At 45.4% G+C, this 71,876-nt stretch overlaps 2 protein-coding genes across 3 annotated transcripts in view; both read right to left on the bottom strand.

Annotated features, from left to right (window-relative positions):
* Positions 1–30,135: 30,135 nt before the first annotated feature.
* LOC109306769 (high-affinity choline transporter 1-like) lies at positions 30,136–49,319 on the bottom strand. The gene is made up of 8 exons (XM_019530334.1): positions 48,664–49,319; positions 47,295–47,408; positions 45,290–45,445; positions 44,628–44,776; positions 41,051–41,194; positions 37,538–37,691; positions 33,642–33,859; positions 30,136–31,361 (listed from the first exon to the last, which is right to left on the bottom strand). The coding sequence occupies exons 1-8, from the start codon at positions 48,839–48,841 to the stop codon at positions 30,840–30,842; spliced, it is 1,635 nt and encodes a 544-aa protein (XP_019385879.1). The 5' UTR covers positions 48,842–49,319; the 3' UTR covers positions 30,136–30,839.
* Positions 49,320–63,548: 14,229 nt separating this feature from the next.
* The window catches only part of LOC109306767 (transmembrane 4 L6 family member 1-like), a 29,121-nt gene continuing 20,793 nt past the window's right edge, over positions 63,549–71,876 (bottom strand). For both annotated transcript variants that reach the window (XM_019530333.1, XM_019530332.1), the window contains exons 4-6: positions 69,316–69,461; positions 65,252–65,438; positions 63,549–64,581 (exon numbers count right to left, since the gene is read on the bottom strand). In XM_019530333.1, the coding sequence (XP_019385878.1) occupies positions 64,561–64,581; positions 65,252–65,438; positions 69,316–69,461 (354 nt within the window). In that variant the 3' untranslated portion in view covers positions 63,549–64,560. The remainder of the gene's footprint in view (positions 64,582–65,251; positions 65,439–69,315; positions 69,462–71,876) is intronic.

Genomic DNA, 71,876 nt, shown 5'->3' with positions numbered 1-71,876 from the left:
GTGAGTAAGCTACTCGAAATCTGATTAGATATCTAGCTGGCAGTAACTCAGATACGTGATCAAAAGGCTACCTCAGCCAGACTGTTTTGCTCTATGGGATTTCTATGATACTGCTCTATCTTGTACCCTATTTTCATCCTACCCCCTGTAATCAATAAAGTTCTCCTTTGTGACCAGTGTAGGAGACTTATTGAGGGGTGGGTCTAAATTATGCCTAAGAGGCCCCTTAGGTCTGCGGACTAAGAGAGGCTTTCCTTTTTGGCCCCTGACTTGGGGAAGTGATCCAAGTGCTTGTACTGGGTCAAGTACCCATTGGACTGTTAGGCCTGTGTTTCCCTGAGGACACAGAGCTTAAGAGGGTCCCCCCTTGGGGTGGTGACAGCTTACGTTACCTCCAGTCTCTGTGGTGGGGCTCGAAAGGGGGTCTGCCAGGGCTTAGGCTCCCCTAGAGAGACACGTGGAGTCCAGAAGGTGGACGGGCATAGTGAGGTGGGAGGCTCAATGCAGGAGCTCCCCCTACTGGCCCGCCACAGTTCAGGTCACCCATAACTACTAGATCTCTTGACTTGACAGCCTCCATGAGCTGTCCTAAAAATTACTGGTCCAGCTCTTCCCCCTGGTTGGGCAGTCTGTACTAGACACCCACTGTTAAGTCCCTTTCCCCATGATCCCCTTGTATTCTTACACAGAGCACCTCAGTCAGCCCTTCTTCTGACCCCACTTTGCTCATCGAGGATGTGTATTGCTCCTTGACATAAAGCTCCTTGACCCCCTCCTTTTCTCCCTGCTCTGTCCCACCTGTACAGCCTGTAGCCCTTAATATCTACTGCCCATTCGTGGGTAGAATCCCACCAGGTTTCTGTGAGCCCTACTGTGTCTGGATTTATCTTAGCTAGCAGGAGGGTGAGCTCCTCCTGCTTATTCTCCATACTTCTAGCATTAGTGCAGAGGCCTTTAAGACTTCTTGTGGGTATTCATGCCGCCCTCTTGTTCCTAAGCCTATCATGGCCCCTGTCACTTACCTGGGTACTTCCTGTGCTCGATACCTGAGTTGATGGTGAAGTGTCATCCTGTGCCTCTGTGGCCCTATCCCCTAGCAAGACTAGTTTAAAGCCCACCATGCGAGGTCAGCCAACCTGGAAGAACAGACACGTTTACCTTTTGGGGAAAGATGAAGCTCATCTTACCCGAGCATGCCCCACATGTGAAAATGCAGGTCATTGTCAAAGAACCCGAAGGCTGCCTAGTAACACCAGCTCTGAAGCTGCCGGTTAACCTTATCAATGCAGGCCTCGTGGCACTGTCCACATCTACTCACTGGCAGAATAGAGGAGAATACCACCTGCACCCCTGTCTCCTTGAGCTTGGCCTCCAGAGCCTTGTAGTCCTTCATGGTGCGGTCTGGACTGCTCTTGGCTGTATCATTCATTCCAACATGTATCAGAACCATGGGGTACAGGTCAGAGGGTTGGATGAGGTCCAGGATCATCTTCGTGATGTCCCAAACCTGGGCCCTAGGCAGGCAGCAGACTTCATGTGCCATGGGATTGGGGTGACAGATGCGTCCCTCTGTTCCCCTTAGGATGGACAATGACGAGGACTCTGCATCTCCTTTTCTTGGTGTTCCATCCTTGCTCAGTCTGTGCATTGCGTGGAGTGACTCCCTTCCCCAAGGCTGCCAGGGCCTCATATCTGCTCCCCAGTTGTACCTGGGGAGCTGACACTGTGCTAGCCTGGGCAGGCCTTGTTCTGATGGGTACCTTTTGCCATGCCTTTGCAGTGCATCCTACTTAGGGGGCCTCTCCACTTGATTTCTAACCCTGCAGAGAATGGAAATAACCATCAATTTCATCCTTTGCAGCCCTGATCCCCCATAGCCTGCTCACCTCAACCTGGAGCTCCCTCACCTGCTCCTCCAGGGCCCATAGGCAGTTATAAGAGGGACAGGTGAGGGAGCCTCCAGACCCCTCTCCCACCCCTGACTGCAGGACCCCTGCCAGGCAGCTCCCACAGACAAGGGGGCTGGGTGCCACTGACTCCACCATGGGCTCCATCTGGGTGGAGGCCTCAGAGAAGCCCAGGGCAGGTGACACCACCAGGGCTGGGTCCCTAGCAGCAGCTCACTGCATCCTTACCACGTCCATGGAGCTCCGAGCCTTTCTCTCTTCCTTGCTGGAGACTCCCTCCTGACTTACTCCTGCGCACCTGCCTAGTGCGAATGCTGGTACAATTGCTAGCGCACCCTTACAGAGCACGCCTATTTGTGCACTCTGTTCTCACACGGCTCGGGAGCACGGCTCCCTGCCATCTCAGTTAAGAGGTATCTGGGGGGCTCCCCCACCGGATCCTCTACAGCTATGCCAGCTTCTCTGCCCCACTTACCTTCAGAGGATTCGCCGCTGCTGCCTCTGCCTCTGCTGCCACTGCTGCTGGTGAGTACAGGGGGCACACGTGTGCTGGAGGCACATGTGCGCCCACTCCAGACTCAAGCCCCAATTGTTCAAAACTGTTTTAAACAGTTTCATAAAGGTGAGGTCAAAGACTTGCTCATTACACTAAAACAACCCGCTAAAGTCTTCTAGTAGGAAGATTTTGGCTACGTGTTTTTTTATATTCTAATGGAGAATTATTTCAGGTTTGTTCTATAGTCTTTAAGCTAATGACAAGCAGGATTCAGTAGCATCTGAGCTTTAAGGTCTCCAGGCTTGAAGTGTACATATAGGATCCATACCATGGATATTGGAGTATCCATTGAAGCTCTAGTCTGTTAAATCTGGCATATAGGATAGTTGCCAGTGATAGTGCCATACAAAACTTGAATAATTGAGTTCTGTTTAGTTGATAGAATTTGAAACTGATTTGGCTTAAGACATGAAATTTCCAAAAAAAAAGAAGGAAGAAAGGAAGGACTTGAACTTTTTTAACTACTTTATTCAGGGGTTTGAGGTACAAAAAGTTGGCCCCTCCATGGCCCAGGTCCAATATACAAAGGAAAGACAAACAAATTACCATCAAACCAAAAGCACCATGTCATTACGTTCATAACATCACACCGTGACAGATACCTTCATTGAATTACGTGTTGCGCCTAACATGCCGTTATGCGGTCAGGACACCAGCTACACGGTCATACAGACCAAAGCCCTCTATAAACAAATGTTTCCTACCCTGCTCTATCCAATCATACACGTGACAACACCTTCAATTTCCCACACAAAGAAAAAAGCAAAAAGCAGCCTGGTGAGGGCCCAGAGTGTGGCACGAGCTGGGAGTCACAGTCTTACACTGAGCCTGCCGGGTCACCCATACCGGTAATAACATCAGAGCACATACTGAAGATGGCTTTCCTCCATGTGGCACAGTGCTCCCTCAAGGACCAGGAAGGAAGGAAGGAAAAGTGTATTTATGGAGTACCTATACTAAAGCTTGCAGCAGCTTCAAAAAAAAAAAAGCATCCATCAATTTTGGATGAGCTAAGTGTACCAGTACTATACATAAATTACTATAGTCATGTTCCATTTCAAGCTTTTTGTTTTCAGATTTGCTCCTCATTTCTCTATGCTCAGGGAGATCAAGGTCTGACAGTACAGAGAGGGGGAAGGGGCAGAGAGGGGAAAAGGTTTGGGGGCAGGAGTACAAAGAAAGTTATCTGGCCCCGCCCAGATTTATTTTCTCTGCTGTAGCAGTGGGAGGGATACAATTTCAAGGCAAACCTCCAATAATTACATTGAAAAGCTGTAAAATTACAGCAAATTTATACATTTTCTATATATAGAATCTAATTTCGACAGGCTGAGAGCCATGGGGCTCTTTAGCTTGGAAAAGCGCAGGCTCAGGGGTGATCTGATGGCCACCTATAAGTTTATCGGGGTGACCACCAGGATCTGGGGGAAAGTTTATTCACCAGAGCGCCCCAAGGGATGACGAGGTCAAATGGTCATAAACTACTACAAGACCGTTTCAGGCTGGACATAAAGAAGACTTTCTTTACTGTCCGAGCCCCCAAGGTCTGGAACAGCCTGCCATCGGAGGTGGTTTAAGCACCTACACTGAACACCTTCAAGAGCAAATTGAATGCTTATCCTATGACCCCAGCTGACTTCCTGCCCTTTGGGCAGGGGGCTGGACTTGATGATCTTCCAAGGTCCCTTCCAGCCCTAATGTCTATGAAATCTATCATTATTGGGGGTCATCTTATAACCAGGGTTGTCTTCTATTTAAGTAAATATAGTAGTTCACCAGGGCCATAATCAGCTCTGAGCTAGAAACATTTCACACAACCTCTGGTGGATGTGTTCCTGACTGCCATTATGCCTCGGGCTAAAAGGATGCAGACCAGAGAGCAGGGGAAGGGGTGGGAGGCACTGTCTCCAACTGACTGCCACTTTGCGCAGCTTTCAGCAGATTCCCTCCTACTTTCACAGTATTCCTAGTTGTGATTAAACTGAATCATCTGTCATCACTTCTGTGCAACTGTAACTTCTCAACCCATCTGCTCATACAGGATGGACACTATTAGAAAAAAAATCCCCTTATCACCAAGAATAGCAACAATTCCCATGACCTTCATGTGCTATCACTTTTCCTCCAGGCACTAGGGCAATTAGGAAATAGTACTCTCATTGCCTGATGAACAAAAAATGAAGAGTTGATAACTATCACCTTGTTAGAGGCTTTGCAAACCAATGGTGTCTTATGAGAGTGCCTCTCTGTGGGTTGACACAGAAATAGTGTAAGGCTGAAGAATGACCTAACTTGTGTTGTTATCTGTGGTAGATACTTTTTTCACTAAGAAAGCTAATAGTATTTTGTAGTGGAGCTAGCTAAAGCCTAGTACTGGATCCTTTAGTATTGGCATTAACCTTGGAACCTTTCCATAATCATACCCAACTCTTAGATATCATTTTTCATTTGTAGACCTTGAAGTTTTTTGCAACAGACCATAAGAACCATTATTCCTCTATGAGAGATGGAGAAACTGATGCAGAAAGAGATGAGGTGTTTTGTACAAGGTCACCACAGCAGGTCACTCTCAGAGCCAAGAATTCTAAGTGCCTGGGCAGGACTAGACAATGTTGCCTCCTAGTGTCTGCCGGGACTGCACAGTACTGGCAGGTACTGTGCAGTCAGGGGCACGTGTAGACACACCCAATAGGTGCATCTATATGAGACACTTTACTGCACGGTAGTGTAGTTTACTGAGCAGTAAGCATGCACGTGTACAGGTGCACATGCTTACTGTGCAGGAAACTTCACTACAAATGAGTAAATTTGCTACCTGCAAATGCACGTAGCAAATTTACTCACAAGTAGTTACTGCACAGTAGCACACATGTAGACACCAACCAGGAGCAAATTTGCTCCTGGTCAGCCCTGCCACTAAGGGCTCAGTCTGAGCTCAGCCCCAGGGCCCCGGGGCTGGGAGTCTCTCTTGCCCCAGAGCTGGGATGCCTCTATGGCATCCCCAGTCACAGGCCCTTTAAAAGCCTACAGGCATTTTGAGCTCCGTGGCACGAAAGCAGGGAGCCTGCGGAGACTTGTTCTCTGCTTCCCCTGCACAGGCTGCGGGCTACCTGTGCCAGCCTGCCTGCATCCTGGTGCCACTGCCTGGCACCACAGTGCTGTTCAGCTGCCAGACACAGGAGACTGGTAGGAGGGGCATATGCCCCCCCTGAGATTGCCCCCCGATTCGGCACCGCTCAGGTTGAGGCAGTTAATCTGCTGTGTGGGCCAACGGTGTGCTGGTGGGGTGGGGCACGAAAGTATAGTAGTGCCCCCCCACGCCTCTGGCCTGGCACCTGTGCTGATGTGTCACGAGGAGAGGGCCCCTCAGAGTGCCAGGAGCTCATCCAGCCAAGCTCCCCACCCCCAGCAGCAGCTTAGCAGCTTGGGCCAGTGTCTGCCCTGATAGCTATGCAACCTCAGCCCCAGAATGAGTCATGGCAAACTATGTCACCACTGGCAGCCAGTGGCACCAGCTCCTCCCTGGCAGGGGTCCCTACCTGGGCACCTGCATGCTGTATCCCACCAGCCAATGAGTCTGCTAGGAGCTGCACACCATCGCCACCAGCTGTGACTGAGCAGAGCTGCTGGGCATGCCAGACCTGCCCACATAGTAAGCCTAACACTTCCCCACCCCACCAGAGCACACAGGGAAGCAGGAGACAGTGCAAAATATTATTGAGGAGGCTTTGTCCCCATAGCTAGGCATGCATGGGCCTCTCACATGCTAAGGAATGTGTCAGTGCTGATGGCAATGTCTTCCTCAGCTGTAGGGGACAAGGACATGTCATGCAGCCACAGGTAGCCCTCCGGGAAGCAGCAGAGGTTGTGGGGAAGCCCAGGCTTGCCTCCCACACTGTTGAAGCTTGGGCTCCCATGCCAGGTGTACAGGTGTCCCTGGGGCACCATGGCCATCAAAAGCAGCAGGATATAGTAGGTCAGGCACCCCTCAGTCCATGAAAATAGCTCCTCGCAGTGCCTGGGACACGTCGCAGGGGCACATTGAGGGTGAAGTGCTGGTGGGGGGCCTGGCTCTGGGGTGCCTCCATGGAGAGGCGCACTGCAGGGAGGATGGGGGTATGAACAGCTCAGCATCCCAGTTGTCTGGGAGCCCCACACCCCACTAGCCCGGGCACTGTAGGCTTGGTGGCAGCACAGGAGATAGGCTGGCTTGCAGGAGGAGAAGGAGGGGAGTGAGTTCTGGGGCACTGAAGTCTGGAGCTGTGGCAGCAGGTGCTGCCAGAAGCCTGGCCTGTCCTGGACTGGGAAGGGGGTCAGGGAGGCAGGTTGCCTGCTGGCCTCAGGAGAGTGAGCGGGGGTGTGGGGCTTTGGCATTGGCTGCCTGGGCCTGCCTGGCCAACTTACTATGGTCCCATGGCACAGATGCATGCTCAACCCCTAATCTGAGGCCGGACAGCACATGGGCCCCTGGTACAGAGCATATTATCTCAGAAATGTTGCAAACTCTTACAAACAGCTTCTTTCTCATGGCTCTGCAGGCCCTGAATCTTTATGCAGGGGAGATGCCACAGCTGGGATGCGGCCTTAGAGTTGCCACCGCACATGTCTGGGGCCCTGTGGATATGGCAGCTTTGCAGGAGGAGGACCCAGGACTGGATTCTCCTTCTGGACTGGCTGGTGACAGCTGTGGAGGACCATCTGGAAGATGCATTGCTATGGTAGGCAGAGGATGTTGCTCACCAGGACACAGGGCAGGCAGAGGACAAGGCCCATGAGGACATGTGGTGGGCAGAGGACATGACTCATGAAGATATGTGGGGCTGGGCAGACCAGGAATTCAAGACACAGTGTTGGGGAGGGAGGCAGGATGGGCTCTGTTATTGGGGAGGAAGGCAGGGGATGTTTTTTGTGAGGGCAATAAAGTTTTTTCTGATAATTATCCACAGTGAGCATGGTACGGGGGATGGGTGGTAGGGTGGGATGTCTGTGAGCAGATGTCCAGGTGGGCCACAGCAGGGAGTGCAGGAGGAGGTGGCTAGTCAGTGTCTCTCACACCCAGTGCCCTGACCCCTGCTTACCTCCTCCCCTTGTCCTTTACCACATGGACAGGCAAGGGACATCTCACACCTCTATATCTCAGGAAGAAGTATTATCTCTTACTAACACACTAACCCTACTATCTTATGGTCTCATTGAACATCCTTGGGTTCCACCATGGCGCTGATATGCTGACTAGACTGGCAAACAGGGCCATAAATTCAGAGGAAGCTGCTACTTCATAGATCCTCTAATGTAGGTGGGTTTCCAGGAGAGGAAAAGCCAGAAGGCCAGTCCCCTTAAACTGACTCCAGAATCCAGGGGGGCAGTGTTAGCTCTCTGAAAAGGAGTAGCCAGCCTTTTCTCTGCCCTGATTCACACTGCCTTTCCTGGCCACTGTTCAGAATGCTCTGCAGTGTCCAGACTCATCTCTTTCCTTACTGCTAGCTTTTACTAATACCCTAAAAACCATCAGACAAAGGTGCCTGCTGGTGTAGCCTCTAGTTTACTTTTCCTAATGACAGGGTCTTTCTAACCTTTGCAGTGATCAACATTCACTTATTAGCATGAATCAGCAGAAGTCCTCCTGTGACTGCATGCACTTGACAATTAGATGGCCCAGTAGGAAAGCTGAGCAACCCTATTCACGGTTCTAGATCCTGCTACCTTGCTTTAAGGGGCCTCTGTAACAGGTTAGATTAGGCAAGTAACATATTGTTTTCCGTCTTTCTCCAGAAAGTGACATGACTACCTTACTTTTATCTTCCCTTAGTCCAGAAGCTTCAGGGGCAGCTGCACTAGAAAGTCAGAGGATGTCTGCTTCCCTCTCCCTTGCTCTGCTTACCCAGCTTCTCTCTCTTTCTCTCCTTGGTATTTATAAGCCACCTCTCCCTGGCATATCTAAACACTGGCTTGAGATGAGGCCAGGGCCTAAGGGGGAGCTAACGGTCCCAGTGGGGGGACCACAGCTAATGGGGTGAAGGGGACAGCTGAGTGTAGCTGCCTCAGATGCCATCTACAGTGCTTGGGCTGCAGTGTAGGGGTCAAACAGAGCTGCGGATATTCCTCTTAACATTGGGGTTCAAAAATGGGCAGCCTCCTCCCTGAGTAACATCCTAATCATTTATCATCAAGGCATGGCAGACAAGAGAGGTGGGCAGTTAGCCTAGAGACAGGTGGGTGGGCCAACATCAAACCTGCTCCTGGAGAGGCCCCTCTGTTACAGGGCTCCATCTACATGAGACACTGACTGCACAGTCATTACTGCACCATCATTTAGTAAGTGTATAAGCAAGTACAACCTTTTGTGACACTTCACAGTAGGCTGAGACTACTGCACAGTAGCATCATATCACGCTTTCTGCCATGCAATGCTACTGCACAGTAGTCACAGGCTACTGTGCAGTTAGTGTCTTAGTGAAGTTAATTAGTTTACTGTGGCTTAATAGGGCCACATGTGTAGATGCTGAGACTTTACTGGCTGTGTCTACACGAGACAATGACTGCGCAGTAGCCCAATACTGTTGCACAGGGCTCTGCATTAAATTCAAGAGCATTAATTGCACATGTAGACATGCTCAGAATGACTGTGACCTGTAGCATGAATAGAAATGTGGCTTGTATTACACAATCAGAGTTCACTTTTTGCATTCAGGCAGAGCTAATGGAGCTATAAATTTATGTTCAGGATTCTCTTTACTGAAACCCTCATTAAAGGTTGATCTTCTGACCCTTTGGCCTGTTGGGTTCTATTTACATCTTACAAGGTCAGAATTTATTTTGGAGTTCCTTTCTTTCCAGCACTATTTCAGGATGTATATAAGTTTAGTGTCCTTTGTTGAACAGAGTGTTCTTAGTGGATTTAGCAGGGACCTCTGACTTCATAAGACACAGCATTTTACATAGACTGTAGAACTCCAATAGTTTCTTTTTAGCCAGAATTACTTTGGCCTGAGGTGATTTCCTTTAAAGTCAGAGCATGAAACTGGTCATCAATAATTTTTTTCATTTGCACTGAGGCCCACTAATGAGGAACTACTCTGCTTTGCAGTTGCTGCTGACCCCAAATGGCTTGTTATTACCGCATAACTCTGTATGGATTGCTTGGCTTTGGAAGGCATCCAATTTCCTTGAAATAATGACAGACAACATTGAATTATTACTCACTGAAACTATTCACCACTTGTCCCTTTTCCCTGCTTGGAATATTTTCATTTAATAACCGTAGTCCTTGCTTGTTTTTGTGGGATGTAACTGTGATTTCTTAACCTCCAAGCATTCTTTGGTTGCTCACATTAAAGCTACCTATTAGAATAAGCCTTACGCTATCTCTTAGGAGAACAGGGGGGGCATCTACACAAGATGCTAAATGTGCAGTAGACTAATTCTACTGCACATTTGGGCATTATGGCAAAAGCTGTGCCAATGTGCAGTAGAATTAGGCTACTGCACATTCGTGTCACCAAAAAGGTATGCCCTGGTACTACTGTACAGTAGCACCAGTTACTATGCATTCAGTTTGTATCTGTTATTACAGGTACTAAACTTAATGCGCAGTAACAATGGTGCATTAATGAATGTTTAGACCTGCCCAAGGATTCTTATTTATGCCTTCATTATGTGTCTCTCTTAAATTGCATACGTGTACAGTTTAAGGTATGATCTCTGGAAGCCATATTGTTGTTCCCCTTTATGAATATTCCTTTGCATATTCAGTAAACAAAACAAAACAAGTGGTAAAGAAAAATATTTTGTTGTTTTTATTTTCCATTTGTACTGGAGTAGATCAAATGAGCCCTCTTCATGGACCAGAAGCCCGCTCTAAAAGTTACAATGTCACTTGCTTTCCTAATTCACTTGAGTGTTTTGGAAAATTCTCACTGCAGCCAGAGATTGCAAATATAGCTGAACAGCTTATGATTAAGTCTGCAGGAAAGGTGCCATCTCAGGCACAAAGTACATCAATGTGCATCTAGGACAATGATGGCACCACAAACTTGCAGTCATAATCATGGGCCTTCTGGTATATTAATCTGTAAGAAATGAGCTAGTAGCTTCACAGGCAGCTTGTTGAGAGGGAAATCTCTGATACTTTTAACTGTAAAAAGAATTATCTGAACCTGTCCTGGAAGTAGCTTTCATAGACTAGAATGCAGTGAGTAGAGTCTTTCAGCAGTATTAGGAGTTTCAGCCAAACAGCAGCAGGGAAGACAGATGGATAGCTAAAAGAGTTGATCTCTCTGCTGCTGTTATTGGGACTTTTTTATTCAATAATTCAGTGTAGTTTAAAATAAATTTGTTAATTGCTTCCCCATCAGGCTGCCTCAGTGTTCGGGATGCCCAGTGCAATAGCAGAATATGGCTTGAACAGCTTTATTTCATTAACTCATCAGTGAGATGCAGGTATGAATAATTGAATTTATCATTGTTAATATGTCATTGTTAATGGTACTGATGCTTCACTTAATTCTTGAGGGGTGATGAGTAACAGTACACACTAGTCCTTCACCTCTGGATATCATTAGTTGAGGTTTTAATGAGGCCAGGTACCACACACCTCCCAAATGCATCTCATTACCTGAACTGGCTGCAGCAGTGCTTCAAAGAGAGATCTCTATTCTAAAGGATTCTGCATTGTCCTAAGGGAGTTAGGGTTCTATTGGCAGCTAGATACCCCAAACAACTTAAATTTCTAGAGCTCCCATGGATAAAAGACACAGAAGATGAAGCTCTGGCCTGCTCTGGTGATTGATGATTGTTTAAGTTTTGACATGCAATGGAGATAATAATTAATCATCCTTACTGATGAATAAAATAACATAGGAACTGTGCAAGATATGCCATGTGTGAAAGGTAACCATGATTTGCTAATGGATATGGCTAGGTCATGAAGCTTAGGATCAGAATACACCTGCATACTTCTTTTCTTTTTTTGCTGCTGAATGTCATTCAACAAAAATGAATAGCTGCAAAAGAGCTTTGTACTAAAGCTTTATTCATCCTGGGCACAGCTACATGAGATGTTTACTGTGCAGCAGACTAATTAGTTGCTAAGTAAACATTATGCATCTACATGTGCACTATTAGGCTGGAGTAAATTAATTTACTCCATTGCAGGATAGTACTTGTAAATACTTGTAGGTGCTGATGGGGCTGGGAGGGGCACAAGGGTGCTTCAGTGCTGGAGCTGCCTACTGAGTAGCCCCTCACTGAAGCACACTTATGCCCCAGCCAGCCTCTTCACAGCATGTTAAGCCAGAGGGAGCATCCCTGGGCTGGCAGGCTGACCCTCCCCCCTCCCCCCCCCCAAGACTCCCTACCAGCTGGGGAGGCTCTGACCTGGCTCAATGTGCTGCAATCCTGGGCATACATGTAAACATGTGCCTGGGAACAATAAACACTAGTGTGATAAGCACTAGAGGTTATTGCAGTGCATTAATATGCACATGTAGGGTGGAGACAGAAGTGCAGCCCCCAGCTATAACTCAGAATGATTTTTGCAAAGGGTTCTTAGTTACAAGGTTAACCCGGACCAAACAGAAGTTCACTGTTGGCTCCAGGGGGGCAGAGGAATCTGGCTGAGGGTTGGGAGCCTTCAGCCAGGTTCCCATAGCAATGGCCACAGCTCTCTGCCAGTGCTGGAAGGAGGGAAAGGCAACAGAGAGATCTCATTCTTGGGCTTCTCCAGCTGGTGCTGAATGGTGGGATGGATGAACTGTAGCCCCCTCTCACCTTGGGGAGGGTGGGGCTCCAATACATCCGCCCCACCCTCCAGGGGGGCTGAAACCCACCCCCAGACAAAGCACCCTTCTCTCCCTTTCCTCCCTCCCATTCTGAAAACATCAATAGTCTGGGAGCTCCCCAGACAAAAGCTACAAAAGACACTACATTTTGAAATTGGCAGAGGGGGCGCTTTAACTAAAATTCATCAAACAACCTTTAGGTAAAGCGCCCCTGCTGCCATTTTGAAGTGAGACACTGAATACCCATGATGCAGAGGTTGCTGGAGCATGCTAATTAGCATGTTCCAGTAGACTCGACTAATCAAGTCTACCCTGATGCATGCTAATTAGCACACATCGGAACAGAGCTCCATCACATGTATAGGTGCCCAAATTGCCTAATTTTGAATGCTGACCATGGCACTTCAGTGCATCTAGTATTAGATGTTATTAAAATGACAGATTCATCAGAGCATCTTCCCACTAAACATTCATTCTTTGAACAATCTGGAAATGTAGGTAGTTCTCTCCATCTAGGAAGATTTTGACATATAGTAGTAATGAATTCCCAAATTCAGATTCAACCAGGATCTTTAACACTTCTAGACAGAACAGACACTACTGACAGAAACTTTTAACTTCTACCAGATTTGCTTTACAAAGACCTAGTCAAAATGTCAGTGTACAAACAGAAAAACATACATATCCAGAATGCCAGGCAGAAAATGGTTAGTGGCTGCAAATAGATACGAAGTACCAAAACTCAGCACAGGTAGAAAGCCTAGAAAAAATGGGCGCATGTGCACAAAATGCTACTATGCAGTCGTTACTGTGTATTTATTTAATACTTGTATTAGCAAGTACTAAATTAATGTGCAGTAACTGGAGTTACTGTTCAGTAGTGCCAGTGAACATCTTTTAGGTGATGCTACTGACCGTTAGTTTAATAATACTGCGCCGTGGCATATTAGCACTGACCGTGCTGGGATGTGCTACTGCATTGTATTTTTCGTCTACTGAGCAGTCAGTATCTCATGTGGACATGCTCAGTGTGACATAGATAAGCCAATGTACATCAGATATGAACTTGCTGTACATCTTTCTGTCATATACTGTATGTATATAGTGGAAGAGAGAAAATTTAATGTGCATCATGAAAAAGTTCTATAGAAAAATCGAACCAGCCAGTTTGAGCTTTCTCTATGCAACAGTTCTGGCAAGCCTACCTCTGGATTCTACTGTAATGGGCACACATTCAGTTATGCTTTAGTTGCATACTGTTCAATCCCTGATCTGAAGATAAATTTTTAATTTTCTTACAGGCTTTTTTGCAGTGCTCATCACTTTCTATGATACCTTCTACTATGTCTGAGTGCTTCACAATGCTAATTTACATCCTCAGTCTACATCTTCACTTCATTTACTATCATAATTTAAATCCTCAGTTAACATCTTCACTGACTGCCTATCTTGTATGCACACCAGCCCAGCCTCTGGCTTCTTTACATTTCACTCTATCCAGGAAGAGCACACACCAACTGCAGAGACTTTCTTAGCCTGACAAAGGGTTTTTAAACCCGAAAGCTTGCTATAATGTTTTTTCCAACTATTGAAGTTGGTCTAATAAAAGATATCATATTCACCCAAAGAACCTTGTCTCTCAACACTAATGATTTTTTTTTTCACAAAATCTCTGCAAGATTAAGGCTTATTATTGTCCCCACCTTACAGTTGGGAAACCAAAGCACAGGGAACAAGGTCAAAATTATCTCCTCATTTTTGGGTGCCCATTGTGAGATACCCAAGCCTGTTCAATTTATTTATTAGTGACTTGGATGAGGGGGTGAAGAGCAGCCTGTTTAAATTTATGGATGACACCAAGATTTGGGGCAAGGTGGGCACGCTAGAAGGGAGGGACAGGATACAGCTGGACCCGGACAGGTTACAGGGGTGGGCAAATGAGAATAGGATGGGATTCAATACTGACAAGTGCAGGGTGCTGCATTTGGGCAGTAAGAATCAACAGCATACCTATAGGCTGGGGAACTCTCTTCTCAAAAACACAGTGGCAGAAAGAGATCTTGGAGTCATTATCAATTCCACGATGAACATGGGCTGTCAATGCGAGGACACAGTCAGTAGGGCTAACCGCACCTTGTCGTGTATGCACAGATGCATTGCAAGCAGGGCCAAGGAGGTGGTAATCCCCCTCTATGCGACATTGGTCAGGCTGCAGCTGGAGTACTGCATCCAGTTCTGGGTGCCGCACTTCAGGAGGGATGTGCACAGCCTGGAGAGGGTCCAGAGGAGGGCCACCCATATGATCCAGGGACAGCAGGGCAGACCCTACAAGGAGAGGCTATGGGACCTTAACCTGTCCAGCGTTCGCAAGAGAAGGCTGAGAGGGGACCTGGTGGCTGTCTCTAAACTTACTAGGGTTAACCAGCAGGGAATGGGAGAGATCTTGTTCCCCTGAGTGCCTCCCAGAGTAACAAGGAATAACGGCCATAAGTTTTTAGAGAGTAGGTTCAGACTAGACATTAGAAGGCACTGCTTCACAGTCAGGGCGGCTAGGATCTGGAACCGACTTCCAAGGGAAGTGGTGCTGGCTCCTACCCTGGGGGTCTTTAAGAAGAGGTTTGACAGTTACCTAGCTGGGGTCATTTGAGCCCAGTTTTCTCTCCTGCTGCATTAGAAGATCTGCAAGGTCCCTCCCTATATCTATGAATCTATGACTTTTTTTTTCTTTTTTTCCTTTTTTTCCTTCAGTCCTTGGCATATATAGCACAGCTCTGTGTACTGAAAGCACAGTTCTGGAACTGTGTGCTAAGGCAGGAGTAGAGTTCAGTTCTTCTGGGTGAAATTAATTCTTTCTCTTTTTGCTATGTCCTGCTTTCATTCCTCATCTGCCTTCCCTACTCCCAGCTCTTCCACCTGCTGGCTGTTGCTGTAACTTGGGAAAATTTTTGACAAGGTTGAAGATAGGCTGAAATGCCATACTAGGAGTAGCTCTTTAATAGAATTTCCCCTAAGCTTCTTTTGTTACTCCTCATCAGACAGTCTTCCCACTGGGACAGTAACCTTTTCTCAATTTTTCTTATAATATTGTTACCCTTATGCACTTTACATTTTTGGAAGGGAAGGTCCATGCACACAAAACCCAACTCCTCTGTCTCCTTACATTCAAATGTGATCAAGGAGTGGGGGCTGGAAAGCCTGTCTCCTGCTCAGCTCCATGATTGCAGAGCTGGGCAGGAAACAGACTGGGGAGCCTGTTCCACACCCAGCTTCCTGACTGTGGAGCTGCGCAGGGAACAGGCTTTCCAGCCTATTCCAAGCCCCTGCTTCATGATCACCATTATGGAGCTGTGGCAGAGAACAATCTCCCCAGCCCCTGCTCTGTGATCACAGCCAGGAAGCTGGGGCTGGGAACTCCCTGCTGCTGGGTTATGGTCCCCGCCTGAGCTCCAGTGCCCCAGCAGAAGGCAGCTCCCGGTGGCAGTTGGCCATCTACATGTACCATACAGCACAGGAAGTAATCACAAGTAAATTTCCTGCTTGTATTTACAGGTAGCAAATTTACTCATGATTAGAGCCAATTACTGTGCAGGAAGTGTGTGCATGTATAGACGGTGATGCTTACTGTGCAGTAATTAGCTCTAATCTTGCATAAAGCATCTCATGTAGATGAGCCCTTGGACTAAAAAAGGTAAATAAAGAGGGCTTGCTTTTTATTACAAAGTCTTTGCCTTGGGGTTGGTGCCCTCTGCAGGCAAATTATAAATTGGATGAGCCAAAATGGATTACTAGAGGAAGACAGGAGCAAGGGGAACTTTTAAAAGTACAGTCAATAGAAATAACAGAAACATTTTTGGTCAAAGATAAAAGCTGGGAAGACATTCAGCAGGAGCAAGGTGAGCTCCTAGGTAAGAGGGCAGAGCTATGAGACCCATTCATTTGTTGCTGCCACAAGGTGCCAGTGTCCTTTGCCATATCCATTGAGCGCTTTTTTTTTTGCTGCTGCTGTTGCAGAATCCCAAGGCCCTCAAGGAAATACTACAACAGTAGCAGAGTTAACCAAGCACTTATTCAACATTAGGTGTCTGGAAACTGAAATCTTTGGGGTTAAAAATGCTGCCAGAAGCTGGGCCAAAAAAAAAAGTCAGTGAATTTTTCTTTGGAATACCAGGGCTGCTGAAGGACTTCAGTCACAATAGCAAGATACCTTTCATAAGGAAACATTCTGCATTGACTACTAAATGATTTCAGATAGTACATTTTATAGTGTACCCCTAACCCTGATCACATGAAAGATATGACCCTCCAAACAGATAATTGGTAGATACAGAATAAAAAAGGTTATATCAGGGCAAGAGGCTAAAATACTTGAAGTAAAATCTGGACCTCAGAACAATTGGCCAAACCATGCATGAGGTATGCAGCCAGGATTTTAATTATGGCAGTGGCAGTCATGGTAGTCTGCACCCAATTGACCTGGGTCCTTATTCTCTCAAATAAAACAAAAGGTAGACAGGCTGGAGGAAACTCATCTCCAGAGGGCAGGGCTGCACATGTCCCAGATCAGATCCAGGATCAGTTCAGCAAGCCGCTGTGGCTTTCACAACCACTCAGATAGGTGTCCCACCAAAACCAAATTCTATGTCCAGAATTGTGGAGTCTAGCAGACCTTGATAGGGATACCCCATGTCTGCTATGCTCTGGTGGTCTATCCTAACAATTCTTAATGAGGACAGTTGGAGGTAGCCTGCTATAACTACCATCATAGCTGAGTTTGAAAGGGAAATGTTTAGCCATTGGAGAAACAATTACTACAATGGGGGTGCATCTACACATGTGATTAGCATGGAGCAATAAACTTTGGTGCATATTGTGTTGAAGTTTATTGCTCCCAGGTGCTGTGTTTGAACTTGAACCTGGGACCGCAGCACATGGAGCTGGGTCATAGCATCTCTGGCTGACAGGGGACACAGGGCATCAGCCTGCCAGCTTGCAGCTGGTCCAGCATATTGTGGAGGGGCTAGCTGGGGCATGAGAATGCTTCAGTGTGGGGCTAGCTGGCAGGCAGCCCCACACTGAAGCACTCTTGTGCCCCAGCTAGCTCCACTGGTACCTGCACATGTGTTGCTGCACACTAAAGAACTCTGCCATAGGATAGCACTTGCATTTACAAGTACTAACTTGCACCAGAGTTAATTAGTTTCCTGTGGCCTAAGAGGCCTGCATGAGTAAAAGTTGAGACTTTACTGTGGAGCTAATTAGGTGCATGTAGATGCACCCTGGGATACTTAAAAGAGGGAACTTTGCATTGGAAAATCCAAGGAGCGACCAGCAAACCACAGGATGTCATTACTATGGAATTGCAACTAGGGCAAATTGGAAAGATGATCTCAGTGTTCCTATCAATTCTTGTTTAATCTGTATTTGGAATGACCCTGTGGATTGAAAACAGAGAAGTTATGTGAGGGTCTTTGGGAAAGAATCCAGGTAGACTGCATGGGTGAGTTCTCTTACACCTAGATATGCTACAAATATCTGCTAGTGGTCATAGCAGATGACCCGCTGGGTAGAAGCCCTCTCCACAAAAAAACTATACAGCTCTGACAACAGCTCAGCAGCTAATATACAATGCCTTTGGTAGATGGTGAATTCCAAAAGTTATGTATTCAAACACAGGTGATAACTTTGTTAGAGATGTCATAAAGCAGGATTGTGAATTGCTAGGAGTTAGGAACTCAGCCTGGCTTGGCTGTGTGTGGAGCAGCACCCAGCAGGTAGATGTGTGGATGGTAAGAGGCATGGGGGGCCAGAGCAAGGCCCAACTAGCGGGGTGGGGAATGGGGCCCTAGGGTGGGTTGTGGGATGCTCACTGCCCAGGTAGCTCATCCAGGGGCCCAGGGGGACTCCCACCACTGCCCACACCTCCAGGGCAGGTACAGGGAATACTTGCCCCCTGATCTGTGCTGTGTGTAGGGTGGAGGCAGGCTGCCACTGAGGGCCATGCTCCGCACCCCACTGCTGGTGCCCCACCAGCCATGTGACTCCACGTGCCTCCCACTGCCAGGCAGGTGACGCAGCCAGCGCACAGGAGGCACATGTGCTCCCGGGGCACTGGCAGCGGGATGCAGACCCCAGCCCACAGTGGCAAAGAGCAAAAGAATTGTTCTAATTACAAAGTGTATTTTCCATGTAGAAGTGCATCTCCCCCCCAACATGCACAACTTTTCCCACTGCAAGCTCACCCCCTTCAAACCCTTCCTCTGTGTCCACTCCTATTCCTACAATGCTAGGATTGTCCTAGTTCACAATCTTAGCCAAGATCCATTGTATTCTTACACCTGAAAATGAAATATGTAATAAAGTGGTGATTGACTATACATTTGACTGTCATTAAACATTTAATCAGTTTACCATGCCAAGAAAATGTCAAACTATTGAAATTAGTTTAATGGAGAAATAGATAGACAAGTTATATTGTGGAAAGACCCTGTGGGCCTATTCACAAATAATAACACCCAATTAGAGTGCAAGAGCTTAGTCACTGTGCTGGGAGGTTCTGGCATCGACAGGTTCCTTGGGAATACTGGAGATATTGAAAAGTTAAATCTTAAAATTAATGGTGGAATTAATGGAGTAGAAAAAGCTGTTAAGATTTAAGGCAAAGTTAGTAGCTTGTTGCTTAATCAGCATTTATTTTCAATTAATAACATGCATTTAATTGCACATAATTTGAACTTATTAATGCCACTGTTATATTCATTAATTAATGGTTTGGAACATAATGATGTACCATTGGCAGTTGCACATATGATATATTTCATAGACATTAGGGCTGGAAGGGACCTCGGAAGATCAAGTCCAGCCCCCCGCCCCAGGGACAGGAAGTCAGACAGGGTCAAAGGATCCCAGCAAGATAAGCATTAAAATGCTTCCTAAAGGAGTCCAGAGTATGTGCTTGCACCACCTCTGGAGGAAGCCTATTCCAGGCTTTGGGGGCTTGGACAGTAAAGAAGATTTTCCTTATGTCCAGCCTAAAGCAGTCTTGGAGGAGTTTGTGACCATTGGACCTTGTCATCCCTTGGGGCACTCTGGTGAACAGGCGTTCCCCCAGATCCTGATGCACACCCCTTATATACTTGTAGGCTGCCACTAGGGCTGTGTAGAGCTTTGAATCGCAATTTGGATTCAGAGACAATTCGGATGATTCAGAGGCCGAATCTATGAATCCAAATCGAATTGCTAGAAGTTTTAGGCTTTCTGAATTGATATAGAGCTTCTGAATCGATTCAGAAAAGATTCAGCGATTTGGAGATTTGGCCATAAGGTATAATGGGGAATCAATGAAATATCTATAACTTTGTTGTTTTTCAGATGAAGCTTGCAGGGGTCGTTGCCTCTGCTGAGGGCATGAAGCCTGTCAAGTTTCAAGGTGATAGGTGCAGGGGTTTCTGGGAAACTGCACCACAAACTGCTGACACGCAAAACTCATGACATAGGTGACACCGTGTGTGTGTGTTAAGGCACAGCTGGGTGAAAACTGCAGGCCTGCTAGGGCCTACTGCAGCCACAAAACCTGCAAGCTGTCAAGGAGATAGGTGCAGGGGTTCTGGGGCCCTGCACTTCTGGCCACAGGCAGGCAAAACTCATGACGGGGTGCTTGTGTGACTGTGTGTGTGTTCAAGTGCGCCCTTCCTCGTGCTGGGGCCTCTGCACAGCGCAGCAGTGTGCCCCCATGAGGCCTCCTCCACCACTGTAAACGACGGCAGGTCAAAATAACTTAGCTGTCTCAACACCAATAGCACCAGCAGCACCAGCAGCATCTAAGGTAGCCACACACAACCATCACAGAGCCTTTCTTGTTAAAAAGGAATGACAGCAAGAAGTAAAGATGTTGTGTTGGATGGGTATATGTTACTTGTGGTGTGGGATGGCTTATCTTGTGTTTTTATGTGTATATGTTTATTATGAAAAAAAACAAAATAGAAAAATATATCTTAGGAAGCTTTCGGGTTGAAAAACCCTTTGTCAGGCTGAGGAAGTACCTGCAGTCGGTGTGTCTCCTGGTCCTGGATGGAAGGAATAGTAAAGAAGCCAGAGGCTGGCCTGGCGTGCAAGGCAGGGAAGAAAGCCAGTCAGCGCACCTGAACACACACACAGTCCCCCAAGCACCCATGTCATGAGTTTTGCCTGCCAGCGGCCAGAGGTGCAGGGCCCCAGAACCCAAACTCCCCCTGCACCAATCTCCTTAAAAATTGGAAAGCTTTGTGGCCTCGGCAAGAGCTGCCTCCCCTGCAGTTTTCACCCCACTGTGGCTTAACACACACACACACGACATGAGTTTTGCTTTCAGGAATTTGTGGTGAAGTTTCCCAGAACATCCTGCACCTATCACCTTGAAACTTGGCAGGCTTTCTGTCCTTAGCAGAGGATACCACCCCTGCAAGTTTCATCCACATCAGCCAAAAACCAATGTTATAGATATTTCATTGATTCCCATTATACCCTATGGTCGAATTTCCAAATCTCTCCTAATCGGTTCCAAATCTTTTCTGAATCAATTTGGCCGAATTGAATCAGCTGAATCTGAATTGGCCAAATCCAAATCTGAATCAAATAGTTGCCTAGTCACACAGGCCTAGTTGCCACCAGGTCACCCCCAATACAGGAAGAGAGTTGTTTTTCTTGAATGGAACGTGTTGCAAATAAAACCATAGCAGTGGCCATGTCTGCTACCCAGCAGAGCCATCATAACACAGCTAAGAGAACAGGGAATAACACAGACTTGGCATTTCTATAATTTGAGTTATGGTCCAGGTTGGGATCTGTGCTTTCTGTCTGATGGCTGATACAAGCAGTCTGACTGAACTTGGGACTCCTTCTGGTTACATGAGTGACTTATTGGTTAAACTGTTTCTGCCTATAACTGAATTAAGGCTGGAGACACAAGGGCTGGTAAAGTGCAGTAAGGGTGTAAACCGACATTGCCTTTGTGCCTCCATAAAAATTTGGCTCAAAGGCCAATCAGTGGCCCCTTGTTGCACCCTGGGATTACACTGGAGTGAGATTGAGACTCTGGGTGTGCATCTCTACAAATGGGGAAACTGTAGGCATTTTTACACGTGCTCTGGGAGGTGTGTGTGTGGGGGGGTGCTTTAATTAGTGAGTTGTTTTAATTAGAAGTGCCTAAGCTTCACCTGTATCAGTCTCCTATGTGCTGAAAAATGGCAGTGGAGTGCTTTGAACTAAAGTTCATTGAACGAGCTTTACTTCAAAGTGCCCCACTTCCATCCAGGAAGAGCACACACCCACTGCAGAAACTTCCTGAGCCTGGTAAAGGGTAAACCCAAAAGCTTGCTTAACAGTTTTTTTCCCCAACTGCTTAAGTTGCTCTAATAAAAGATATCAGATTCACGCAAAGAACCTTGTCTACCTATGTGCTTAGATCAATATGGTTACAACCTACACCCTGGAGAAGTTTGACACTCCAGTGTAGTTCCAGGGCTGGGGTCACCAATCAGCTGATTGTTGGTCCCAGCTCTGGGACCACACTCGAGTACATTTGAGACTCCCAGCATTTGTCTCTGCAAACAAGAAAATCTTGGGGTTCCCTAGGCACTCCTCTGCTAGCAGCAAAACCTCAGGCTTTCCTGTTTGCAGAGGGGTGCCCTGAGTGGGACAACAGCTGACATCTGTTTTGCCCAGTGAGGTGGATCACACACTATTTTGCCCAGTGAAGTGCCCCAGCAGTGGTCCCAGCTGTGCTGGGATGCATTTGGCTGCCATCTGTTTATACGTAAGAAACCATGGGTACCACAGTTTACCTAATTCAGCAGCAAATTAGGGAAACAGAAGAAGTTGAGGAAGAAGTGGAGGCTCCTTGGAGGGTAATTCTGGATGATATAACCCAGCACAATATAATCAGAACCCCGAGTCTTTCGCTTATGGTACCACCAGCAATAAGAGTTGATGGGGATGTGCTATTATATGTGATGCCATTGCAAAGCTTGCAGTGTACAAAAACAAATTGGGAAGTGACAGATTCTAGCTATTATAAAAAAGAGGTAGTGAATGATAAATTTCAGGGTTTTTTTAAACCTTTTATATATAAAAAGAAAAGCAGTGGAACGTTGGTTGGGCCAGTGGTTCTGGCCTTGCTAGCTTGACTGGAAATTGTTAACTGCTAAATTCCCACCAAAAACTTCGGAAACCTGGAAGGATCAGAAGTTGTCTCACAGGACAAAGTGAGCAGAATGAAGGCAGAGGACTTGGTGCTTGGCACAGAGCAAGATGGGTGTTGCAATGTGCTTATTTTGAAATGCAACTCCTGTGTTTGGGACAAAATAAGATGACACTGGGATGTGTGTAATGCTCATTATTTAATTGCTTCCTTTCTCTCCTTCTGGTGGTTCTTCCCCTGTTTCTGTGTGATGCCTTAATTCAAGACTTCTCAATTTTTTTCATTACCTAGAGCCCATTAAGAGATTGTCTTGTAAACCCCATGATCTGTTCTTTGCTCAATTTCATAAGATCCTTTTCCAACAGCAGCACCTGCTTCCTGGGAAAATAATGTTAGTAAAGTATTTAATATTTTAGCTGTTTTCTCATGTTGTCCATCAGCTGAAAATAAGGAGGTTCCACAAGCTTTACCACAAGCTCTCTGTGGACAACCAGCAAGCACTCCATGGATTACCTCCAAGAAGGAGCCTCTCTCTTGGGCTCTGGAGCTTGCTGATGGTTGGCCATTGTCTTGTTCTTCTTTTTGGGGGGGTAGCTAGCACACCTGTGAACATGGTGCAGATGATTATCAGCAGGTAATTCCACTGCAGATATTACAAAAGCAGGGGGTTGCCCAAGTCAAGGCACTTGGGTCTGCTGTGTAGTAGATGGTTGGTATTGCAGACATGGACTTGTGTGCTGTATTGATCCAGGGCCAGCTATTCAAGTACCTCGCATTGATATTTGAGACCAGATACTCTAGACAGCTTGGCAGCTCCCATTCCAACACCTGCAGCCACATTTTCAGAAACACTTAGATGGTTTCCAACTTCATGAAAAAGGCTACAGACAATTAGTTTAATTATATCTTTCCCTTGCCTCACAAGAGAAAATGGAATAAAGAATTGGAGCCTGCCAGTGCCATCTCTGTAATGAAACAGGCCTTGTCAATGGGGCTAGGAAGATTTCAACAGCAGGCTCCCTGCTATGCTAAATGAACTGACAAGGCAAAGGGGAAAATAAAGTACTGATGTATTATTTTGGCTTACAGCAAAAATCCTTTATAGGTGGTTATTTCCTGTGTTTTCCCCTTTCCATCTTTGCTCTTTTAGCTCTTAGCAAACTGGCTGCTTCTTGGTAACAACTCTGAATGCTCATGTTATGAGACAAGGAAGTGTGTCATTGGCACATATGGTACAGTGAACACTTTGATGGGGCAAGCTTTACCAAGAGGGAAATAAAACAGGTTAATATCTAGACTGTTATAGCTCCCAACAGGAACAACAACAAGCTTTGCAATCAAGGCTCAAAAGAGCAGTACAGTCACTAAATTTGATACTGATAATAGGATTTGTGCTGTTCCAGTGCAGCTGTGTCAAACCGGCAAAAGAGACATGCAGTCAGGTGAGTTTATTTTTTGCTATACACTGGGCTTTCACATTATTTCCATTGAGGCTAACGTGATGGGTACAACTGGGTGAATTTTTTTCAACAGATAATGAATTCAGGTAAAAATGGAGTCTAAGTGAAGTGTCAGAAGGACCAGATCTATTTAGAAAAATCAGGATGAAGCCAGCAAAATGCCTCTCCCGAAAAAGATGGAAAGAGGGAAATAGGAAATTGTTTCATTATAACACTTTCAATTGTTTGTATCCGAAGTGTTTTGGAAGAGCTACTTGGAAATTTACAAAACAATTTTTTATGTTCAAAAAGGTGTTTTAGATAAAATAATGACCTGCAATGAATAATGACCTATAATAAAATAATGAATTTATTTTTAAATTTAAAAATAAAAGATTGTTTTTTAAAGGGCCAACTAATCCAAAAATTATAACAAAGGATTTCACTTTAAATTGAACAAATCATTTCAGATTTACCCTCAAAATTATTTTCTTTTTTAATTGGAATTTTATTGCATTTATGTTTTGGTTCCACCTGAATTGACTTCCCCTTCCTCCTCCCCAATTTCAGTTTGGCCACTGAAATGGAGATCCCATTATTTGTTCAACTCTGACAATGGAGCCCTGGACCATTTCCGTTTTGGGACCCAGGTATTTTTTGGCTTTGATTCTCCACTGTTTTTTTCCTTTATTCAGTCCTCTATACCTGTTCAAACAGGTGTGAGTGTGACTGAAAAAGCAAATGCAATCCTAGAATGTGCCAGACAATGTATTTCTAATAGAGGCAGAGAATTAAACAAGGTCTTGGCAAGACCTCAGTTAGAATTCTGGTCACCCATGTTCAAGAAATAACTCGCACTTCAAGAGGCTCGGAGAAAGGTTACTCAGCTGATAAAGGGAATAGAGAGATTATTTTATGAGAGGGACTGAATTGACTTGGCTTTGTGTGGCCTAGCCAAAAAAGGCTGAGGGGGATACAATTGCTCTCTATATAATTTGTTCTAGACAGTAAAAATTAATTAATAATATTGAAACAAGAACAAATTGGTAACTGGCCAGAAAGAAATCTAAGAGGGCAACTAGAAGTTTTCTAACCACCATACAGACATAAAAAGTATGTTTGTGCCCTGGGAGCAGAGGAAGAGTGGGTGCATGAGTTTGAGTGGGGAGCACAGGAGCCTTATCTCTGCCAGGAACTCCCAAACGGTCCCTGGCTGTGCCACTGCTGCTGCTGCTGCTGCCGGCATCATCACCACCATGTCCTCTGCCTGTCCCCACTCTTTCTTTTAAAGTGCAGTACCCAGGTGTCCTTACAGAGTTGCTGCTGCTGCAAGAGCAGTGTCATGGGGCCGCTTGTGTTGCCAGGGAGTAGACTCCATGGAGGTGGGGGACAATTTAGTCCCCTTCCTTAGTTGGCACTCTGGGCTGGTACCCTTCTTGTTCACCCCCAGTTAGGCTACTGAACCATCACAAAAGTGAACTTCTCAGATAGACTGGCAGTAGAAATAGTAGGTGTGAAACAACTGTTTTAAAAGGGAGCTTGATCAGGCTGCGCAGGGATTGTCTGGTGTGGTTGGTTGCTTGCAATAAAGGGACTGGATTTGATGACCCAGGACAGTTCATTCATTGTGTGTGTTAATAATGGCTATGCTGAGAGTTGGTTAGCTGTGCTAGTTAGGCAAAAAGTGGGCCAAGGTGGCACCTTAGAGACTGACTGATTCAGAAAGGCATGAGCTTCCATAGGTGACAGACTACTTCATTAGATACTATGAATAGACTTAGAGAAGGATAAGGTTTAGCTGGCATCTAGACTGGATCTTCATGCCATTTCCTATGAGACCTTTTGAGGCTGTTAACAGAGGTTGCATTTGTCCTTGGAACAAAAGGCTTTCCCCAGGGTTGTACCGATGCGCACATCCACTGTCCTGTTTCAAGTCCCTCTGAAGAGTGCTGGCTATATGCATTAACACCTTTTCCTGGGACGACCTGTTTGCTGTCTGTAAGGTTAGTGTAGTTCATTCCAGAGACAAGTTGGTCAGGCGGTGTGCTCTCGCTGACCACCTACTGGCAAAGAACGAGTAAGACAGCTTGGAAGGGTGATGTGTGTAAAGGACTGTGGTTTTTTGTCCCCCTGCTCCCTAACCGCCCCCCCACACACACTTTAATTCAGGTCAAACCCCAGGACAATCAGTTCTGGGTCAAATGAGATGTCTGTTCGTACCCTGAGAGGACATCTTTTACTTGGCATTAGGCTGCATCATGACTGCCAGCCTCAAAAATCTCCAAAAAATTGCAGTGGTTCTGTTTTGAATTTGATGGCAGAGTTTCTGATTCACACCAAAGGGATTAATATTTAATACAAATATTGTAGCGTGTAGAGATGAAACAACTTGGAAGCCCATTGTACAAACATAAAGTCTGTGTCTCAAAATGTGAGACAAGATCCAAAAAATACTTAAATGTCTTATGTGCAACATAGGCAGACGTTAGGTGCCTAAGTCCAAGTGAATGACCTAAAAAGCCTCCCCCTACTCCTGTAATTCATTAGGCATCCAAAAATCTCTAGGCACCTTCATTTTTGCATGTAAACTTGGCACCAAAGTTTTGATACTGTCTATGCCCGGAGGCTCTCCCATCTCAGCAAAGCCAAGTGCTCAGTACCTGTCTCACACTGAAGGCTGTTTGGGATTCACAGGCTACATGTCTTCATGATGACTAAATCTCAAGAAGAGTCTGATCTGGTAGGTATGCTTAGCACAAGCTGACAACTCACTAACAGGATTTAGGTCAGCATAAAAGAGAGTAGCTACAGCCACTTTCCTTTAAAAATGACAGACAATGCTGCTACCCACTTTTCTATAATATCCTATGGTTGGAGGACTCACCTACAGATCTGGCTTCTAGACATTTCTCAGCCTGGGTGATTCACACCCATAGCTTCTACCTCCTAAAACAGGAGGTAGACCTGTACCCAACCACCAGGCTACAGGTTAGGCTGGGATGGGGTGCTTCCTTCCCTCCCCTGGGCCATGCAGGATGCAAGAGTTAAGGATAGAAGAAGCAGGCACAAAGAAGCTTGATTTTGTAGCCCAGAGATGTGAACACTTCCCGGGGAAGACAGAGCTCTGGGTTCCGGTCCCTACTCCTGGGACCGCTTATATAGTTAGTATTAAAGAGGCACTGGGTAAAATGCATAAAGAGCATAGGGGACAGTGACAGGAAACCTGATCTTTTCCCCCTAGGGAATTGCCCCATCTCATAGTTTCATAGTTTCTAGGGTCAGAAGGGACCTGAGCAGATCATCTAGTCCGACCCCCTGCCATGGCAGGAAAGAATACTGGGGTCAAACGACCCCAGCAAGGTGTTCATCTAACCTCCTCTTAAACACCCCCAGGGTAGGAGCCAGCACCACTTCTCTTGGAAGCTGGTTCCAGACCCTAGCCGCCCTGACCGTGAAGTAGCGCCTCCTGATATCTAGCCTAAACCTACCCTCTGCCAGCTTGTGACTGTTATTCCTGGTCACTCCTGGTAGTGCTCAGGGGAACAGTGACTCCCCCAATGCCTGCTGATCCCCCCTGCCTACTTTGTAACAGGCTACTAGATCCCCCCTCAGCCTTCTCTTTTGGAGGCTGAACAGGTTCAGGTCCCTTAGCCTCTCCTCATAAGGCCTGCCCTTCTGCCCCCTGATCATGTGAGTGGCCTCCTCTGGACCCTCTCCATGTTGTCCACATCCCTCTTGAAGTGCAGCGCCCAGAACTGGACACAGTGCTCCAGCTGCGGCCTGACCAGTGTCGCATAGAGGGGGAGGATCACCTCCTTGGACCTGCTCGTGATGCATCTGTGGATGCATGACAAGGTGCGGTTGGCCTTCCTGACTGCATCCCCACACTGCCAGCCCATGTTCATCATTTCTTATGTCCTGAGTGATTTGACATTGGACTATTAAGTTAAAGGTGGATGACAGCACCACCAGCCAAGATAAAACTATGCCAGTTGTATATAGCTAAAGGAATGATTTTGACATCTCAGGCCAGGAAGAACTTTGGGGCTGTGAATCCTAGTCCAGAAGGGCATCTAATTGCAGGGGAGAGGCTGGATCTAGACCCTGTCTTGCTTGGAGGGCTGGTTTCTGGGAATCCATTCCTAGGTACCACACTTTCCCCATCCATTTCATAGGGAACTGAGGTGCCTGTGGTGCCTAACTGTGGCAGATCAGGGAGGGGTGGCACAAAAGCAAAAAGTTCAGGGAGCAGAAAGCAGAGCAGCAGGTCAGATGGGGAGCACAGGGCAGGGAGCAGAAAACAGAGAAGCAGATTAGGCAGGGAGCAGAGGGCAGAGAGCAGGAGATCAGGCGGGGGAAGGGGATCAGAGTGGCACTCAAGGGGCACATCTACACATGCAATTACAGTGCCTGAATAAACTGCAGAGCTTATTGCTCTGGAGGTTATTGCTCCTGGGAGTGCCATTTGAATGTCTTCCTGGGAGCAATTAACTCTGGAGCAATAAGCTGCATAGTTTATTCAGGTGCAGCATGTGGAGCTAAGCCAGCCTGCCAGCCTGGGGCTGCTCTCCCCAGTTCAGTGTGCTGCGGAGGGGCTGGCTGGGGCACAAGGGAGCTTCAGTGTCCCTGCACTGAAGCACCCTTGTGTGCCACCCAGCACAGTGTCTACACGTGTGCTGCTGTGGAGGTTTTTAGTCCACAACAGGATAGTACTTGTATTTACAAGTATTAACTGCTGGAGAGTAAATTAGTTTACTCCAGCCTAATAGGAGTGCTCATGCAGATGAAGAGACATTTACTGAGCAGCTACTTAGTCAACTGATCAGTAAATATCTCATGTAGATGTTTCCAAAGAAAGTACAGGGCTAATCTGAGGCACACCTGCCAAAAAGGGTTGCCTCCCATTACTCTGGAACATATCCTGCTGTTCCCTAATTTGAGTTTTGCCTTAGCCAAGTATTAGTAGAACAGTGCTGATGGATAGTTACTGTTACTGATTATTTGAATTTTCACTTGGTGGCAGTAGAGTCCCTAGTAATGATATGAAGCATCCTGTATTTAGTTCATCCTAATAACAGGAACAGTTGTAACTTTCTTCTTCTTCTTCCGTTCCTGTTTTTACGTGCATTCAAGCATGTATGGGGCATGAGAGTGCTTCAGTGCGGACGGTGCGCGGGTTTAATGTGGTGCCTGGGAGCAATAAACTCTGGCATGATATGCACAGGAGTTTATTGCTAATAGCATGTGTAGATGAAAGTACTACCCTACTACAAAGGTAATTATTTTCCTGTGGCCTAATAGGGCTGTACTTTTAGCTGTCAGACATTTGCTGCAGAGCTAATTAGTTTACTCGGCAGTATACATCTTGTGTAGACATGCCACTGGACAAGACACATGCAGTGTACACGAGACACTAACTGTGCAGTAGCTGAATAACACTGCGCAGTAGTGTGTCACAGCACCAACAGTGCTAATACACTACTGCGTAGTATTATTAGGCTACTGCAGTCTCACTAGCATTCACTGGTGTTACAGCAGCATAAGTCCAGTTACTCCATATTTATTTAGTACTTGATTATATAAGTACTAAATAAATGCAGAGTAACCATTGCGCAGTAGTGTCCCGTGTAGACGCGCCCGCTGAGAACCAGATTGAGCCTGGTCACCTAAATGACTCCACTTAAGCATTTCAGTGCCTAAAACTTAGACATTTTCCCTGCAGAGGACCAATCCAGTTATCTGGGCAGAGGTGCCTAATTTCCTTCTAGAATCAACATGGAGAGTTAGTAGTTGTTGGAAGACATTATCCAGGCTCTGTAACAGGAAGGAGAGCATGCCTGAGTTTGGAGAAAAGAAAAGAGCCTGGTAGGTTGTTAGTAACAAATCTCAAAGTCTCTGACTCTCTTGTTATGAAAATAAAGTACATACCTACAATATTCAGTTTTTTTCCAACTCTTTCTGAATAGCTTACGTGAGGGATGCTTCCAGGTCCTGAGAGCTGTGCCTGCCCTGGTCATGCCCTGCACAACTTAGGGTAACCATGCAACTTTATTTCAATATATGGCACATGCAAGTCATGTCTACATGAGAGGCTTACTGTGGAGCTGCCTAATTATAAATGTCTCAGCCTCTACACATGTGGCCCTATTAGGCCACAGTAAACATGTAGTCATGCCTGCAGAGTGGGAGATAGTGGTTAGTGCTTGCTGTCTAGCAGCAGTCTTAGGATTATCGTGGAGGTGATATAAACATAACCTTCAGGCAAAATAGGATCTGGGACAATATATTTGTTGGAGGGAATGACAGGTTTAGGAGGAAAAGCTATGGAGTGGAGTGGATGTACAGGGAAGTATCTTTTCAAATGACAACGGTGGATATTACTGCTTCAATTTCTGCCCTGCTTGTGTAAATAAGAGCTTGAACAGAGAGATGAAGCTCAAGGCATGAACCTTGAGCAAATCTTTCTGCAGCAGCTGGGCATCATAAGCAGGCTCTGCATTGAAAAGCAGGCATTTAAGATTGTGACAAATTTAATTCTGAAAAATGCAGTGGTAGAAATGTATAGTAAAACTCCCATTTATGGCAATGACAGCAGTTTCTTCTCAATGTACAATCTGTTAAAGCATTCATTAATACCAGTGTTGTGAGATACGGAGGTGTAACATGAATTTTATCTCTGTCAGGAAATGGCCTTTAACCACTCACCACAGTTGCATTTTGCAAAGACTGTTGTACCAAAACCAAGCAGGAGCAGGTTTTATTTTATAATATTTCATACTAATCACCACACAGTCATTTGCATCAGTATTGCAAACTCTGACTTCCTTCATCCTTGTGGTGTTAATGGAGTGCTGACTTTCTTTATGACTCGACTGTGGGCTTTGAACAATTCACCACTAGACAGGGAAGAATAAAGAAGAAACATCATTGACCTGGTAACAAAACTGCAGTTTGCTTAATTGCCTTTCAACTGATGCTCTGCATTTAGTCATGATTCTCTGGCAATGCAGTCCCTTGCAAGTCCTTCCGCTTTTCCAGCTGGCGCAGAGGGATGTGTACACTGTTTTCTTTCATAATGTTGCAAACATCCCATCTGCGAGAGAGGAGGTTTCTTTTAAACAAAAATGCTGACAGGTAGGAAACAGAGACTATGATCCCCAAAGTGAGCAGCATGGTGAATGTTTTAAAAGGGAACAGCTGAACGTAGACCCCATCCACAAGGCAGCAGCCTGGGTAGTGGATAACAGGAGGGATTTTCAGGGACGGCTCCCCTGCCAACAGCCTCAGGAGGAACCCTAAGAGGATCCCAGCTGCTGAGCCGTATGTATTGGTGTGAGGTATGAAGAGCACACAGCACAGCTGAGGAAAGAGGAGGGCATACACTAGCTCACCAGACAGGAACCACAGGTCATAAATAGAATGGGAGTAAAAAGCCAGGCCAGCAGCTGCTGTCCCAAACACCAGCATAGAGGCTCTCATTGTCCATAAAACATCTTTGTCTGTAGCCTGTAAAACAAAAGAGCGCTGCTTTAGGAATCACCGTCTACTTATTCCTAGATTCATTTGAGTCAAATTTCAAGGTTCCAGAGGTAACAGGACTTCATGGAAAGATGGCAGGATTATTGTGCCACTAGTCCCAATGTTTATCGCACTTCCCACCATATCGGCATGGCCTTTCGGTGCCATAGCCCAGCCCTCCCCAGCCCAGCTCTGCCACTTGACCTGGAAGAGGAATGTTCATATCATGCAGCAATAGTAGGTTACAATTTCCGTAAATGGATTAACCAATACATTGGATTTATGGACTCATTCTAGGTTTGTTAAATTTCCTTAGCAGACTATCTTGGTGTGTTTAACACAGAAGTAATAAACGCTACCTACGGTTTAAAAGGAGCAGGGCAAATATATCTTTCTATTACCTACTATAATAACTGACAAACAACTACAGTGCCTTTCAAGTTGCTCTACAACCTGCTGAAATCTTGATGGAGTTTCACCTCTTGTTATAAAATAAATCCACATGTTGGTGTCATGATGGTATACAGTTACCCACCCTGGCAATCTTCAAAAAGGGTCTTGATGCCCACCTTGCTGGAGTCATCTGACCCCAGGGGTCTTTCCTGCCCAAATGCAGGGGGCTGGACCCGATGATCTTGTAAGGACTCTTCCAGCCCCTAGCATCCATGAATCAGTTTCAAAGCAGCTTGTGTTGAACATATTTAAATGTATTACCCACTTTAACAACCACATTTTGCTCTAGAAGACTCGATGTTCTCCTAATACTTCTAGCAATAGCCTCCCTCTTCCCACCTCCACATCTATACACAGGAACTGAAGCTGATCTAACCACATAAACAGGAGTTCCTCATGCAGAGCCCCCCATGCAGTGGGGGGCAGCGGGGATCACCCCCCCACCCAGCAGCACCCGGTGAGCACCGGGGCTTTTTTTAAAACCCTGGGATCTGGGGCAGGTGGGGGCAGCCATGGCGGGGCTAGGGGAGTGGGCAGGGATCAGGGGACTGGCAGGGGTTCCCCATGGTCCTCTCCCCGCTCCTCCAGGTTCCCCTCCCCTGCCCCTAGTACTTACCAGCTCAGAGTGGCTGCAGCCACTGGGAAGAAAAAATGGAGAAAAGCCGACATGGGGCAGTGGGGATCACCCCACACCAGAGGTGGTGAATCTGGTGGGGGCGGATGTTTTGGGGTGGGTTTTTTTTTCTTAAAGGGCCAGAGCTGGCCTGGGTGGGGCACCCATGGAGGGGCTGGGGGGCTTACGCAGAACCCCTCATGCAGTGGGGGGCAGGGGGAATTGTCCCCTGCCTGGCAGCACTCACTGAGCAGCTGGGCTTATTTTTAACAAGTGCCAGCAGCTGGGGCAGGCGGGGGAGCCATTGCCAGGCTGGGAGAGCAGGCAGGGGATAGGCCTGGCTGTTTCAGAGATTTGGCAGCAGCCACATCAGTTTCAGCTGAATCTGATCAGGGCTGTGATTCAAATCACCAGATCGAATCACTGTCCCCCAAAACAGCTGTATCCGAAGTGAATACTAGCTGCTTTGCACAGGCCAACTGAATAGAGCAAAATAATCCTTCCTGATATTTACATCCCTATCATGTATCCACTTTTGCTAACTGCACTTTGCTAATTCACCCATGTGTTTTTTATTTGAAGCTTTCACTTTGTCAGTAGACAATGACAGGTTAGACTTGGAGGAATTGGAAGTCTGCTCTTCAGTACACTATGCATTATTCCTACTAGCATCCTGATCTGAATTTTACAGAATCAGTTTACCATGGGCCAGACCAAGATTTAGGATCCAAACACCTTTGTACCTTGGCATCTACAAACCTTGGATCCTGAACTAAAATCAGCAGCTCTCTAATCCAGTGATCCTCAGCCAGGGTGCAGCAGCACCTGGGGGTGTCTTGTGATCCTTTCATGGGTGCCATGGGGTGCCATATAATTTAGCACTAAAAGGCATGGAAACAAGATCACAAGATAAACCCAGAGATTTCAAATTGATTTTAACACTCTGGATTTTTTTCTAAGCTATTGTGGTCTTTCTGAGTTCTTTCCAATGGAAAAATTGTTCTATTATTTTTTTGTATTCCAAAATCAAGTGAAAACTAAGAGCTGATATTTTCTAAGGAGTGCCTTGAGTCTAGAGAGGGGTGCTTCCAGTCTCCCAGGGGTTGCCTTGAGTAAAAAATGGTTGAGAACTACTGGTCTAATCATTGTCAAAGCAGTAATTAATTAACCTTGACTTAGAAAATCTATAAGTCAAGTACTACCTTTTTCCTAAGAATTTTTCTGTAGATGTTGTGAGCAAATAAAGACCCAACAGACAGAAGGGCTGAATCTGCAGAAGACATGACAGCAGCAGCAATAGCTCCCAAGCCACCAATGGAAATGTATGGTGGACAAAGATAGTGCAGAACAAATGGCAGTATCATGGCTGATTCTCCTCTCTCTAATGGGCTTGGAAGACCGTAGCTTGTCTGATTCCAGTCTTTAAAACAGAACAGAGAAATGTCATGTTAAATATTTAATTCTTTTTTTTTTCTTCAAAGGTGTATATTTTACAAGCAGCCATCCTATCTTAGCATTGCTAAGGATGAGAGCCTTCTGTTCTGGCACAAAGGGTGCAGACACATAAAAAATTAACCTTTTCAAGAATGTCACTGATTGGGAAAGGGTCACAGTTGTTCCATGTCAGAGGCGTCTATACATAAACTGCCAAAGGTTCTAAATATTGTATTTTCTTGCATGCAAAATACCCCGGAATACAATACACATGTTGTTTCTGAAAGGATGAATGAAGGGAAAAAAAGATTTCTCCAGAGAGCTTAATTTTCAGCTGACTCATCCTCCCTTCCTTCCTTAACTACAACTGAACCCATAGCTGCTGCTGAAAACTGGTTTATACATTTTATTCTAAAAAGAGCTAGAATCTGAGCTAAAAAGGCTGTGAAATAGGAAAAGATCAACCAGGGCAGCTAGCAAACAGCAAAATTGCCCTAAAAAGGTTAGCTTGCATAGTGGACCATTTAGACCATTGAAAGGGGAGATGATCATTAGCACATGTAGGGTGAAGAACATGAGTCATTAAATCAATTTACTCCCTCAGCTGCCTGGGAGGAAGTTCTCCTATACCAGGCAGAAAATCAGCTTCCCCCTCCCCACCCCTTTAAAGCACGTACCCCAATTTTGCAGGGGCAAGCGTGCATTGTAAGTGAGAAAAATATGATAGAACTGCCAAATACGATGGAACCTTTTAGGCTCTGCAGTGCTATCAAGCAACCACCAGGAGATGGTAGTGAGTAGCCAGCCCAATAGCAATTTTCTGCTTTCCCTTCTCACTGCTACTGAGTTCAGTAAAAACCATTCCGGCACTTTACTAAAATCTGTGTGGTGATACCCTGACTGGGGTACCTAAGTGCCAGAGCAGGAAGTCCTGCTTCAGGGTTCCCAGGGAGCTGGGTTCTCAGGGGTGGTTAGAGTTTTGCATCTTTTAAAGAGCACTTTCTCCCAAGTCGCTCGTTTAGGGTATGGTACATCCCAGGCTGATTGGGGAGTGAGGGACACTTCCTCAACCCTTTCTTCTGTTTTCCCAGGGTGTTGGGTGTTTGGGGGGATGGGGGTGCTGCCCAAGGTCTCTGAATCTTGCTGTGGCTTTAAAAGGACTTTCCCTACAAAGCCACTCAGTTACTTTCATAGCCTTCACTTAACCCTGGTCTGTAGTGTCCCAGGCTGACTTGGGGAGTGGTGGAGGTATGACAGGTGCTCAGGTGGATTGTGGGGTATTGATGCAGTTATGCAGAGACATGTCGAGAGTGGAGCATGCAGGGCAGGCGGCTGTGTGGACTGGGTGTGGAGGGTAAGGAACAATTAACAATAAATAGGCCAGTTCACTTTGACCAAGCATGGAATTGCCATCCATTCTATAGTATTAACTGAAGTGGCTTAAGCTTTATCACTTGATGGGTACTATCAGTTAAAGATGCATCTAGTTACATGTCCACCCAACCACAAACCATACACCTCCACCAAGAACCCAGAAGCAGGGGTCTAGGCAGTGCACCCCCCACCCTTGAAATGGCCACCCTCCTATGTCCCTCCCTCACCCAAAACCAGCCTAGATGGATTTCTGTCAAGTGCAAACAGTAAAGGTTTAGGGTGGGGGTGAGGAGTGGTACAGGGTGCCTGGAGGATGGACTAGACGCAGAAACTTGGAGTCCACACAGAACACTGAGCCAGTTCATCAGGACCAGTTCAAAATACTACCTGATTATCTAAGTATCCCACTGAAACATTCCAGGAGGTTTAAAGTGTTCTAAACTGGCTTGTACTTCTGGATGATTGATGTTTAAATCCTACTTTAAATAGTGTAAAAATGTGTTTCTACCCTTAAATTAGATTGTTTCACTTCAAATAATTATAAGCCCTGAAGCAGAAGCACTGAAAAACCTTGCAAGTTTAAGTAGAAAACCCTCATATGTTGTTTGCAAAATCCTATTATTGGTTAACAGTCAGGGAAGCAGTTTACCGCTGTGTAAACTGGCTTTAAAATGAGCTAGGGATTGTTAGTCTGCAACATGATGAGGGAAGTCTTAGAAATGTAATCAGTAATTTTTGCAAGGGGAGGGAATTATTCTTCCCTATTACATAAGTGAATTTGCAAGTCATTCTGACTTCTGGGTCAATTTGAACATTCTAATATAATAAAAGCTTTAGCACTTCTGTCTGTCTGTCCGTAATGCTCCAGGCCAGCTCTGCGTGCACCAAAACATGGGAAGCTGTGTGGTGCATGGCTGCAGGGTGCCGTGTGGGGAGTGGGTGTGTGCCCTACGTTCATGTGCTATAACCAGCAGGTGCTGCTTGTACCCCCCTGCCCACTCCCCTTGGAGCTGCCTGCAGCTGTGCACCCATCCCCTTCACCACACCCCCTCTGTGGCCTGCAGCCAGCAAGTGGCCCCCACACGGGGGCAGTGTGGCATGTGGCTGCAGGGTGCTGCACGGGGGGGCGCCTGACGTACTACAGGCAGCAGGTACTGTCTGCGCTTTACGTGCCCCTTCCCTGTGCAGCACACTGCGGCTGTGCACTCTGCCACCCCACCCCCTGTACCCCACCACCCACAGCCAGTGGGTGCTCCCGGGGTGAGGGGTTGAGCATGGTGCATGACCACAGGGTGCTGCAAGGACAGGGGGTGCGAGCAGCACTTGCCAAATGCAATACATGGCAGTACATCCCCCGTGCACACTTCCTGTGCATCACCCTGCAGCCATGCGCCATGCCCCTCCTCGTGTGGAGACCACTTGCTGGCTGCGAGGGGTGGAGTGCATGGGGGGGTGCAGAGGGGTGTGGGTGGCTGGGAGGGTGTGGAGGGTGTGGTGGGTGGCTGGGTGGGTGTGGCTGTATGTGTCCCTGGGTGGGTGGCTGGGTGCGAGTGTGGCACGTGGTTGGGTGGGTCTGTGGCATATGTCTGAGGTGTGTGGGGGGGCGTGCACAGGGCTGGACACAGAGTGGGGTGGGGGTGGTTGTGTACTGCCAGATGCAGAATGACAGCATTGCGGGGATGTGGGTGGTGGCTCTCTGTCCCAGACACCTGCCCATCATTCCTGATGGGCACTTTGCTAGTATCTTTTATAAAGATAGCTAGTTCCATACATCAAGTGATGATGCACTTACTATACCCTTTGGTAAACTGTTCACTAACAATTCTTCACTCTTAAGAATCTGAATCTTGCTTATATTTTGAATTTCCAGCATCACCTTGTATACTTTTTCCAAGTAGTTACCTATGGGATTTGATCAAGTCACCTCTTAACCGTCTCAGTTTCAAGTAAAATAAGTCCCTTGCCCATCACAGATCCCAAGTTTAACCCTTTTCCCAGCTGTGCCTGCAGGAGTCAGTAATGGATTTTGTCCCCAGAGATGTCTGGATCTGACCTGATGGGCAAAGACATCTTTTCCCTGCTGCCACTTTTTGACAGCGGGAACTAGTCTGATTTAAAAAAAACACTGCTGAACACTCAGCAGTTGGGATCCCCAAAGACTAAAAGTTGCCCAGCACTTCAGAAATAGGGCTGCTTATTAAGATACCTAAATCAGGCTGCATCCAGTGTACATTTTAAAAACCCTGAACAAAAATATATAGGTTCCTGAAAGACACCTGCTTATTTTTACCTGTTGATGCTGCTACTGCCCCTATGAGCACGGAGGGGATGGCCATTAAAAGGCATCCCAGCCCAGAGAGATAGGAAATGAAACTTGCTTGTCTTGGTGAGGCAGCTGAGAGAATTCGCTGGAAATAAGTTTGAAATGGGATACTTCCAAGAACCTGAAACATTCAAACGTTAATGCAGTCTTCCTAGCCTGAAATCACCAACATTATTGTTATGTTTGTCATTACTGATAGGGATGCTAGTTTTCCCCTTCATAAAGCTAACCTGAAACTTCCTATTATAAAAGTCATTATTTCATTTACATATAACTTTGTATATAATTTTGATAAATTGTGCTCATTAAGGTTGAAATTTCCCTTGCTTGATATTTGCCTTTTTAATTCAACCAGAATCACCAGCTGCCATATAGCACTTGTATCAGATGGGACTATCCAGGAGCACAGTAAATTAGTCTACTGCACCTTAATTGCCATGCATATGTAGACAGTGATGCTTTACTGTGCAGCAAATTAGTCTGCTATGCAGTAAAGTGTCTCATGTAGACATGCCCTGGGCATCAGAGGGGGAGGAGGTTGGCAATGGGAGCCAGAGGGGATGGAACAGTCTGGCCAAAGAGACAAGGATCAGAAACTAACTGAGGGAACAGTGGGATTGGGAGTGTGTGAGGGAAATGGGTCTTGGGATTATTTGGCTGGAGGATCAATACCAAGACTGATGAGAAGATGGATGGGAAGGGGAGAAACCTGAGAATTGGACAGGGACTAAGAACAATATAGGGGCCAAGGGGACAGCTCTGACACAGGTCTAATGTATGAAGGGAAGGGTGTGGGACTGGCTAGGCCAGTGGGTCTCAGCCCATTTTAGACCCAAGGCACCCCTCAATCAATTCAAGCTACTCCCTCAATAGTCTCAAGGTACTCCTCAGAAAATGCCAGCTGTTAGGTTTCACTCATTTTTTACTACAGAAAAATAATAGAGGAATTCTTCTGTTGCAAGTAACTCATAAAGGCCACAGCAGGGCAGAATGATTTTAACTCTATGGATTCCTGTTTCAAATCTTTGGGTTTATCTTGTGAATCATGTCTGCACACCTAACATAGTGTGGCACTCTGTGGCACTTGGCTCTCTTAAAAAGATTTCATGGCACCTTGAGAACCACTGACCTAGGCAGAGAAACTAGGGCAAGAAGTTGGGCAAGGTGACAGATTAGATGAGGATCTTAAACTAGAAGATGAAGATTGGGAGTAAATGGGAGAAACGATTAGATGGAGAGCCAGGAGTGGGAGCTGGAACTGGCTGTGCAAGGAGTCTGGGGTCAAGGAGATGGAATACAAAGAATGAGCAAATACCCTAGGAGAGAGTGTGAGAGGAAAGAGAGCCTGGGAGTAATAGGATAAGACTGGGACTTGGGCAGTGAACTTGAAGTTAGAAGACCTGAAACTGGGTGAGTGGGAAGAGTTAGGCTATGATGAGAATGGCTATGGGAGGAGTCTGGAGCTGGGCCAAGGAGTAGAAGACAAGACTGGGACTGGGACTGGGACTGGTTGGAGAGGATGGAGCAGAAGGAGTCAAGTTTGGGGAGAATGGGTGAGAGACTGTGTCTACTTAAGCACACTCCCCTGCAGACTTGGTGTGGTACCCAAGATTCCCTTATCTCGTCAATCTCCTGTTATCAGCGTATATCCATTAGGCCCGTGTGAGTTGGCAGCGATCTGATCTGGCTTCAGAGCCGTCTGCTTCAGATGGCCATGATCCGATCTGGAGGTCTGGACCGGGTTTCCGCCTTGATCCAGCTGAAGCTTCAGAGCTGCCTTGGAGATCCAGCCACAGGGTATAATGAGGAATCAACTAAATATCTATAACTTTGTTGTTTTTTGTCCAATTTGGATTAACCTTGCAGGAATTGTAGCCTCTGCTAAGAGCATAAAATCTGCCAAGTTACAAGAAGATCAGTGCAGGGGTTTGGGGGGAACTGCACCTCGAGCTGCAGACAAGCAAAACTTGTGCCATGGGTGACGTTGCATGTGTTAAGGCGCAGCAGGATGACAGCTGCAGGGATGGTAGCCCCTGCTGAGGCCACAACACCTGCCAGCTGTGGAGGAGATTGGTGCAGGGGGGTTCTGGGGCCCTGCACCCCTAGCTGCTGACAGACAAAACTTGTGCCAAGACTATGTCTGTCCTGGGCCAGCTGATTGTATTGATTCTTTCCTCTCCTTAGCTTGGTTTTGTAGGTGCTAATTGATGCTCCTTAACTCATTATATAGTAGCTAGGTCCTGTGTATTGAGCTGGTCCCTGAGTCCTTGGTCCCTGAGTGAATTGTGATTGCTTGATTGGTAGCTGGTAACACAGCAGTTTAGCAGCCAGGCCTGCAGCCATCTCCCCGCTCCCCGCCCCAAGCCAGAGACAGTCAGTCCCACAAACACCCATGGCACAAGTTTTGCTTGTCCACAGCTTGAGTGGAAGTTCCCCCCAAACCCCTGGACTGATCTTCTTGAAACTTGGCAGGCTTCATTCTCTTTGCAGAGTCTACCATGTCTGAAAACTCCACCCAAATCAGACAAAAAACAACAAAGTTACAGATATTTTATTGTTTCCCCATTATATCCTATGGCCAGATCTCCGAGGCAGCTCCAAATCGCTTTGGGAAGCCAAACGAGGCTGGTGCTTTGACCCAAATATGCTACTTCAGACCCCAAAGCATCTGAATTTTCTTCAGATCCAAAGCTCTGTCCGAAGCCTAGCATGGCCCTAATATCTATGAAATACTGGTGAAGCAGATATTCTCCTCCCTTCTACTGTTGTTTTACAAAGATGGCAATCTACTAATGCTATGAGTTACTTTGAGAGCTCAAGGCAGACAAGGTTCTTTGTGTAAACATGATATATTTTAGTAGAGCAACTAAATAGCTGGAAAAATTGGGTTTTTTTGCAAGCTTTCAGGCACAAACACCCTTCTTCAAGCAGAGAGAGATTCTGCAGTTGTTTACTTGTCTGCCTATGTCCTTAGACCAACACAACCACAACTAGCACCTCAGAGAGATCAAGTACAGAACTGTGCCTGACCTGGGGATGACGCATGCAGGTGGCATTATTGGGACATATGATGGAATTTCTGAGGGTTTTTTCAGCTCTATAAAAATAAAAGAAATTCCATGCAACTAGGTTAAAAGAAGGTTGCTAGGTTGAGCACTCAAAAGTTAGGAAATTTCTCATTCAGTGCCCAGAATTGAACAGTGGTCTCCCCATTCCTGCTGATGAGCTGCTTTCCTTTACATGGCTGAAATGAAGGAGAGAACTGAGCCTCCTTAATGACTCTACTTTTTCTGGCCATGTTCAGAGTGTTAGAACCAACCCTGGTGTGAAGAAAATGTCTGGCTTCCTCTCCCAACTGCCTGATAATCAGCTTATCAAAATCCTTCTGTGCTGTAAACAACAGGAACCTCCTGTTCATAGGACTAGGTTTGGAGTAAGCAACTGTACCATTCACCCAGCCCCACAAGGAACATGTCTTACCAGATATAAGAAGTCATCCAGCCACCTTCCAAGATACTCTTTCTCTATTTTTCCAATCCAAGGGGCTTGGTAGAAGTCATGAGTAGCAGTATAAGAAATGCTTTCTGTTGCAGAATGTATCAGGGCAAATGGGATGCAGATCCACTGGGATTAAAATGGAAACAATGAATCTATGCCCCCTCACTTCTCTATCAAACTCACACTCTGCACCCTTGCCTGTAAAGTTTTCCAGAGTCTGCATTCATAATTTCTTCCTTTTCACCTACTACTGCCACCTACACCAACCCAGGCATCCTGTCTGGACATCCATCTGCTTGTGTTTTCTTCTCCTGCTTTGGTCTTCATTTCATACCACCTTTTATTCCTGTAGACCACTTCCTTTTCCTTTTGTTTTCAAGCAGTTCTACCAACGTGGTCCAAATTCCTTTTTTCATACATGTTCTTCCCACAAGGCCTTTCAGTGCTGGCCCAGTATAATTCATTATGCTTCTCATCTGTTGTAAACTAATGTACACATCACATACACAGCAGTAGTTTCATAGTTGATAGAGTTGGAAGGGACCTAAGTGGATCATCAAGTCTGATCCCCTGCCCTGGGCAGGAAAGGATGCTGTGGTGAAACGACCCCAGCAAGGTGGTTGCCTAGCCTTCTTTTGAAGATCCCCAGGGTAGGAGTGAGCACCACTTTCCTCAGAAGTTGGTTCCAGATCCTGGCCGTCCTGACTGTGAAGTAGCAGCTCCTGATATCTAGCCTGAATCTGCTCTCAGTCAACTTATGGCCGTCATTCCTTGTTACTCCTGTTAGTGCTCGGGGGGAACAGGGACTCTCCCATAGCCTGCTGGTCCCCCTGGGCCAGTTTGTAGAAGGCCACCAGATCCCCCTTCAGACTTCTCTCGTGGAGGCTGAACAGGTTCAGGTCCCGTAGCCTCTGCTTATAAGGCCTGCCTTGCTGCCCACTGATCATGCGAGTGGCCCTCCTCTGGACCCTCTCAATGCTGGCCACATCCCTCCTGAAGTGTGGTGCCCAGAACTGGATGCAGTACTCCAGCTGCAGCCTGACCAGTGTTGCATAGAGGGGGAGGATCACCTCCTTGGACCTGCTTGTGATGTATCTGTGGATGCATGACAAGGTACGGTTGGCCTTCCTGACTGCATCCCCACACTGCCGGCCCATGTTCATTTTGGCATCAATAGTGACTCCAAGATCCTTTTCTGCCTCTGCACTGATGAGAAGGGAGTTCCCCAGCCTGTAGCTATGGTGCTGGTTCTTCCTCCCCAGGTGCATCACCTTGCACTTGTCGGTGTTGAATCCCATCCTATTCTTGTCCACCCACCCCTGTAACCTGTCCAGATGTAGTTGCAGCCTGTCCCTCTCCTCCAGCATGCCCACTCCTCCCCACATTTTAGTGTCATCTGTGAATTTGAACAAGGTGCTTTTCACCCCCTCGTCCAAGTCGCTGATGAAAACATTGAACAGTGAGGGCTCAAGGACTAAGTCCTGGGGGACCCCACTGCCCACAGCCCTCCAAGTTGAAAATGACCTGTCCACCACCACTCTCTGGGTATGGCCTTCCAACCAATTTGTGACCCATCTGACTGTGTAGGCATCAGTGCCACAGTTGCCCAATTTTTTAATGAGGATGGGGTGAGAGACAGTGTCGAAGGCCTTCCTAAAGTCCAGAAGGACTACGTCCACTGTGACACCTGCATTCAAGGATTTTGTGACCTGGTCGTAGGAGGCCACTAGGTTGGTCTGACAGGACCTGCCTCGAATGAGCCCATGTTCAAGTAATGCCCAACCTTTTAAGCCCATGGGCCAGATTTGATCTGTGGACCAATTCAGCACATGGGGCTGGGGCCTGATCCAGCACACAGGGCCAGTGCCCAATCCAATATGCAGGGCCAACCCAGCTGCAGCCTGATCCAGGGCGTGCAGCTAAACTAGCATGTAACCCCAGTCCTGCATACCAGATCAGGCTTCAGCCCCAACCCCAATCCCACATGCAAAATTAGGCCCAATGGCAGATTGCACTCATTACCCCAGCTCCACACACAGGGCCATGTAGTCTGGCCTGCAGGGCTTGGCACTTTGGCAGCAGGAGAGTGGTGACAGTATTAATTGCCATTGCTCCCTACACCACCAAATTTCCAGACCCAAGGAGAATAAATTTATGGATGACATGGCTCCACAGGATGGATCTGACCCTCAGGCTAGAGGTTGAATACCACTGACCTACAGCAAAAAATGCTATACATTTTTAAATAATTATTCAATTTTCAAATGGAGAGCAGAAATGGCCCACCAAAAATGATCACCAGAGAGAAAGTGTTTTCAAAAGTCTTGGCATCTACATGTGCACCTGTATTAGGCTGGAGCAAACTTATTTACTCTGTACCAGGCTAGTAATTGTATTTAAAAAACTCGTCGATTTCTTGTATTTGAAAAAAAACTTTGCAGCAGCACATGTATAGATGCTGACACAGCCGGTTGGGGCATGAGGGTGTTTCAGAGCGGTGGCTACCTTCTGGCTAGTCCTGTGTTGAAGCAGCCTCGTGCCCCAGCCAGCCCCTCCACAGCATACTGGGCCAGGGGGAGCAGCCTTGGACTGGCAGGCTGATCCCTGGTCCTCTCTGCTAACCCTGTCCAACCCAGATCAGTGGTGATTCCCCACCCAGCCTGTGGTTTGCTACTAGCTGCCCCACCGGTGGATTGGGGCAGGGGGCTGGGACCTGCCCCACCCCTTCAGCTCTTTCCAAGCCCTGCACCTCGATTGCCTGATGGGGTTGAGGAGCTGGGACCTGCCTCTGACCAAGATAGTTCCCAGCCCCCACTCCACAATTGCGGGGTAGGGGCTGCAGAGTTTGTTCCCTACTCAGCTCTGTGATTGTGGAGCTGGGTGGGTGGGGAACAAGCTCCCCAGCCCCCACAAGCAGGGAGGTCCTGGTGTCAGCTCCACCTTCATGGGGCCAATGCTGCGAGAAAAGAATCTCCCAGTGCCAGCCTTGTGAGCCCAGAGCCAGCCCTAGGAGATAAGGATCTCCCAGCCTCTACTCCCCAATCACAGTCTCAGAGCATGGGGGCCTAGAGATCCCTGCTGCTAGGTCCGGTGAACATAGCCCCCACCCAGGCTCTGGTGGCTGAGCCTGTCCCAGCAGCAGGCAGCTCCCAGAGGAAGGAGCAATCTTGTGCTCCCTCGTGGCCAGTTGACTGGGAGAAGGTTTGCTCCTGGTCAGGTGTCTACATGAGCACTACTGAACGGTTAATAATTGCAAGTAAATTTGTTGCTTGCATTTGCAGGCAGAAAATTTACTCACAATTAGTGAGGTTTACTGCGCAGTAAGCATGTGAACATGTAGACACACTTGCTTACTGCTCAGTAAGCTACACTGTTTTGCAGTAAAGTGCCTTGTGTAGATACACCCTGTATAAGCAACAGATGAACAACTAAATTGGGGTCTGGGACCAGTATGCCTAGAGTTACTTTGGACTGACTGGTGAAAATATGAGTAGAATTTTTTCCCTCATACATAGTTGCATACCATAAGAAGACTGATAATAAAGTGTTCAGGACTTACCAAGCTGAGCATAAGAAAAAGCAGCTGTACCACATCTGTGTATGCAACTGAGTATAGGCCTCCCAGTAAAGTATAGAGTATAACAGCAGATGCTGAAATAATGATAGACAGATAGCTTTTGATGCCCAGAATGACTTGCATTGTTGCTCCTTTAGAGAAAGATAGTTTTGAATTACTATAATATACCAATATCATATTGAGCAAAAAAAAGTAGTTAAATGATACAAATATTACAGAAGTTTAGTGGTTAGCATACAGAACTAGATGCCAAAGATTACTGAGGTCTATTTTTTGGTCTGCCACTAACTTAACGTGACCTTGTCCAAGTCACTTTACTTTTTATATTTTAGTTTACCTATCTGCAATATGTACTTAATACTAAATTGTAAGTAAAGCATTACCATAAAAGTATGCCTTTTTTGCTATAAGCGTTCATTAGTTTCTATCAATTTTGTTTAAAATCTGCAGGAGAAGATGGGAAAAGGAAATAAACACCATATTTTCCCAAATGAAGGATAAACAAACAACCTGCAAAAGTAGTATGAAGTGCAACTCTCTGTACTTAATTCAAAGGATATTTTCCATGCCTATCTCCTGCTCCTTATTTGTCTATTTCTTGGTAGTTTTTTAATTAAACACAACAGCAGAGCAAATATATTTACCTAATGAAGCAAGAATAGCTGCAAACCAGAATATATCTCCTATCAATGATGGAATAAAGAGAAGACTTGCAATCATGTTCCCGTATGTTTCTTGGAGAGGGTCCATCATTGTCACATAATTTCTGGATCTCATTGGCTTTACAAAGAAGAGACCACCTATTGAAAAAGACAGTATTTTCATTGTATGTTGTGTGTATCATCTCCTGAGGTAAAGGATCAGTACAACCCTCTTGTCTAAATGGCATCTGGATTAAGGCCAAACCCTACTCAGCATTTGCTAGACACATCATATCATTCTGCTAATGTTTTCCCATTACAGTGTTAGCCAGGCTATCATCTCTATAATATATGAAACAGCCTTTCTTACCCAGTTTTTGGAATGTAATCTATAACCAGTGTTTTCAGGTGAATTAAACCACCCTCTTATGGGTCTTTCATTATCTTAAAAAGTATGCTTTGGCCATAATAAGTCAATACGTTTATCTTTCATTTTGTAAATACTGAATACCGTATAACCTACCAAGGTAAATACCATACTACTTTCAGGTATGTGTATAAAGCCTACAACTCCATTCTCTCTAACCAAGATAATCATTTTCTTTTTTACATCTACCCTTTGTAATGTGAGGTAAGTCCTAAATTCCTTTCTCACCTGACCAAGCCTGGCTCACGCAGGGAGCTCTGTTACAACTGGTGAATGCATCTAGTGCCTAATCCTGAAACCAACAGAATGGCTTGTCTGAGAATGACTGCTAAAGGCTACAGGATTGGTCCCACAGTGATTGGGGCATCGCATATGAAAAGGATTACTCACATGAAGAAGGGTTGCAGTCTCACAGATTTTTGGGCCTGATTCATACTGGAGTCAGGGGGAACCTACCCACTGACGTCAGTGGATCATGCTCTTCATATTCTTCACCAGATAAATATTTCCTAGTGTGCACCCCGTTCTTTTGTGTCTCAATCTTTTCCCTATTGCATCCGCCTGGAAAATTGGCCCACAGAAGGTGCCGGTCCCATACTTACTACTTCAGTTTTATATTAGCTTGACATTATAATAGCAGCCATGACGGATTGATAATAACAATGTCAAGAGAAAGGTACAATTTGATGCCAACCAGGTACACCCTAACCCTGCTTATTATAATGCCAGACATCTTCCTGAACAGACTAACACAAAAGTCATCAAAAGTGCTTGTCAGAGTTTGCTAAGGAGTGGACAAGCTCAGCAAAATTGGTTTTCCTAGAATGCCTCCAAGCTGGGGGAGGCCAAGATTTTTCACTGTGTGACAGCAGCTCTGAAGCTGGTCAGTGAGTCAAAGCCAGAGTATGCACAGAAGTGACTCTGCATGTGTGTCAATGACAGGGGAATGTCAGAAAGTCTCATCACTGGTTTTCAGGGTTTAGAGCAGTGGGGCTGCAGAGTCTCATGCCCCAAGGACTCTGACCAGATTGAAGGTCTGAACCTCAGTGCATTCCTTTGGGACATCTTGTATAACTTTTCAACTTTTCTTTTGTCTCCATTACTAGTGTTCCCTCTCCCAGTCTTTTTCCTTTGTATTTAAATTCCTCTTTATTTAAAATCCTTTTTCCAAGTCCATTCAGAGCACCTGCTGAAGTACACAATCACTTACAAAGAATCATACCTCTATGAACCAGTTAGTATCTCAGGTGCCACCCTGCCCTGCCTTCTGCCATAGAGTCTGTGTCAGCCCAGCCCTGCACCCGGCATGTGCTGACAGATGTTAATGAAGGTGCTCTGCTTTGGAGTACCTTCATCTGAACCCTCATGTAATCATAGCAATATTATTCCCATAGACCATCACATGCAAGGTACAGATGGTCTGCCAACTACACAGACGGTTCTCTGACTGTTCTGGCATGTACAGTCCATGCAGAATCATGTAACAGCCCTTAATCTTTGACAGTTACCTGGGGTTCATTAAACTACTTTAGATTAATAGCACTGGATTTTTAAACAATGGGTTCCTGAAATACTTTTTACCGATAACAAGGGACAAAGCAAATCCTACAGGTGCCTGGACCCACAATAGTCCTCTTGTGGGTAGATAGACAATTTCAGCTGTACCATTGATATACGCTCCACCGACCCAGGTGGCTGCAAGAAAAGAATTCGAGGAGAAAGTTAGAAAAGAGAGCTATGCCGCATATTTCCCACTAGCCTCCCTAAAACGTGCTAGAAACCCCCAGTCTGTATTGAAAACATTTTATTCACACACAAATATTTTTTCACAGTCATATTTACTTCCACAGTACTACTGTTGGAGCAGGATATGCTATCCAGTGTGGGTAAGACAATTATACACCACAGTGGATAGCTGAGTTTGCATTAAAGAAACATTAATGTTTACATTTTTAGAGAGAATTTGTATACCTTTCTTTTTGTTGCTACTTGACACAGGTGAAAGCATACAGTAAAAGCATTACCTTTGTTCTACCTGAATAACTTAAACAATAGAATACCAATGTATCAGTTCCCTTTACAGTAATAATTATAATTAAGGAAACCCCACAAACAGTAAGACAAACACTGCCTTCCAACACATGAATCTTCAGCCCTGCCTTATTATTAGGCAACCAAATACACTTCCCAGACATGTCACATGGGGCAGCATTCTCCAAAAGACAAGAAAGAGGGACAAGTCTCTAATAATGAGAAAGTACAGAAGACATCCATGAAGAAATGCTCTCTTTCTTGAACCTATTCATGCCAAGTTTTAATACTCTTACTCAGGCTGAATACCACCTCATACGTAATGAGACAGCTCCAGGAGTATGGAACTGCTTACAACCTGGGTAGGAGAATCTAGGTCTAAATTAGGATCACATACTAGCTTAATGCAAAGTGCTGTACAACGTTAGGAGTCCCTTTATTTTTCCAGTGGGCTATGGAAGGTGTTAAACTGCATAGAATCTCGACGGTTGGGTATTTGACCAATCAAATAAAGTTTGGTCAATTGACTGGTCAAATATCGGTAAAAAATTGCCAATAGGTCCAAATCATACACAGAAAAAGCACCAATTTTCCCCTAAAATGCATTTAAAATAAAAAAACCATATTTCTTTCAAGAAAACTACAGAAATGTAGTTTTTTTGTAAAGTTGCTATAATCATTAACTAGTTAAAAAATACGCAGACAATTGATTGGTCAATTGACAATATTTCACCAGTCAACTGACTGGCTTGCCAACCCTAGTCTGAACTACTACACATGTAAATGCATGCACTGATTAATAAAATTTTAACTCTTTATCTTAGTTAAAATTCATTCTTCTATTAGAAAGCAAATAACAGAATGAACATTTTAAAAATGGGGGGAAAAAACTAAAAGAATTTACTTTAAGAATACTTACCAGTTGCAGTGAACAATCCAACCAAAAAATTCATGTTCCTGTCTCCCACCATGACCATTTCACTTGTGCTCCTATTTTTCTTATCTCTTTTGCTTCTCAAAGAAGCCCAGATTCCAGTGGCTAAAGTTATGGCATAAAACACACTCAAACCTACCAACCCAGGTATATTCAAACCCATTTTTTTGCAAAGTAATTCAGATCACACAGATTAATATGGATTTATGATTAGATGTTAGATCTTCAGTCTTTCGTCTTCTGTCTATTGAGATGTAATTCCAAATGCTGGAAGCCACATCATTCAATCCTTCCTCACAGTGGTAGAGATCACTGGAAGTGAAGGTCTTTGCCGTGACTTGCCTGTGTCCCAGTATTTATCCTAGAAGAAGAACCTTGATGCCAAATGAAAGATTTCTTCTTGAACAGTTTGTCAGTCTGTATTCTTAGCTGGAGTTTGCAAGTCTAGACCTCTAAACTGCTTCTTTTAACTGCACTGTTTTGTGAAAGGATTATTGGCCACAACTCCCAAGATGACCTTTAGTTCAACAATAAACCTAAGGATCTAATGTACACCAATAGTGACTGTGGAGTGTCAAGAAGAGGAAGAGCTAGGAAGTACATAGTGTTTTTCTTTTTAATATAACACTTTGTAAACAGATGGTCGGTGGCCCCGCCATGCACTGTGTTCTGAAAACATTCGGCAAGCCGGCCGTGGAAGGTCTGATAGTCCCGATAGCAGAATGAAGGATAGTTCAAGGCCCCTTGTGCTGCTGTGTTTGTAGTTCATCAATGAGAGTCCAACAGCACCCATTTTGTTTGGCTAAGAGACCAGTCCAGAGTGCAGTTGCACATTTGAGAGACTCTTAACTACAGTTTTGACGGAGTAGATAGATTTGATAGAAGTCTTACTATGAGTGCAGGCATATTATTTCCACTGTGTTCTCCCCATCCATCAAACTGGTTACTCTGTCAAAGAAGAATATCAAGTTATTTTGGCATGAACTTTTCAGAACAAATTATGTTAGCTCCTGGTGCCTTCTTCAGATGTTTACAAACTGGCTGTTTTATCATTTGTGCTGGTTACCTCCCAGGTATCGAATATAGGCTGGTGGACGATTCCCTGGGTCCCCTTTTTCTCTTTTTTGAAGATGGACACTGTTAGCCCTTCTCCAGTCCTGTGGGACCTCCCCTTTCATCCATGTCCTGGCACATATTATGGCCACTGGCTCTGTGATCTCTTCAGCTAATTCCTTCAGGACCTTAAGAAGAATTTTGCCAGACATTTCTGATTTTAAAATAATACAAATTATTGAATTTGAATCTGGGCAGCTGCCTGCTGGAGGACAGGAGGCTGCCGTTGCTGACTGGGGCCAGAGGCAGCAGCAGTCTTCCTGGCACTGGGTGCAGGTTGCGCCCAGCGCTGGTCCCAGCTGGTAGCAGCAGCCTCCTGTCATCCGGCAGGCAGATTGGAGACCTGCACTCCCGGAAGGAGTCCGGCAGCACCCCACAGCCCTCCTGGGGGTGCAGATGGGCCCCTGATCCACCTGCCGGATGACAGGAGGCTGCTGCTGCTGACTGAGACCAGCGTGGGGTGCAACCTGCACCCACCACCAGGAAGATTGGTGGTGCTGCTGGCCCCAGCTGGCAGCAGCAGTCTCCTGTCTTCTGGCAGGGAGATCAATGGCCTGCCTGCACCCTCAGGAGGGCTGCAGGGGCTGTGCCAGACTCCTAGGGGTGTGGCCTCTGATCTGCCTGCTGGATGACAGGAGGCTGGTTCTGCTGCAGGGGGCCAGCGGCAGCACCAACCTTCCCAGCGCTGGGTGCGGGCTGTGCCCAGTGCCGGTTCCAGGTGGCAGCAGCAGCCTCCTGTCATCTGCCAGGCAGATCGGGGGCCTGCACCCCTGGGAGGAGTCCGGCACAGCCCTGCAGCCATCCAAGGGGTGTGGACGAGCCCCCAGTCTGCCTGCTGGATGACAGGAGGCTGCTGCAGCCAGCTGGGATTGGCGCTGGGTGCAGCCCATGCTGAGTGCCAGAAAGATTAGTACTGCTGCTGGCGCTAGCCAGCAGCAACAGTATGCTGTCATCCGGTGCGCAGATCCAGGGCCCTGCACCCCCGGGAGGGCTGGGGGCTGTGCCAGAATCCACCCCGGGGGCACGGCCTCCAGATCTGCATTGGGTGACAGGATGCTGGTGCTGCCAGCTGGGACTGGCGCTGAAGCCAAGCAAGCCTGGCTTCAAAACTTTCGAAACTTTCTGAGCGTCCTTGTTTCATTTTGAAGTTGTTTTGAAAGCTTTTGTTTCATTTTGCTTTTGCTATTTCAAGCTCAAAATGCATTGAAACAGCTTCGAAATTAAACACCAGGTGAAATTTTGCACATCTTGAGTTTTAACCTTTGTCCAGAATCTTTGATTTGAGGCCCAAATACAATGTTCTGCAGGCATTTTTTTCCCCTTTTTTGTTTAATTTATTTAATAGGAAAGTCCTCTGCAGAAAGATAAAACCTTTTCTATCCTTCAGAACAGACTAAACAGTTCAGAGTATATTATCAGTTACTTCTCTTCAAGTGAGTCATTAATTTCTCCAATTTAGAAAAGAAAACATTTAGTTTTTGTTCCCAAAAGATCTTTCTTCTCTCCTTTGATATGTTTTTAGAATGACATAAAGTTCCATAAAACTTGTTAGTTTTGACTGGTCATGACATATGCTTTACTAAAATAGAAATGTATTCTTATTGTAGTGATAGTTCTGACTCCTGAGGAGGCAAAATCTGCCTCTCATTATCTGGTTTTAGAGGGGCCCTTCTCTGTCAAAATCTATTAAAACCACATATGACTAATAAAAAGTTGTCAGTGTCTTAAACAGTAAAACAATGTAAGCATAGCATTAGCTGTATTAGCCAGCATAGGGAAATCATTCATTGTATTTCAAAGCATACCCTGATACTTCATTTTCATTTGGGATCTCAAGGCACTTTACAGATACCAGTGAATAAGTCCCATGTAAAGATGGGAAGCAAATTAATTCCCAATTTTACAAGCATGTAGAAGTGAATTCATTTATTTAAGGTTATACCTGAAATCCATGGCAAAGCAGGGAAAACCATCCTCTCCCTCTCAATAGCAATACAGTATTACACGGCTCAATACATTATAGGCACATCTCTCCCTGTGGTGACATTGTTATTGTGCTGTGTTTTAATACTTCCTTTTGGAAGTACTAAAGCTTGATGCAGTAACCACCCATACTGTGTGCCATGCTCACAGTGCATGGTTAAGTTTTAGCCACTACTTTGCCATAGCAGCATGCTAAAATGAGGTAGCATGCTGCTACAGCAAAATAGCTGCCAGTCACTTGTAAACTCATGTGATTGCTACATCACTGAAGCATGTTATATAGCAATGTAGCGCATCACTACGGTGATGTAGGGTGACACATAGATGTGTCCTATGGGGAGTTTGTCTTTTTTTTAAACAACTAATATTGGCCACTCTTGAAAGCAGGATTTTTGAGTACCTGAACTATTTGTCTGTTACAATATGGAACATCCTATAAGAACATAAATAGTATTACAAATAGTAAAAGTTAAAGAAGGGCAAAACTCTTACTCCTGTTACATAATAGAATACAAAGCATGTCTACACATGTTGCTATGGCAACATTGTTACTGCACGTTTTGGAAGTACTAACTCATGGCACAGTAACAGCCTATACTGCACTATACGAGTAGCGCATGGTTATTTTTAGCAGTTACCTCACTACAATGGAACACTATACCAAGGGAGTGCATCACTATAGCAAAGTAGCTGTTGGTCACGTGTAGACATCCGTGGACACTACGTTGCCATTGCCATAATGCGTTGCTATGGTTATGTAGCATCACGTAGAAGTGCCCACAGTTGATTATATTCATAGACCTATAGAAAGTTAGGGTTGGAAGGGACCTCAAGAGGTCATCTAGTCCAACTCAAAGCAGACAGTACCCAACTAGATCATCCCAGCCAAAGCTTTGTCTATCTGAGTTTTGAAAACCTCCAAGAATGGAGCTTCCACCACCTCTCTGGGTAACCTGGTCCAGTGTTGTACTACCCTCCTAGTGAGAAAATGCTTCCTAATATCTAATCTAAACTCCCTTGCTGCAACCTGAGACTGTTGTCCTTGTTCTGTCATCTGCCACCACTTAGACCAATCTAGCTCCATCCTCTTTTGAACCCCCCTTCAGGTAGTTAAAGGCTGCATTAAATACCCCTCAGTCTTCTCTTCTCTAGACTAAATAAGCCCAGTTCCCTCAGCCTCTCCTCAGAAGTCATGTCCCCCAGCTCCCTCACCATTTTTGTTGCCCTCCACTGACTCTCTCCAATATGTTCACATCTTTTCTATAGTGGGGCCCCCAAAACTGAACACAGTACTCCAGATGTGGTCTCACCAGTGCTGAATAGAAGGGAAGAATCACTTCCTTGGGCCTACTGGCAACACATGTACCAATGCAGCCTAGTATGCTGTTAGTCTTCTCGGCAACAAGGACACACTGCTGGCTCATATTCAGCTTATTGTCCACTGTAACCCCCAGGTCCTTTTCTGTAGAGCTGCTGCACAGCCAGCCAGCCCCCAGCCAGTACTGGTGCATGGGATCGTTCTGTCCTAAGTGCAGGACTTTCCACTTGTCCTTGTTGAACCTCATGAGATTCCTTTTGGCCCAGTCCTTCAATTTGTCTAGGTTACTCTGAATCCTAGCTCTACCCTCCAGCATATCTACTACTCCCCCCAGCTTGGAGTCATCTGCAAACTTGCTAAAGGTGCACTCTGTGACAGCTTCCAGGTCACTGATGAAGACATTGAACAAAACTGGCCCCAGGACCAACCCCTGGGGCACTCCACTTGATACCAGCTGCTAACTAGACATTGAGCCATTGATTACTACTCTCTGAGCCCAATGCTATAGTTTTCTATCCATGTTACAGTCCATACATCCAGCCCATACTTCTTTAGCTTGCCTGCAAAAATGTTGTGGGAGACTATATCAAAAGCCTTGCTAAAGTCAAGGTACACCACATGCACTGCTCTCCCTGCATCCACAGAGCCAGTCACCTCATTATAGAAGGCAATCAGGTTGTTCAGGCATGACTTGCTCTTGGTTGAATCCGTGATGACTGTTCCTAATCACCCTTTTCTCCTCCAAGTGGTTGGAAATGGATTCCTTGAGAATCTGTTCCATGATTTTTGCAGGGAATAAGGTGAGGCTGACTGGTCTGTAGTTCCTTGGATCCTTCTTTCTCCCTTTCTTAAATATGGGCACTATATTTGCCCTTTTTCAATCATCTGGGACTTCTCCTGATTGCCATGAGTTTTCAAAAACGATGGCCAGTGGCTCTGCAATCACATCAGCCAACTCCCTCTGGTGCATCCCATCTGCCCCCATGGACTTGTATATGTCCAGCTTTTCTAAATACTCCCTAACCTGTTCTTTTGCTACTGTTGGCTCCTTGTCTCCCCCACAAACTGTGCTGCCCAGTGAAGTAGTCTGGGAGGTGACCTAGCCTGTGAAGACTAAGGTGAAACAGGCATTGAGTACTTCAGCCTTTTCTGCATCCCCTTCACCAAGTTGGCTCCCCCCTTCAGTAAGAGACCCACACTTTTCCTGCTCCTCCTTTTGCTACCAACCTACTTGTAGAAACCCTGCTTGTTACCCTTCACATCCCTTGCTAACTACAACTCCAATTGCACTTTGTCCAGCCTGACTGTATGCCTGAGCAATGCTCTTATATTCTTCCCTAGTTATTTCTCCAACTTTCCACTTCGTATAAGCTTCCTTTTTGTAATTTAGTTTACTAAAGTGTTCCCTGTTAAGCCCAGCTTGTCTTCTGCCATTCTTGCTTGTCTTCCCGTACATAGGGATGGTTTGTCCCTGCACAATTAGTAAGGTTTCTTTAAAGTACAGCCACCTCTGCTGGACTCTTCTCTACCTCAGACTGACTTCCCAGGGGATCCTTCCCATGAGTTCCCTGAGTGAGCTGAAGTCTGCATTTCTGAAGTCTAGGGTCCTTTCTCTGCTGCTCTCCATTCTTCCTTTCCTCAGGATCCTGAGCTCAATCATCTCATGGTGACTGCCAGTGGTGATGCGTAGGCGCTGCACGGGGCATATGTGCACCCCCTGACTGGCCACATTCACCCCTTAGGTCAGGGGTGTTCAACCTTTTTGAACATGGGGCCAGATCATGAACTTTTTATCACCCAGTGGACCGGCCAGCCATATTCAAAGACCTCACAGGGAGTGGTATCACATCATCCCCTGCCCCCCTGAAACGAAAGTACAGCGTTTACTTTCGTTTCCCATTGCAGCACCTCCGGAATCAGAAAGCAGCTTGCTGGGCCGCATAGCGGCCCACGGGCCGTTTGTTGGCCCACGAGCGGTATGTTGACCATCGCCTGCCTTAAGTGATAGGCATGGGAGGCAGGCGGGAGTGGCAGTGCCCCCCCTCCAAGCGCCAGCTGATTGCTGCAGCCACATTCAGAAGCGGTTGCAGCCACTCCCAGGAGAAGCTGCCATGATTAGCCACAATGATCATGAGATCGGCTGTGTGGGGAACTCCCCCCAGGCAGCCACAAGTTTTGCTCAGTCAGCACGATCAGCTGTGGGGGGACTTCCCCCCACCCCGGTCAGTGGGACTTGTCACAAGGGGGGCACATGCCCTCCTGACTAAAGCAGCACCAGTTGTCCATGGTGACTGCTGCCCAAGTTACAAACCCCTAGCAATTCTTCCCTGTTTGTGAGCAGCAGGTCAAGAAGAGCCTGGGCCCTAGTAGGCCTCTCCAGCAGTTTGTACCCATCCATGACAGTGCTCCAGTCATGTGAGTCCCTCCCAATGTTGGTCTGTGGAAGGTGGAGCAGGACCAAGGCACCAGGAAGAAGGAGGAGGAGGTTGGAGGACCTCTGTGGGAGGAAGTATTGCTATGAGAACCAGGAACCGCAAGGTAAAGTTGGTCATGAAACTTCACCCAGAAGTAGGTGGGGAAGGAGAAGGGAAGAGCCAGAAGAATTAGCCCTATTAGAGAGTTGAACTGGGTTTTTTTCAGCTTGGAGGGACTGTGTTTGGTTTCCTTTTTTTTGCCCCCTCCTGTCTTTTGTTTTCCCTCTTAGTTTTTTAAAATCTTTTATTACTCATTACAATTACTGCAACTGTGGGCATATTTGTGTGTGTGTGTGTGTGTTGTGTTGGGACTTGTTGGTCTATCCCAAGTTGGGACCAATTGGAGGGCTTGGGACTGGACTTCTTTTGTTTTGAGGAGTCAGGGGATAGACAGCTCTTCCTGGGTGGACAAAGTAACACCAAAGGGTTTTTTTCTTTTTTTGTGCTGGAGTTGACAACAAAGATGTGATCAGGTTGGAGTGCAGGAGAGCCCCATAAATCTGTCCTACCTGGTGGTCTAAGATGGTTCTCCCTTTGGAAACTACCTCCCAAAATTAATAATTGGAAACATAAAACACATGGCAGGTGAGAATACAACACTGGGGAGGGTCTGAAGGATGTAATTGTCCTGCCTCCTTAGCTCACTGACGTACAGGGACAGAAGTCAACCCACTAAAGACAAAAGTCTTATAGCATCTATCATCAACAATGGGGTTCTGGGAAGGTTGGTAGGATGGGTGAAGTTTTGTACAGAAGAGCACCAAGTCAAGTGTTGAAGGGGAATTTGAGTTGGGTATTTCCATTACAAACAGGGGTGTGACAAGGGTGTCCCTTATAGCCCAGGATTTTTGTACATGCTATGAAACCACTAGTGCAGAGGATAGGGGGGTGATGAGAAAATTAGTGGAATTAAAGTGCAAGGCATAGGGGGGAGGGAAAATGAAATATACACTCTATATGGATGATATTAATGTGATGATGAGGGACATGATATCATTAGAACAGGTTTTGAACCACATGGAAAATTATGGGAAAACTTTGGGGGCTAAAGTAAATCAGGCTAATAGTGTGGTGATAAGGGTAGAGAATTGGCGGGGCTTGAGGAATTATGGGGTGAGAATAGTAAGAAATAATATGAAAATCTTAGGGATAGTATTTGATGTGGAAGGGAAAAGCACAAAAGCATGGGAGGAGGTTGGGGCATGGGTGAGACATTTTGAGTTTATGGGGCATGAGGGGCTTGTCATTCCTGGGGAAGGTTAAACTGGTGAAGCAGAGTAGGTGATGTTGCCACTTTTATTGTTTTTGGGAGTAGTGTATCCACCATTGTGGACACAGACTAGGACGATCCAGAGGCAGATTTGTACCTTCTTTTGGGGTAGTAAAACAGAGTGTGTTGCAAGGAAAGAGTTATGTAAGGAACTAGAGTGTAGGCAGGGGATGGGAATTACCAGACATAGAGATTTTTATTTATACGCAATATGTGAGGATGATTATGAGGAAGGTGGCAGAGGGGGTGAGCAAAGTGGGGAATTTTTGTAGGTTTTGGGTGAGGAAGTGATTGCAGAGGTTGGTGCTTTGTAGGAGAGGTTGAAAAAGACTGGCCGTGGAAGTTGTCACTGCAGTATGGGAGGGCAGAAAACTTTATTGAAACAGTCTGGAGGGGTTGGGGTTGCAAGGCTTGAAGGAACATGGGAGGATTTTGAAAGAGATGAAAGGGAAGGATAAGGTGACAGAGGTGGGAGAGTTGATGGAGCAGCAGGCAAGAAAGGTGTGGCGAGGGGCAACTGGTACGGGGTTGAAAGGGGAGCACATGGACTTAATGTGGATGATTGCGAGAAGGGTTTTGGCAGTATGGGGAGTCAAGATAGATGGGGATTGGGGAGAATGACAAAATGCCCATGGGAGAAGTTGAGGGGAAGAATTGGTAATGCATGTTTTTTGGGAGCATTTATTTGCAAGGGAGGTGCGGAGGAGGCTCCAGAGATTCTTACAGGTTACAGACTTGTGTCATCAGATAACATTTGAGGCTGTGATGTCTGTACTACTTAACGAAGGGCCAGAAGAGGGGAAGGTGTGGGTGCAGGTGGTTTATGTGAAGGTAACACTTTGGAAAGTGCAAAACATGTTAGTATTGAAAGGAATGGACCATACAGTGAAAGAGTGCTTACAACTCACATTGTTCAAGCTCAGATATTATATGAGATGGGATGGGGAGAAGCAAGGGGGGAGTAAGATGGAAGAGGCTTGGAGGAAAGCCGAATGGAGATATCTATTTAACTAAGGAGAGAATTGAGATGGTGGTTAAAGCGAAACCTTCAGAGAAGTAGAGAGGATGGGGTTTGAGGTGGTATGATGGTGCCATGAGAGTGGGTGAGTGGGGTTTGTGAGAGTCAATATGCTGTGTTATAATAGATGTAACATGGAGTTATTTTTTTACATGGTTTTGCTTTTAATGTTTGTTTTTGATATGGGGGGGAAGTGAGACTTTGGGGTATTTGTACATAGGATGCCTACCAATGGATGTGGGAGTATCTGAAGCCCCAAGCTGAAGATTTTGGAACAGAGAATATTGGCCAGTGGTAGCACTGCATTGAATTTTGCTCAGTTGATAGGATTTGGAACTGTTTTGGCTTACTTAGTCTGGAGCAAGAAATGTTGTGTTGTGTTGTGTTGTGTCGTGCCGTGTTGTGTCATATCACATTGACTTCACAGTTGGGTTCTATCACTAAGCACATGCTTTGGGCAGCAGTTAAATAATAGACAATATATTTAGTGAAATTTCTTTGTGTGCAATTATAAGACAATGGGAAGAATCCTCTGCCTTGCAAATCTGTTCTTTAGGCTGGCTGTTACCAACTTCCTAGTAGTACTGGACAAAGTGCAAATCTGTTCTTTAGGCTGGCTATTACCAACTTCCTAGTAGTACTGGACAAAGTGCATACTTCTAGAAATGGGGAATAATAGTGTAACTATTAAATAAGTCTTTGAATTCCACATAACTAGAGCAATGCTAATCTTTCTATATGCCCTGATTGAATCAGATGAGGTTGTAGTGGCTCGGCCTGCTTATGTGGCTGAAACTTTTCAGTGTAACATTTTTCTACTATGTTAGTAATGTCATTATTGCTCCTGAGCCAGTAGATCACTTTGCATGTTCATTTTATACATTTCTCTATTCCTATATAACCCGCATGGATCTTCTGCAGAATTTTTGTAGGCTCCTTGGTATCATCAACTTATTGCCTTTAAAAACTGTTCCTTTTATCAAAAAAAGTTCTAGTCGGCAATTCCGGTAATATGTGACATCTGTGTTGCAGTCACTTTTGTCCTCTGGCCGAGCATTAACAGTCATTTCTTCCACGAGTCCCAAGGAATTGTTCTCTGTTTCTATTTCCAGAAGTTTCCTAGCTGCTATAGGGAGTGAGTTGACAATTAACTGTACATAAGTTTTCACTTGTCTCAAAGGACTTTTCGGGTTTCAGACTTATAGCTCTGCAGTAAATATAAATTTTCATAGTATGCAAGTAAGGGCAACAATATTCCTACTCATGTTTGTATGTACCCAAAGAAGAGGAGAACATGAACTGTGTAGCCATCCTGATTTCTGGCAGACCTGTATCCTGGACCTGAATTACATATGTAGCAGATAGACTACAAAGCTTTTAATAGTAGCTCATTTCAGGAGCTAATGGAATATAAAGCTATAAAAATTATGGCAGTCAAAACCTGGACAGTACAATCCCAGAACAGCACCAGTCTTGTTCTTACACAAAGTCACACAAAGGTGGCTTGATGACTTCTTGTTCAGAAGGCAGCACACCAGCTATAGACATTAGGGCTGTGTGAAATGGCAGCGCTCCATTTTGACCGCTGCTTCGACAGAACAGCATTTCGTTTCAAATTTTGTTTCAATTCAAAACAGCTGTTCCATTCTGTTCCATTGAAACAGGATCAAAATGGCAAAACTGTTTTGACATTATACCCATTGATTTGGATGAAACATGCGGGATTGGTAGACCCTGCTAAGGGCATCAAGTCTGCCAAGTTTCAAGGAGATAGGTGCATGGGATTCAGGAAAACTGCACCCCAAAATCTTGAAAGCAAAACTCACGTCACGTGTATGCGTTAAGCTACAGTGGGGTCAAAACTGCAGGCATGCTAGAACCTGCTAAGGCCACAAAGCCTGCTAAGTTTCAAGGAGATAGATGCAGGGGCTTGGGGGAAACTGCACCCCAAATTGTGTATCGAGCTGGTCCCTGAGTGAATCATGATTGATTGCATAACGAAGTAGCTAGAAAGGATAACGAGTTAATGAGCAAGGATTAACACCTACAAAACCACAGACTAAAGCAAGGAAAGAATTAATACAGAGCTGAGAACTGCTTCTGCCCCAAGACAGAGACAGTCAGTTGCACAAGCACCCATGTCATGAATTTTGCCTGTCAGCAGCTAGGGATGCAGGCCCCAGAACCCCCCTACACCTATCTCCTTAACAGCTGGCAGGCTTTGTGGCCACAGAAGGGCCTAGCAGCCAGGCCTGCAGTAGTCCATCCCCACCGCCCCATGCCCCAAGACAGACAGTTGTACAAGCACCCATGTGACAAGTTTTGCTTGTCAGCAGCTAGAAGTGCAGGGTCCAAGGACCCAGAAACCCCTGCAAATATCTCCTTGACAGCTGGCAGGCTTTGTGGCCTCATCTGGGGGTGGCAGGCCTGCAGCTTTCATCCTGCTGCGCCTTAACATACAGTGTTACCCATGTCATGAGTTTTGCTTGTCCACAGCTTAAGGTACAGTTTTCCCCAAACCCTTGCACCTATCTCCTTGAAACTTGGCAGGGTTCGTGGCCTCAGTGGGGGCTAGCAAGCCGGCAGATTTGACCCCACTGTGGCCTAACACATTTACGTGACACAACTTTTGCTTTCAAAACTTTGGGGTGCAATTTCCCTGAACTCCCTCCCCTATCTCCTTGAAGCTTGGTAGGCTTGATGCCCTCAGCAGAGGCTACCATTCCTGCATGTTTCATCAAACTTAAGCCAGAAATGACAAAGTTATGGGCTGTTTCAACCTTCCCCATTACAGCATGGGTGAAACATTGAAACAGGGTCGAAACGGTGAAACATTTCGACTTGCCTCATTTTGTTTCAAGGCTGTTTTGACTATATCTGTTCCACTTTGATGTTGCTGTTTCGACCTCAGGATGGGTCAAAACAGCGTCGAAACAAAACTGGCAGCAACGTTTCGCACAACCCTACTAGACATGGCCAATGGCACTATGGCACTTCTGTCATCATAGTGAGATGGGCCACGTTTCTCTGGAATGAAAATTTTAAACTGGAGCAAAATCCCAAGTTTTCCTGCAAAGCTGGAAAGGTCCCAGGACATTTGTCAGCTTTGTCTTCATATAGCACTAGAACTGCTTGATTTTTAAAAAATATATATGTTTTCTCATCAAAACTTGTTTTTGTGAAAAAAGCAGATTCTGTGACACTGAAATATTATAGGCTGCACAGGCTTTCTTCTAAGTTTTACTGAATTGTTTGTGTTGAGAAAGACAGTCAAAAAAGTATTTTTTTTTCACAAAAATGTTTTCACTAAAATGTAAGCAAATGCTCAGTATCTTGATTCAAAATTGAGTTTCTTTTGCTTAAAAATTTCCTTCTATATTATTAGAAAAATATTCAAAAGCCTTTTGACAAACCCAAAATGTAACACTTCATTTTAGGGCAAACAAAATGTTCTGGGTTTCTTTTGCCAACTAGCCAAAAGCATTAGCTATTTGTGTAACTGTACTTAACCTTTGAAAAGACCCCCTCCCTGCACTGTAATGTGCAGACTTGCTCAAATGAAAGTGTTATTTTTGTCTATGCAAAGATGTGACCTTAGAGACACAAGAACCCTGCTTTATTAGATATTCCCTTAATTCCCTTTCCAGACAAATTAGAATCAAACAAACAATTTTAGAATAATAATATTTAATATTTACATACATTTGTAAAGCAACTGATTGCACAATGAATATAACAAATTGTAATATAAGTGAGAGATATTGTAACTTGTAACAAAGATTGCAGAAGTGCACTTTCTTACTTTTACTGGAAAGCAGATGTGTCAGCCTGTCAGTGCATGCACAAGCAGGGCTGGCTGTGCCATAAAGCCAGTAGTCAAGGCAGCCAAACCATCAGTTACTGCTTGAGTTAGATATTTAGGGTTTCTATACAGTAGCAGAACCTTTGGACATGTCTGGCTTACACTCTTTCTGTCTCTGAAAACATACTGTAATGTCATATATCTCTTTAGATGTCTCACTGGGCATGTCTACACACTTATGAATGTGTCGTAATTACAGTACATTAAGTTTAGTATCTGTAATAACAGGTACTAATTTAATGAGCCATAATCGGCACTATTGCGCATTGGCGCAAACACTTTTTAGGTGACATTAATAAGCCTTAGACTAAATCTAGTGATCATTAGCACTGTTTTCACCAGTTGTGCTAATGCACAGTAGAATAAGTTTTCTGCACATTAGTCTACTGGTCCTTACCTGTTTACACACTAACACCACACTAGTTCCTATTTGGCTAAATAGAGGCCTGCAGGTTTGCCACTTAAGCACCTGAGTTTCATTTCCACTAGTGACCAAATTGTGCATCTCAATATTCATCTGAAAATAAAAACCTGAAGAGGTATTGTTCATTATGTTCTTTTCCTCTTTAAAAAGTTTCAATTGTTTAAACAGGGAATAGAAGTGATTTTATGTGAATTTAGTGACTAGTCATGAATTACAAGTTATGAATAATATTTTGTGAATAACTGATAAACTGCAATATGTCTGTCTAGATTCATTGGCAAGTGCTTATAAATAATGGAGAGAGTCATAGAAATCATGATCAACCCAGAAACAATTTGCAAACAGGGAACAAAAGGAAATCTTCGTAGTGAGAACTGCAGAAAATTTGGGGTCATATTGTTTATTTTCAGAAAAATGCAGTTTTACCTTGTCAGTTCACAAATTCATGTCATACTCAGCTACGTTCAACCATGAGAAAATAAAACTGAAATAGTCAAAGCAGTTTATTCAACATTTTGAAATGACTTTTTGCCTTGAAACTTACTTAAATTTATTTTTTAAAAATGGGCTAGAAAATCCCAGGAGCAAAATGAAATCCTATATATACTGAAATATAGGAAAATGCTGAATAAAGATGACACCCATGTTAGATGCTGACCGGCTGGCTAGGGCACAAGGGTGCTTCAGTGCTGGGGCTACCTATATTAGAATCTAATCTTGGAAAGTTGTAACTAATTTGGAAACTTCCCACATATAGAAGCTTATTATTTTTCAAATTAGTTATAACTTTCCAAGATTAGATTCTAATATGGGTAGTCCCAGCACTGAAGCACCTGTGTGCCCCAGCCAGCTGGTCGCTGCTATGCACGAAAAGACTCTGGACCAAGGTACTACTTGCAAATACCGTGCTGCAGAGTTTATTGGCTTTCTGTGCCCTAACAGGGGCATATGTGTAGACTCTGAGATGTTTACTATGTAGTTAATAAGGCAACTGTGCAGTAAACGTCTCATGTTGATGTGCCCAGTGTGACCTTACAGGGGGTGCATCTACACAAGATGTTTACTGTGGAGTAGACTAGGTTTGCAGTAAATGTCTTGTGTCTATGCATGCAGGGCTATTAGGCTGGAGTAAACTAATAAATTCCACAGCAGATTTTTATACTCTGCAGCAGTGCACATGTAAATGCTGGAGGGACAAATAGGGCACAAGGTTTCAGTGTAGGGGCTGCCTGCCACCTAGCCCCACACTGGAGCACACTCCTGCCCCAACCAGCCCCTCCACAGCACATTGAACCAGGTCAGAGCAGCCCTGGGTTGGCAGGTCACCCCCGTGGTCCCCTAACAGCTGGAGCTGCTCCAACCCAGCTCAATGTACTACAGTCTTGGGTGCACATTCAAACAGTGCACCCAGGAGCAATAAACTCTGGGACAATAAATGCCAGAGTTTATTGCTCTGCCCTAGTTGCACATGTAGATGCCACAGGGTAGGGTAATTGCTGGTTTCCTAAGGAGGGTGGAGTAGATATATAGCACCAGTTGGAAGGCTGGTATGGGATAGCTAGAAGATTGGTGTTAGTGACAGTAGTAGGATCTTGGCTATTTGAGAAAGAGTAGTAGTAATGTGGGGTAATGGAGGAAGTGAAACTAGAAGGTGGAGCAAGTGGAAGCCAGAGCAACAGGGTAGTGGCAGAGAAGAGTAGGATTAGCAGGCCCTGGATGAGGAGACAGAGGCGTCAGCATAAAAGCAGCCAGACAGTGCAGAAGACAGAAGATAAGAGCGTGCCCAGTAGTAAAGGTAAGGTGAGTGAAAACTAGGGCAGGAAGGAAAGCAAATAAATGGTAAAGTTGGTCCAAGCAGTCCCACGTAGACAAGTGCTGTGGCACTTGGTGACATTACTACTTTAGCTGCTGACTGTGAGGTACTGCTGAAGTGGAACATAAGAAACAAAGGCCTAATTTCTCAGTTACCCTGAAGCCCTACAGTCAAAAATGGTTTGTCTTTTAGTATGTACCCCAGGCCCTCCTGAAAAGACAGCATATCATATTGCTGGTACCAAAATTTGGGGATGAGCACATTCAGAGAAGACAACAGATAATTTGTAATCTCAATGATTCTAGAAAATTCAGCCCCTCCCATCTTGATCTCTTTATACAATGCTCTCGCATTGAAACTCCTGATGGTTGTCCCCATATACAGTACGCACACTGTCCTGATTTTACATGAATCCCTGAAGATCAAACAGCAAAATTCAATATCTTCTGTGTTTCGGGGGTTTTGTTTGTGAAGGGTGCTTGTGCCCAAAAGCTTGTAAAGAACAATTTTTGCAACTGTTTTGTTGGTTTAATAAAATATATCGCATTTACCCAAATAACTTTCCCTGCAGATCAGGTGCTTGTCACTGACACTCTTTGCAGGTCTTTCACATTCCAACAATATCTATCTGAAAGGGAATAGATTAAAGATTGTAAAATTAATGAAGTTCCAGAGGGATATCTGACTCATTGCAGAAATCTTAATAAAGTAAACATCAAAAACCACAACAAAACAAACTGCAACAAATAAGCACCAGCCTCTGGTGGGAGGGAAATCAAAATAGAGAGTGACTTTTTTGATACAAGGGCAGAATTGAAAACCGAGAAGAGATTTCATGTGCACCCACAAGTAATGTGGTTCTGAGGCCCAGGCCTTCAGAGAGTGACTTTAATGCTTACATTTTCAAAAATGTCTGGTGGTAATGGATGGCTCAGCCATTTTCTGCCTAGCTTAAGACACCTTAAAAGGGCTCAGAGAGTAGAGAGGACTTGTTTTTTTCTGAGAATCAGGTCTCTTTTGGTCTCTCAGATTCGGCCACTGAAAACCAAAGCTCCTAAAATCACTCATCCCTTAAACATTTAATCCTAAATAAGTATGCCACCAGACTTTTTATCTTCTTTCCATAGGAGAATTAATACTTTTTTTAATGAGAATGATTTTTATTACTTTGGATTGTCCATTTACTTCAAATTGCATCTTATTTCTTTACATTTCCAGTACTGTACAGATTGTCAGAACTTTTTAATGGGGCTCTCTCAAAAGAGCTTTTTGAATAGGAACTTATATCAAATACCAACCTTTCTTCTCTTTATGCATGTGCCACAAATGAACCCAATAAATCCATTGATGACTTGAATAAGACAAAGGACAGCTTCAACTGTACCAAACCCCAACAGAAGAGAAAACAAGACAATATTCCAAATGACAACATTTTCAGGTTTTTTGCAAATGCTCCATGTTGTCTGATTAAACAAATAATTGTATCTGCAAGTAGAAAACATAGTTGAAATCATATTACAAAGTGTGATATAAAAACATCACTTCTTAGTACCCCTTTCATTGAAGGGTAACCTACTGTGGGTAAGCTTTCATTTGTCATAGGGTAAAAACATGTACACAGGTAGCTAGCTCAGCACTGCTGATGTCCTGCAAATCCCTGTCTTCTTTTACCTTTGCATCACTTATATGGGTGCCTACAATCATAGACTGTTAGGCTGGACTTCATTCCCTCCAAATTTACATCTTATTAACAAAAGTGTAAAGTGAGTATAAGACTCATCCATAATGACATGGTGGGTGCATTTATGCATGCCGTTAGCACAGGGCAATAAACTCCAGTGCATATTGTCCTGGACTTTATTGCTCCTGGAGTCTGAACGTGTGCCCGGGACCGCAGCACATTGAGCTGGGTTGGAACAGCCCCAGCTGGCAGAGGGTCCCAGGGCTCAGCCTGCCAGCCTGGGGCTGCTCCCCCCTGACTCAGTGTGCTGCAGAGGGGCTGGCTGGGGCATGAGGGTGCTCCAGTGCAGGCCTAGGCGGCAGGTAGCCCCCTCAATGAAGCAGCCTCATGCCCCAGTCAGCCTGGTCAGCATCTATAGCATCCCAGTGTCCTGCTGTGGAGTAACAAAACTCTACAGTAGCGTTTTTTACTCTACAGGTATTTACAAGTACTAACTACACAAATGCTTGAGGCATGGGGAATAACCAGGAGGAACTTGCCCTCCTGCTAGCTAGCAAAAACCCAGATCTAGTGGGACTCACAGAAACCTGGTGGGCTTGTACCCATGACTGGGCAGTGGACATCAAGGGCTACGGGCTGTACAGGTGGGACAGAGCAGGGAAAAAAGGTCTGGGTGTAGCGCTCTCCGTCAAAGGACAATATACATCCTCAATGATAAGGATTGGTTCAGAAGAGGGGCTAACTGAGACACTCTGGGTTAGATTGCAAGGGGGTCATGGGGAAAGGGACTTGATAGTGGGTGTCTACTACAGACTGCCTTGCCAGGGGGATGAGCTGGACCTGGAATTCTCAGGTCAGCTCATGGAGGCTGTAAAGGCTGTAAAAGCAAGGGATGTGGTTGTCATGGGTGACCTAAACTACACAAACATCTGCTGGCAGGAGCAGTCAGCCAGGTCCAACCACTCAGATAGGTTCCTAGCCGGGATACAGGACCTCCACCTAACCCAGGAGGTGCATAGTCCCACCAGGGGAAATGCCTTGCTGGACTTGGTCCTTGCCACAGGTGATGAACTGGTGAAGGGTCTGTGGGTACTCCACCACCTGGGCAACACTGATCATCGCCTGCTGGAATTTACTATCCAGCACAGGGTGATGAAAACAAGCAGTAAGACAAAAGTCCTTGGCTTCAGGAGGGCCGACTTCAATGAGCTGAGAAGATTAATAGGATAGGCGTTGAGGTCTCAGAGCTTCAGTGAGATGGGAGTCCAAGACAGATGGTTGTTCCTCAAGGAGATAATCCTCCAAGCTCAAAAGGAGTCAGTCCCAATGCGCACCAAGAGGGACAGGAGTGCTAAAAAGCCCCCATGGTTTGGCAAAAGCATCCAGGAATGCCTGAGGGCAAAAAAGGAGGTGTACAAACAGTGGAAGCAAGGGGCCATCACCAAGGAGAATTACACCTCCGTTGTGTGTGACTGCAGGGAGGCTGTTAGGAAGGCCCAGGCAGAGATGGAGCTAGGGCTAGCAACCAGAATTAGGGATAACAAAAAGTCCTTTTTCAAATACAAAGGGAGTAAGAAGTCACTGGGGAACATGGGGCCCCTACAGGACAGACTCGGCAATCTGGTGATTGCAGCTAATGAAAAAGCTGACCTCTTTAATGAATTCTTTGCCTCCATAATCCTGAACAGGGATTAGGACATTACCCCCACTAGGATTACAGGTGGACCCAGGGGAGGCACCACCATGCATAGGGTCAGGGGTGACCTAGTTAGGGAATTGTTGGAGAGGCAGGACATCTTTAAATCAGTAGGTTCAGATGCTTTTCATGTGAGGGTGCTGAGGGAATTGGTGGGGGTCATAGTGGTGCTCCTGGCATGGTTTTATGAGTGCTTGTGGGGCTCTGGCCAGGTACCAGAGAATTGGAAAAGGGCCAATGTGGTCCCCATTTACAAGAAGGAGAGAAAGGAGGGCCCAGGTAGGTCAATTAAGCTCACCTTGGTCCTTGGAAAGACCTTTGAGAAAATTATCAAGGAGCATATTTGCAAGCGCTCAGCAGGGGAGGTAATGCTCAGGGGAAACAAGCATGGGTTCACTGAGGGCAGAGCCTACCTGACTAACCTGATTTCCTTTTATGATCAGGTCACAAAGTCCATGGATGAGGGCGTGGAGGTGGCTGTCATCTTCCAGGACTTTAAGAAGGCCTTTCGCACTGTTTTCCACCACATCCTCTTAAAAAAACTACACAGTCAGATGGGTGGCAAATTGGCTAGATGTTCACACCCAGAGAATTGGTGGTGGACAGGTTGTTTTTGACCTGGAGGGATGTGGACAGTGGAGTCCTCAAGGCTCTGTCTTGGGGCCTGTACTGTTCAACATCTTTATCAGCAATCTGGATGTTGGGGTGGAAAGCATGCTGTCCGAATTTGCTGACAACATCAAGATGTAGGGCAAGGTGGGCATGCTGGAGGGGAGGGACAGAATTCAGCTTGATCTAAACAGGTTACAGAGGTGGGCAGATGAGAATAGGATGGAATTCAATGCAGATAAGTGCAAGGTGCTACATCTAGGGAGAAGGAACCAGCAACACACCTATATGCTAGGGAATACCCTTCTTGTAAACACAGTGGCAGAAAGGGATCTTGGAGTCATTGTTGACTCCAGGATGAACATGAGCCACCAATGCGAGAAAGCAATCAGTAAGGCTAACCGCACCTTGTTGTGCATCTACAGATGCATCACAAGCAGGTCCAGGGAGGTGATCCTTCCCCTCTATGTGGCACTGGTCAGGCCACAGTTGGAGTACTGCATCCAGTTCTGGGCGCCACACTTCAAGAGGGATGTGGCTAGCATTGAAAGGGTCCAGAGGAGGGCCACTTGCACAAGGGGCAGTGGGTCAGGCCCTATGAAGAGACACTGAAGGGCCTGAATCTCTTCAGCCTCCAGAAGAGAAGGGGTTACTAGGAATAATGGCCACAAATTGCTAGAGAGAAGGTTCAGGCTTGATATCAGGAGACCTTATTTTACAGTTAGGGCTGCCAGGTTCTGGAATGGACTCCCAAGGGAGGTGGTACTCTCTCCTACCTTGGGGGTCTTCAAGAGGAGGCTGGACAGATATTTGGCTGGGGTGTTATGACCTCCCACTTGTTTCTGCCCGGGGCAGGGTGTCAGACCTGATAATCTGTTTAGGTCCCTTCCCACCCTAAGCACTATGAAACTATGACAGTTTTAATGGTGAATAGAAATGTTCACAAAACTTCATAGATTTCTCCACCATCTCTAGTTCTGGTGCCATATTCCACCTAGTTCTTCAGAATTCTCCAGTTCACTGACATTTTGCCAGCTGCTACCAGTGTTGACTAGGTAAAAGTCCCAGGAGGAGATTTTTGCTTTGGTTTTTTGGAGACCTCCCTGTAGTCCTTTTGATGGTCATCATACACCTGTTACACATAGTTGCTCAGTAGTTCAACAGCACTCATTAGTGTAACCCATCAGTTCTAAAGCAAGACATTTCCTAGAGGGCAAGCCTTGGAGAAAGTAGGTAGTGGCCATGGCTGCTAATTCAAGCATATGGTCTCAAACTTGGAGCAGAACATCCACCCACTTTCTAAAAATCTACATTTTTCTTAAGAAAGGGGCAGAATTTGCCCTCCAAGTTGGGAAGGCCCCTTAAGTCATACTCACGTGAGTGTGTTGTTCCTGAAAGGGTACATATATTGTCCATCACCAGTGTCACAGAGAGGCCCATCAATCAATCCCATGGAGGAGATAGTCACACAGTAGGCCCCTCCAGCAACACCCAACACAGCCAGAAACACAGAGAGCAGCATCTGAAAGGAAGATTACCTTCAGCATCATATGTGTGGATAAACAGAGTGCTTTGGACACCTTAAAATATGAATAGATTGGTCGTGAAGGGTTGAATGCACCTGATCTTATCTGATCTTGGAGCTCAGTAGTGCTCTGCCTGGCTTATACCTAAGTTACCACGTTGGTATCTGTTGGTATAAACCAAGGAGCCCTGGTTGAACACTCAGTGGGCATGTCTACACGTGAATTTTAATGTTCAGTAGCCTATTTAACTGTGCATTAAAGCATCATGTAAAAAAAGTGTGATTATGCTAAAGCAAGGTAAAATAAGCTACTGTCCATTAAGCATCACTTTAAAACAGTGTGCATTCTTTACTGCACATTAAGGCAGCCTATTGCACATTTATTTAGTACCTCACATTGGTTGTACTAAATTTAATGCGCATTAGGAAAAACACCTTAATGCACATGTAGATGTGCCCAATACAGGCTAAACTATAGGAACCAAATGAGTTACAAGACTTTGACTGCAATTTTGCTGATGGGAAGGACTGTAAGGAAAGGAAGACTGGGTGTATCTATGCATTCATTAGTGTGTTGTTATTACTGCACATTAAGTTTAGTACCTGCAATAAGGTACTAACTCAATGGGCATATCTACATGTTCGTTAATGTGCCATAATTATGATGCATTAAGTTTAGTAACTGTAATGACATGTATTAACTTAATGTACCATAATCAGCACTACCATGCATTAGCACAGATGAGCATTTTTTTGTATGACATTATTGCGCTTTAGGTTAAATCTACTGTGCATAAGCACAGGCTTTGCCCACCGTGCTAATGAAAAGTAGAATTAGTCTACTGCACTTGAAGCATCTTGTGTAAACATGCCCAATGTGCAGTAACCAGCATTACTGTGCAGCAGTGCCAACACATGGGTACAACACATGGGTACAACACACTAATGTACAATAGACTAATTCTACTGTGCATTAGCACATTAACATGGCTTTTGCCATGATGCACTAATGTACAATAGAATTAGTCTACTAATGCCCATGTAGCATCTTATGTAAACATGCCCACTGTAAATAGGAAAGGAATGTCTTTACGTCTTTAATCCTATGAGCAGTAATTAGCTAGGAGAGATATTGGGTCTCATTCACTTCTGTGGGAATATGAAGCTTTTGAAACTTTCTAAATCTGGTGAAACTACCCCATAGAGCCGTGAGGGGCCTGATCCTTGTTGCTGGCAGCAGGTGTATGTGGGCCTGTGGGTGGACAGTAGGGGAGGAGCCGGGGTTGCACTGCTCTGGCACCTTCCCTGTCCTGCACCCCAAGGGGTGTGTACAGTTGCCAACATCATGGAGCCAGTGCCAGGGATCTGGAGCCCGATGCAGCTGCTAGCAGCCTGCCCATTGCCTGCTGCAGCTGCCCAGATCCTGGGCTGGCTGTGATGTGCTGAGCAAAATGGTTTGATATGCCATGCTCTGGCACACATCCTGCAGATTGCCAACCCCTGATCCAAGTATCCTGGCATTATACACAAATTACTACAGCTATGTTTAATTTCAACATCAGCATTTTCTTATTTTTATGTGCTCATGCAGAGCAGGGTTTGACAATAAAAGGGGACAGGGGCCCCAAAGAAAAAAAACTGCAGGGTATGGGGAGCAAGGCATTTGTAAGGCATTTATCTGTCCCTGTGGATTTATTTTCCCTGCTGTAGCTGTGGAAGGGGGACAAATTCAGGCAAACCTCCAATAATTAGATTCTATATCTGGAAAATTATAACAAATTTATAAATTTTCCAGATATAGAAGCTATTTAATAGGCAGGGCAATACAGTGTATTTTAGGGCTTTTCTCACTTATATCTTTGTGGTGAGCATGTTTCTGGAGGTTAACACCAACTGTTGAAAGACATCAAAGCTCTCCTTGGCAATTAGTTTCCAAAATCTTCATACCCACTTCCATAATGAGAGATTAAGCAGGCACTTAATGAAGTTAAAAGCAAGAATTTTAAATGAAGTAAATAAATAATTAGTTGATGCAACATATAATTAGGCTGTGGAAATCACTGCAAATTGAAAAGAGGAACATAAATAAAAACATGAGACATACATATGCACATCTTACATCATTATCATTTGCTATTTGTTATTGCAGGAGCACTCAGTGCCCCAGCAAGAATCAAGGCTCATTGCACGTGTCTACACATGTATTTATGTGTGCCTAAATTTATATGTGCAACTGCACATGGATGCACTAATGCACATTAAGGCACATTAAATTTAGATACGAATAGCTAAGTCACATTACCACATGTGCAGATGTGCTAATGCATATTACTGCAATATCTATCCATTGACACACATCACATTAATGCGCATAAGCACATCTACACGTTCGCTAATGTGACTTAGCTATTC

This window comes from Crocodylus porosus, unplaced genomic scaffold (genome assembly GCF_001723895.1).
Source record: "Crocodylus porosus isolate Cpor-Errol unplaced genomic scaffold, CroPor_comp1, whole genome shotgun sequence".
NCBI lineage: Eukaryota > Metazoa > Chordata > Crocodylia > Crocodylidae > Crocodylus > Crocodylus porosus.
Note: the sequence above shows the minus strand (reverse complement) of the source record. Positions and strands in the feature narration are given on the sequence as shown.

Excerpts from the sequence above, each read along its gene's own strand:
- LOC109306769 (XM_019530334.1), bottom strand. The coding sequence starts at position 48,841 with ATGGGTTTGAATATACCTGGGTTGGTAGGTTTGAGTGTGTTTTATGCC. Across the intron at positions 47,409-48,663 it reads TGGATTGTTCACTGCAACTG|CCACCTGGGTCGGTGGAGCG; the intron begins GTAAGTATTCTT and ends CTTTTCTTGCAG. Across the intron at positions 44,777-45,289 it reads AGCTATTCTTGCTTCATTAG|GAGCAACAATGCAAGTCATT; the intron begins GTAAATATATTT and ends CTTTCTCTAAAG.